Genomic DNA, 70,675 nt, shown 5'->3' with positions numbered 1-70,675 from the left:
ATGCTCCTCCACCTGATGGTAGTCGAAGAAAAACTGGACTGTATATGCCCAGTCAAAGTACTCTTGTGCGTCGAATCACCCAACAAACTCTGGAAGGTCCAACCTCACCCTATATCTGGCGGGGCGATCTGGATGATCTGCGGTCCGCCTGTGTCGACGGTCAATTGGTCCTGCTAGATGCACGCACCAAAACTCGTCATCATCTGAATAGGCTGAGTCGTTGTCATTCTCGGTCGGCGCATGGGGTCGGTATGGCTCAACAGGAGGTGGCCTCGAGTGGGTTCGATTTGCAAGGGGACCCATCCATTGACTCCATTGCTGTGGAGCCTGAGGAAGTGGCGGCTCCATGATTGTACCTACACAAAATGGAACTGGATCTGGGGCATGGGTCACATGGGCAGTCGGATAAGGATATGGGTATAGATTTGGGAATGGGTATGGGGCGTGAAAAGGATTCACATGTGGATTTGAGTAAGGGTTTAAGGACGAATTTGGATAGGGGTTTGGATAAAGGTTTGGGTTGGATTGGGTTTGCTCCTAAACTATTCGTCGGACCCAGAGTGGTTTGGGTTGGATTCTGGATCGGGTTTTGCGGTTAGAAGGCTAGGTTTCAACTTGATCCAGAATCCATAAGAGAATGGGTCTGGTTCTGACCCGGTAAAGGAAACAAAATGGGTGGGTTCCAGGTCCGATGATGGTCTAGGTTGGATCTTGGAATAGGTTCAAAGCCAAATATGTAGGGCTGGGTTGGATTTGAAGAAGATATCGGATCCAAGCTGGGTTGAAAAGGGGTGTTTATGTAAACTGGACCTGGATTCGGACCCATATACCCATGAGTCAGGCGATACGGATCCGAATCGGAGTCACGAACCGATTCGGTTCGAGCCGGTCTCCTGAGAGACCGACTAGACCCGTTGGGCCGCTCGAAAGAATTCGAGCAGTCGGGGTCGAGGTTTCCCCTTTCTACGTGAGGCAGAGAGGGGAAACTAGCAACAAGGGGAGGGTTGCCCACCACCCCCCACCTGTAATGACGGTGGGTGAACAGCATAGGGCGACTCTCCCTTGGTCCACGACCTGCAACGGGAGGCAGGAGGCACGGCGACGGAGGGCGGCCGGTCGGACGGAGGCGGCACTTGATTTTTAACACTGGTTGTAGAACTATTGGCAACGTTGCTGACGACATTCCTTGCACTACCACCGGCCGGCGATGGAAACAGCGACGTCCTCTACGATTCCCCTTGCCCACCCAAAGTGACTGGAAGACCCACCGTCGTCTGCCGACTGGTGGGCAGAGACAAAACCATAGTTGTCGTTGCCACCTGATGATGGGAGGATGACGCCCCAGACGGATGCAGGGGAACTCCGATGAGGAGTCTTGACACCGGGTAAGATTCACCGACCAGCGATGGAGCTCCGGCAAGACTCCCATCAGACACAGTTCACGTTCCCCTCAAAATCCCAACGCCTCTCGCGACGTGGTCCTACGACTGTTCGAGTCCTTCAGCTTCCAATGCAGGAAGCCACAGGTGATTTTGTGCATTATTTTGTGTATACTGCCAAATAGAACAGAGCATTCCTCTGAACTCATCGAACCTTTGAGTCATGAAGCTGAGCTCCCTGGTTGCAGCAGCGAGATCCTGCCGCATGTGGGCAATCTCAGAATTGTGCTTCGCCACTGTCTGTTGTAGATTTTCTTGACTTTCTTCTTCCGATTGCATGATTCCTATTGGATTTTTTTCATTTACGTTCAATGCAAACTCTGCAACTTTTTTTTCTGTAGCAGCCGCATCATTTGCATTTTCTTTTTCCTTTGCTTCTTTTGCAGCCATGGCAGGACAGGGCAGGGACGAAGCCTCGTTCTGATACCAATCTGATGCAAGGCCAACTTTGCAGAAAGACAAAACTATTGAAACAAAAATTAAACTGTTACGCTAGAAGATGCGAAGAGAATGACAACATAAAACAGGAGTAACTTTTACTTCATTCGGCATCAAGTGTATGCAAAATAGAATTGTCGGTGAGAGTAGCAATGGGTCGGGTTCTGTACAAGTGCCCGAACCCAAAAAGACCCACATAGATATCACATGAACTTACGTACAAAATGAACCACAAAATAACATATGTAAATCAAAATTACAATTCAGCCCTTGGTCCGTCTCGAGTATCTACGCAGATGCACCTCCTCTCGTGTATGCTTTGGGTCCACAGGGGATCCCATGGTTGAAGGTTCATGAACTGCACTGATGCCCGAAAGTGGAACCTGAGGTGAAGAACTGGCCCCAGGAGAGTGACGGGTCTGGTTGCTGCCCTGCATCAATTACCCACCCTTCTAATGCTATGTACATGAACACTATACTGCACATGTGACGTAGCTTTTTTCACATTTTAGACCATAACCCTGCTGCTAATGTTGTGGCCCTTGCTCTTGGCCTATGCCCTTGTAGTGCGTGACAGTTTTAGGATGCCCTTCCTGATTGCTAGGGCAGCTTCCTACTACGTTTTTTGTGTAAGTATACTGTAAATCTTTCTTATGTTTTGTTAATAATATGATGAGGGCATCCTCCCAGCAGGTTTGCAGAGAAAACACACACACACACACACACACACACATATATATATATATATATATATATATATATATATATATATATATATATATATATATATATATATAAAGAGAGAGAGAAAGAAAATAAAAATAAAAACCCATCAAGTAGAAAAAAATGCATTAAAGCAAAACCAAGTAACAAGTTATCACTAATTAACAAAAATGTGTGGAGGGAGAGAAAGAGAGACTAAGCCCTAAATACATGTACGCACATTCTGACAACCCACTTGTTGTTCTCACATTTGTTGGGGCAGAGAAATAAAAATTTGTCTTTGCTTGGATATAATTTATTAATTTAGAACTTTGTTGCATTTCTTCCTCAAATGCTAAAGAAATGACAAGTGTCAGAATATAAGCTAATTTCCTTCTAATGTTATGCCACTACCTCTTCATTGATGATGAGACAAAGAGACTTCTCTTAGGAGGCACTGGATTTCTATGGCCATGGAACTCATCGGGTAATGTTAAGCCCAAGCCGGGCCGCTAGCGATACCCGGTACCTTGCCCGACTCAGGCCCAGGCCTAGACCTAGAAAAAAGAGCACGAGTCGATAAATTTTTTAATATTTATTTTATTAATATATATATATATAATTATAATATTTTATTACAATTAATAAATTTATATATTATTTTATATTAAAATATATTTTTAAATTTAATCGGGCCGGGCTCGGGTTTTAATTGTCGGGCCAAGTCCCGGCCTGTGCTTCGGTATTGGGTTGGCCCAATACCCAGGCTTAGGTAATGTGTGGAAGACAAATTTCCTCCATGTGCACACGTCCCTCAATGCATTGCATGAGGAAACATGTATGAGAGGCCAGACTCCTTCATTCAGCCGAAAGAATCCACTTTTTTCCTTTTGACTGGAAAGATCCTTTTAAAAATAAAATCTTGAGGATAAGATGGAATTAAAGGCCTTGACTACTTTAATTTTACATATAAGGTAATTGATGTCTCTAACATGGTGGCATAACATGGTGGCACCTGCTGTTGGTCCCTCATCCTCGCTGGTCAGGGATTTTCTAGGCTTTCACCCATAAGAATAATGGTGGAGAAGGGTATAGGTACCATTTGGGCAATTGCCCACACTGACCTATAAAAAATACTTATTATGTTGACACCTTAAAGCAATTTTTCTCATTTACATATCGATGCCCTTTAAAATTTTAAAATTTGTACTCAGCCCCCTGCCGGAGAGCCACACTTCCCTTCCATCTCCCTCTCTTTCCTTGTTTGTCAAGATATGCCACCCTGTTTTATGCATATCAATAGAGGCAACTGAATCTGCTAGCTCACTGTGAGAGGAAAATATTGGGAAGATTATAACAAATTTTCATGCATATCTCTTGTAACAACTGTAAAGCACGGCTATGTATTTGTACATTTTTAAGCTTCTTAGCAAAGGACACTAACTTCATTGTTTTCTTTTAGTTGCTTCCTTTACTTTTATCATCATAACAGAGCTTCCATCGGTTTCTAGTAAAACCAAGATGCACGTCTCCTTGGTGATTCCCTTTGTTGCAAAGGAGCTCCTGAAAATGCTACTGCTGCAACAAAGCTTTCTTTTTTTGTTTTTTGTTTTTTGTTTGGGCCTATATTGCTGCCCTTGATTGTGCAGCCTTCCCATTTTTCTACTACTGCCATATCTGCCCTACATGCACCTTTTGTGCAAAATTATGCACCACCATGCATAATACTCGAAATACCCTTTGAATATGTAAAGAAAACTTTTTTATATAAGGACAAAAAAGGTAGTGAAAAAGTTCAAAATAAAAAAAAGATTTTTTGAAAGTTTTTAAAATGCGGCAACTCCTATGTACTTTTTTGGGGACGTGTGCACGTATACAGCCTTTAGAGTACATTTGTCCATCTGACCACTTTCATTGGGACCATAGTCGATTCTTAAGAGTAGGAGTCATGCACATAGACCTATGCACAATAAAATGTGCACAGACCTGTACATATAACCAGCTTCTACTTTTTTAGGGTACACACACTCTAGTGCATACAACTCACTCTTTGTGTAACAGAGGTTAGACTTCAGACAAATTAACTGACTAGAACACCGGTAACAAATGATGCCCTACACTATTTCGGCATACTTCTCCTTCATATTCCAAGTCATAGAGCTGAATATTGGACAAACAATTGAAGATGCTTTCTTTTTTGTTTATTTTTTCAAAAGGTTCTGCAATTTTGTTGGTCCACTTTTTTTGTCATCTGGTTCTCATGGTGCACTTCTCTTGGCTTAGTCCCACCTTGGTAAAGCGCAGGTTGAACATCCATTGGGGAAGATGGGAAATGCTATTTTCTAGAAATATGAACATGGGTGTGCTCTTTTAATCGATTCGTCGAGATTTTGAGGTGTTTTACAGGAAGGAGTCAAGATGTATTGGGTGGTGCATGTGCCATGATCTTAAGCTACTCGTTTATGAGGCCGACAACTTCATGGAAGACATTCAAATCACTAGGGAAGAAGCAATTGCTGCAAAAACTCGATCCATATTGCTGAAACCAAGAGTGTCAACCAAGGATTTGGAGAACAGGAAATAGAATAAGAGAAGTTAATCGTATGATCACAACTTTCTATTTTCTGTTCTTCAAATCCCTGTTTGGCTCCTTGGTGTCAGCAATTTGGATCATGCTCTTGCGGCAATTGCTTCTTCCCTAGTGATTTGAATGTCTTGCGTGAAGTTCTCTGCCTCATTAAGGAATATCTTAAGATCATGACTTCCTCAATACCCAATCGCTCTTGATTCCTTTCCGTAAAACACGAATCGATTAAAAGGTTACACTCCTCATTATATGCCTATAGGACAACAGTTCCATCTTGTGCAATTGTATCCTCAACCTTCGGTTGGCAACTACCAAGCCAGGACCGAGCCAAGAGAAGTGCACCATGAGAACCAGATGAGCAAGAAAGCTTACCAAGAAAATTATAGAAGCTTTTGTAATAAAACAAACAAAAAAGGAAGCATATGATTAAAATATACAAGTTCATCTAGCTATCATGATATTATCGTAAAGGAACAAAGTAATGTTTGGTGAAGATTTGCTTCCCCGTCTCTCTCATTAAATTATTCATGCTTTTATTTTATTAGGTCACTAAACATAGGTCGCTTTATCCTTTGGTAAGATTTTCTTGTTAATTTCTTTGATATTGGTGTTTTACAGCATATTTCAATAAGGTGGAGGTGGTATGCCCTGTTGCTTGAACCAGGGGCGGAAGTATGATTTTTTTTGTTGCAGGGGCCAAACTATAGTTTTAAATTCTTAATAGAGGTCAAAATACAATTTTTCAAAAATTTTATATCAATTAAACTAAATTTTTTAAAATTTATATGTAAAATTTTGATTTTTCTTACCCTCTGGCCCTGGCTTTGACCATATATGGACTAATTACTTCACATTTTGGAGATTTAGATTTTTTTTTTGGGCATTATACTACGGCCTATGACTGTCCTATTGGGTTTTCTGTTCCTTTTGCTTTTGTCTTTGCATTTGGAATCATGAAGTCAAATTTGAAAGAAGCTAAATAAGTATGCAGATTTGATGTGAACCTGAGTTATGAGTATGAGGCCCCTACTTCTTTGTATCTGTTGTAGAATTTTTATTCTTGTGCAGGAAAACTTGCACATCACCTATCAATAGCCACTTTTACTGGTTCTTCGAGATATCACATGTTTTCCAGTTTTTTGCCGATTCATCTGTTTTGTATTAGATATCTGAATTTGATATTTTGTGCACAAAATGTATTTCAAAGAATAAAACCTGTCAACTTGATTCCATCTTTTATTGGGTGTCTGTATGTAAATTTTTATATCTTAAACCCTTTTGTTTTCCGTTTCATTAACTGTTTATCATATTGAGTCGTACATTAAAGTTTGCTTTGTTTGGAATAGAATGTTTAGTTTTCTTCTATTAAGTTCCGAATTTGACTAAGACAAAATCTCTAACATGTAAGCGGACGCCCTGGTGTCTACATCAAATCAATGTTTCTTAATTGTCACCTGATTCTTTTGTTACAGTTTAATCTAGGGTATGGAGTGGTCAAATAAAGATTATAATCTCGGTCTGCATATTCATAATTGGTATTATGGATATCCATGGTTGTGAGCATTAATTTTCTTTAATGAAAGAAAAATTTTGTTCTCAAAGAGAGAGAGAGAGAGAGAGAGAGAGAGAAGATCTCCCCCATGGTGGTGATGATAAATATCATCTTGAGAGATGAAAAGAGAAAAAAAAGAGTAAGGTTTTACAAGATTCTAGACTAATGCTTACGCACCGATATATTGTGCATCACCTATCCTTACAAGATCAACACATCACTTCACATTAACGCACTTAACAACATTGATTTACCTTTTCATAATGTCACAGAGGCATGACCTTCATGCATATGTCCACCTCTATGAAGTTCCTTACATGCTTACTTGTAAGTGGTAGTGGTCTATGTGGTCCGTGTGTATTTCTATTTTTCGAGGAAATAGAAAGAGATATATACAAGTTTCCTTAAGATATCTCTGTTCTTCCTTCCAAAACATTTTAAAGTACATTTGAAAATGGATGCTACTTGATGTTAACATATTGTCCTACTTGCATGAATAAAATCAGGTTCTTACAAAACCGCGTTTCCCTACAGACCTTTTCATTATTATCGACAAGTAATTGTATGGAAACAGGGCAGACCCAAGTGTACAGACGTGTGTTTTAACTATAAGAATTTAAAACTAAGCTTATTTACATTTGTTTCCCATACATGGTATGTAAATGGTTCATACGGGTCAGAAATTCACATTTTGTAAGTGTAATAAATTTACAGTTTTGAAGAAATGAAATTAAGTTGTTAAATAAAGAATTTTGATTTTGGAATTATAAACCCATTGAATAGAAATTCGTTAATTGTGATTCTGCTATGTAGGACGAGGAATTATGATTCCAGAATTTTAAAATTTTTTAATCTCTTTAGGCCACATGTCAAACATACCATTTTCAATTCTATAGTCAAAAGTTCAAAATATCAAACACAAAGGAATACTAGAAAGTAGAATTTTGTTTCTAAAATTTTAATTTTAGAATCAAAATTCATGGCCGTCAGACGACTCCTTAAATTTGCACTCCGCTCTCAAATTAAGTCAACTCTCGAATGGACTAGTATAAGAATCGGAATCCATGGGATTCGGACGCTGGATATTTATTGGGATCTTGTATGAAACTCGAATTTGGATTTGGTACTTCTATAACATGGATCTGAATCTTTATTGATAAAAATAATAATACAGCAAAAAATTGGGTGGATGCTGTATTCTTACCAGGACTGGAAGCCTCTATGTTTATTGGACATGCAATGGGGATGGAGCAGAAAAGGGGACAAAAAAAGGAAAAAACAGAAGCAAACAGAAGAAAAAACAAAGGAAGGCAGAAAAGAAAAAAGGAAGAAAAGAAAAGAAGACCGGAACGGAAGAAGAGGCAGAACGGAAAAAAAAACAGAAAAGAAGAATGAAGAACATAAAACTTTCAAGCTTAAACCATTCATGACGTTCCTTTCCGTTTTTGCTCATGGCATAATAAACTTCTATGTTTATGCTCTAATGCACAAATAAAAACAAACTAAAAACAGGTGAGGAAATTGTTAATAACATAATTCAACAGAACAAACTGCATAAGCGACAAACATAACAAAGAAATAAGTTCACTCTAAATAGCAGTTTATCTTTATTCCATAATTTTAATTGCTAATATATGAAGAAGGCAGCACAAGTCACATAACAGAGACAATGTAGACTAACAAGAGTGCCAAAGAAATTATAGTTATATAAAATATATACAGTAGAAATTGTTCTCTTTCTCTTAACTTTCATTGAAAGTTGTTTTTCAAGGTAATTTTCCAGTAGAAATTTTCTTTTACTTAAATATTACCCTATCAAGTCCTATCTGATAGGAGGCATAAGGCACACCTGCCCTTCACGCTATCCCAGTTAAGCAGATTTCCCTCAATTAAGGACCATAGTTAAATCCAGCCTATTTGGTTAACATAGTCAGAACTAGCTGATTTGATCAAGGTTTCCTCCTCTCTTGGTGTGATCCTTATCTTGAGCTGGCCTTGTAGCCAATGTATCTCATGTATAAGTCCCATCGGGTGGCCATTGTGTTGGTTTGTGTATATGAAGATTAATGAATGCGCTCCTCCTCTTCTCAAAATGAACCACGTACATGATACATTCTCTCTTCTGATCTTTGGTGTGGGTGCGTAGTGATTTTCTTGCATAGACTTTAATTTATCAAACTCCTATTCACATTTTTACATTAATCAATATGTTGGTAGGGGTCTGCTAACCAATATGTGTTGTTTCGTTAATCAATATGTTGTTTCATAATCTACATGAACAAAGAGAAGGATCAACACGGATGAAAAGACGAAAGCCAAGGTGAGGTTTTCTGCAGCTCCCCTGACTTAGCAAAATGTTTCCTCAAAGAAGCGGGCTGAATATGGTTGCCATCTGATAGGCAGAAACCAGTAATGCTCATCTGTTCAAGGCACTCAACATGAAAAATCTAGTGCAACATGCAACTCATCTATTTTTCAGGGAGCAATTCCCTCCCCTGTTAAATTTGGAACCCATTTTTTGGCACTAAATGCACACTGTTGAAGGGGATAACAAACCATTTGTAACAGAAGAGCACTTGTGAAAAAAGTTCAACATCAAAACAACTAGCAATATATTCTCAATCCTTATTTTTAGACTCATCTAAAGCCCAGTGTTTGTTTACTGTATGGGCAGGATTTCAAATCACCTCATATTTTAGATATGAGACCATCAAACACACTGAAAATGGGACAGATTGGTTCAATAGGTTTGGACTTCAAATGCAACATTTTTAGTGACTGGGGGAGATATTCCAAAGAGACCAAAGCCTCTTCTCATTTTCCCTTATCATCACGATTCAGGGCTGCTTTGGGACTTAGGTATGAAGTGAGAATACCGGTCAACCAAGCTTCATACACCTATTGTTTACAGCCTAGAGAAGTAGTGCCCACATGAATCAAACTTACAATCAGCAGTTCAGCGCTCTGCCAACTTGACCAGCTACACTACGTCCCTTGGGACGAATCATTTTTAGTGGTAGAAAATGCTATTTGATTTAGTTTTGACAAATGAGCCAACTGAGGCTGAGCTCATTTATCTCAAGCTTCATTTATCTAGCCTTAGGAAAAAGCCAATCTTAAATGCTGCCTCTTCAGTTCGTTTATCACTTATTAGAATATGTAGGGATTTCTTCAATATAAATGCAGTTTGGACCACAAGCTCCTGTAACATCGAGGACATGAATACATGGATATGGACTAAAGAGAATGAATCGCAAATGGTAAACAGCAAAGCATGGAAGGTTATTCGTTTGTGGGTGGAACAGATAGGGACTGAAGTAACTAAGATGGATCTAACCACCTACACAAGGAGATCAAGTTGGCGCAACGAGCTTTTTGCCTTCTGCAAGAGATGAATCTCCACCAATTTTCACCTCAAACATACTGAATTCAAAGCAAATTAGTGCCGAAGGCAATGCTTGAGTACTGCTGATTTTTTTTTTTTTGTTTTGCCTTATATTTAGATGCATGTATGGCTGTTCATATTTGGACTTAGATAATTTTAATGGAATTTCTCTTTATGTTTGGGTCAATTTATGGATCAACTGTCCTCCCAAATTAGGTCAAAGAAACTGAGCAAGTCTTCAAAGTTCTCAGAGAAAAGCAGCACAAGAAAAACACATTTGAAATGTTTATAAAGATTTTTTTTTCTTTTTTGAGCTTACCTTAAATTTTCTTATAACATAAAAAAAAATCGTTAATTGTTTGTGTTTCTTCTAAATCACATGATAAAAAGTGTGGTCAAAATGCAATTCATTTTATTCTTATTTTTTTTAGTTAACACATGAAGAGTCCAAGTTTTGTACGCCGCTCTCTGTATGTAACGAGTGTACATCGGATGTGGACCTTACTACCAACATCCCTATTTACTTTATTGCCCACCTGTAGTGTCTGTCATTGTCTCATGCTCGTTGCGTCTAAGATAATGACAGAGAGTAGTATGAGATCATGATTGAGGATGAGATAATGTGTATGAGATAATGGCAGATGTATGAGATAAGACTAAACAAAAGTATGGAATAATGTATATGAGATAACAAAAGGGGTATGAGATAATGACAGATGTATAAAATAACGTTAAATAGAGGTATGAGATAACAAAAGATGTGTGAGATAATAATAGATCTATGAGATAACGATAAACAGAGGTATGAGATAGCAAAAGAGGCATGAGATAATGACAGATATATGAGATAACATTATGAGCGGGACAAAAAAAATGAAGACGCTCTTTTACCGCTTAAAGTGGTATATTGGTCATAATGATATGCATATACGGACTAGTAAGTTTTTTTTTTATCAAATTTCAAAATCCTATTTTTGCAGTTTCTTTTTTGTCTCTACAAAAAGTGTTTTTATATTAATCATGAGCATTTTTTGTCATTATTAAAATGACATGAAAATTTTATACACAGCATAACATATATAACTAGCTTCGCTTTTTTTGTTTCTTGTGTTAGCGAAAGTGTACTTCAAGCCCTTATGTAATAGTTTTTTATGACAAGAGTGATGCTTCACTAGAAAAATTGCCTGAAAAGAACATTTTCCTAAATGGGTTGCCAACTGATCCATCTACAACCGAACATTACTTAGAAAACTGAATTGGCCAAATGCTTACAAAAGTTCAGCTCCATATATATAGATCTTTCGGTTTGAGAAGAGATGTTCGAGCCATTTATGCCAACTCTAGTTTGCATATAAATGAAGACAATCTTAATTTAGTTTAAGTTAATCCATTTTTAAAGTTTTAATAAAGCAAAGATAACAAACTGTTAATCTAATGGCTTTGGCTGTAATGAGTCGAGCCAACTCGAGCTCAATTCGAACTTGCGTGGTTAAGCTCAAGCTTAATTGAAAACTCATGCTTATAAATGAATTGAGTTACATGAACTTGACTCGATCAAACTCCAGTAAGCTCATTTAATTTTGGTTATCTTTTTTCCTTTTTTGTAATTTCCAAACTTAAAATTAAAAAAAGAGATAAAGTCAAATGAGAGTTGGTAAAGGAGCTTAAGCGAATCGAGCTCAAGCAAGGATTTGATCTTTGAATCGAGCTTTAGTTGGCCTACTATGACTCGAGCTTGAGCCGAGCAAAATATAAGTCGAATCAAGTTGAGCTGACCGAGCTCTCGTATACAGCCGTAAATAATCAATATATGTCTTCAAGATAACCTATCAAAATCCATATATTGATATATGTCTTTCTCAAGGTGCAGCAACATATCACATCATGCTAGCTTTCTTGATTCTGCCAACCGACGATTAAGCTGAAAATCATGCGCCTCACCTTTTCACTGTTTGGTTAGTCACAATCGTCAAGGGTAACCATCCTTTGCTAGGGTTTATTCTCTTCCAACCCTTGCTTGAGGATTCTTTGAAAAATTGTCAAACAAGATTTTCTTCTCCTCTTTTTTCTCAGTGTTTGATGGTAATTTTGATTCATGAATGAGAATTTCTGAATCATAATTCTCCCTCAAACCGAACTCGAACTAGAATCAAAATTCCAGGTTTTGGTTTCCTAATTTCGAAAAACAAAATACCCAGTTTGCTTAATAATTCTAGTTTCATAAAAACTGAGCATTTTGATTATAAAATTTCATGATTCTAGGTATATCAAACGCCTAATGAAACATTTGAGTGATGAAGAAAATTCGAATGATGAAAAAATTGAAGAATGAAGAAAAACTAAGGTGCTAGACGTTCAATTGGAGGACAAAGACACAAAGTAAAACATAGCCATCGACAACAGGACCAACAAATTTCCCTGCTTTTGGAAAGGGGGAGAGAGAGAGAGAGAAGCAAGATCTTTTTCCTTTGGTCTTTTTCATCCCCTCTGTATCTGTTTTTCGAAATTATCTTTCTCCATCACATTGATCATATGTTTTTTTTATATATATATTTTGAAGAAAACACATCCATACATCAACCTATCGCTATCCTATTAACTTAGTCAGTGCTAGTCGTTCTGGCTAAAAAGAAAACAAAAAACAATATTTTATATCATGGTCACGCCTTAATCAGAAAAAATGTGCTCCTCTTTAATTTTCTCATTAATTTTTATCTAAAGCCATGGCCTTAATTCGAGAAGCTAATTCAAGAATGATGAAATTCACTTGAAATTTCGACTTTATATATTAAAAAGACATCTTTTGTTGATGGTGTTGGAGTTGGCTTGTAATGTTAAGGGACTATTTATTTAGCACACATAATAGATTGTTATTGTCCAGTAATTCAGTTCCAAATTTTGGGATAGATTCACCGGGCATTATGTTACAGGGTTTCTTGAATCTGCTTCAATTTTTTTGGCAGTTTAGTTTCAATGGACATGAATAACAATTTGTTACTGGTGCCAAACGGAACTAAGCTAAGCATTGCCTACTTAAACTAATAGCGGTAGATGGATCTATAGTAATAAAAATCTTGTTTAAAAAAAATCATTCGAAATACAAGTCGCCCAAGCAAAAAGGCAAGAAAGAAAAACCCCTTTTCCTAAATGCTAAAACTAGAAAAATGCGTTTTTTAAAATTTTTCTCTTTCCATTTAATGTCAAATTGGTTGTTTTGTATTTTTAAATTTTTATTTGTTGTTTATCTACTTTTTTTTATGTTGTCAAACTAGTTTCTTATCTATTTTAAAGAAATTTACTGCATTTTCCCTCTTTTTCCTCATTTTTTCATGCTAGTACAACATGTTGTACGGAAGAAAAATCTTGCCGTTTAAAATGTGGAAACCACCGGATCTTTCAGATGAGGCAAGGCACTTGCCCACATTGACAAAAAAAAGTGTGACTCGATCCAAGCTTCCAAATATTGGTCCAAATGCAGTATAGTTTAATTGGTCCTCCTCGTTCTGATCCAAATGCATATTTGGATCTTACTCCAATTATTCAAATTCGAGATCATCGACATGCCTAATTTCAATCATTGTCCTATGGAAGGTATAAACTTGTTGCTGGATCTGGCCCATTTGCATCACTAGATCCAAAGGTAAGCACAATGAGAACATGGTCGAACTAGATTCCTATATACACTTTGGAATTAAGGAAGTCATTGCCATTCATCACACCTAAAAAATAATTCTTCTTCTCTATTCATCTTCCCATTGAATACATTCAGTGTTGATGTCTCATAAAGAGTTGGAACTCCACATGCACATGTTATGGGGTTTCTGCCTTTCCTTATACTCAGCATTAATGGATGGGCCAATGGTGCCTCCCTGCTTTTTTGTCTTCTAAAGGAACCACATTCATATGCCAACCATGTGAAATTATTAAAGCTTCTTTGATGACAATAATTTGCATGATTCGATTCCTAATTCATTCTACCTCCTCCAATTCTTTCACCTCTTCCTTCTTATATGGTCTTGGGGAGAGTGGTTTTTGTGATAGGGGCGGAGCTAGAAAATTCTAAATAACGGGCTATAGTTATAAGATTTCAAAAAAATTTTAAGAGGCATTAATATGTAAACCAGAAAAATTACCTTGCAGTATTAATATGAAAATAAGCATTTTTTGTTGAATTGTGTGGCCAATTGCCCACACAATGCCCACACCCGCCTCCAGAGGCCTTGTTTGGTGTTTTCTAATCATTCTAGTGAATATGAGTAATATGTTGAGGATCATGCTTATGTTGGATTTTGATTTTCAGCACGCTCTTCAAATGAAATTACAGAGTATGAAGAACTAACGAAAAAAATCTTGTTAGATGGAAGATTTTTCGGTCGATTGAAAAAAAAAAAAAAAAAAAAACTCGAAATTTAAAAGTTTTATTTGTAAAAGCGCCAAAATTAAATAAATTTCTAGCTTGGCCGCTGAGTCCTCTTTATGTAGTTGAATTGCAAGAAGGATTTTAGGTTGTCTTGTTTCTTGTGATCTGGTATGAGCAAAGAGAGGTAATTCTGAAAATTGATGAGTAGATGGATGTGGGCAGCAAGGGAGAGTGTGTGGCGTCTATAAAGGCAGCAGTGATTATTGAGAGTTTTTGTGTCACCTTGTCATATTCTCCTTTCATAAAACACCGTTTGAAAACTTGTTATATTCTCTTTTTTATAGAACACCATGTGTGACACCTTGTCATCCCATTCATACCTCACCGTTTGTGTACTATTTTTCTCTTAAACGGCCTCATCGCCTCAGCAGGTACATATAGCTGCCCTTTTTATCTTTAATGACTATTTAACAGTAGTAATATTATGTTATTGTGTCATAGCTTCAAAGATTGATTGTTGAACTTGAACTGTTTTTACTCTTAACTAGCCGTTAGTTAAAGTCCAGTTGCAAATAGACCGACTTACGGAATGATTCTAAGGAGTGAAGGCCGTAAAAGTCCCTTCGACGCGAAACAAAACAGATTGTTGTTTTTTAATGATTATATTCACAGATTGAGATAAACTCATGAAAATTTAAAATAAATTCATTGAACAATATGTTACTGGATTTCAGGAATCTGCCCTAAGTTTCGGAACGTTTCACTAGATAATAGCAATTTGTTGCTGATGTCAAATGGCCTGTTGAGTTGAACTTGAAGTCTCTTAACTAGACACTTAAAAACTTACCAAATTATTTTTAAAAGCATGTTATAAGTCATTGTCGCATATAAAAGCCCAAAATTAAATAGGGGAAAAGAAGAAGTGGTGGGGAGTAGTGGCTATCAACCTACCCAGATGAGATCTGGATCTCCTCAACAGCGCCAAAAGCAAGGGTTGGAGTCACTGCGTCGGCTTTTGTCTTACTCTTGGGTCAAACGTCAAGATCCAGATCTGGATCTCACTCCCCTCTCGTTCTCCGTTTTTCTATTATTTTACTTCTTGGAACGATTCGCTTCGGTTGCAGTCACGCTCTTGTGGGTCCCGCCTTGCCCCGAACGATTCCGACGTCTTCTGTTCGAGAGAACCGGCGAGTGGGACAAACCCAAACCCTCGACGCGCTTTCCGCCAACTTACCTTTCCGTCGGGCCCTTCGTCTTCAACGCGGTCTCACCTCTCGCTAAGTCGTCCGCGGTGGGATCTCCTGTCCTGGCAGAATCTTTGCCGATACGGCGTTCCGACCCGACCCCCAGTGGATCCGTATCGACTTGCTTGCTTGCTTTTTTAAGAAATTTAATAAAAAAAATTGAAGAGCATTTTAAATTATTTAAAATGTCTTCGATCAGTTGTATTTACCTTTACTTTTATACTTTTTCAATTATTATTAGTGTGGGAGAGTAATAGAAGAGTTAAGTTCCCACCAAACCTTTCATTTTTATAGGTCAGACGTCTTGCTTGCTTTCTGTTCATTAAAGTGTCATTTTTTATGCTTACAATACAAAAAGTTGATGCCTCAAAAAATCGAAACAAAAACTGGTTGCATATTAGCCTCACCCCAATTATTTCTCTAAGCACTAGACCTAGGCATCGGGTTTGGCGGGCCTAATAATAGTCGGGCCTGTGTCGGCCCGATGCCCGAAACTCGAGCCCGAGCCCGATACCCAAGCATGGGCTTGGACTGACCCGATTAAAACAAAAAAAATACTTTTTTAAATATAAATAAAAAATTTTGAATATAAAATGCACTTTTAATAATAAATTATATATTATTATTAAATAAAATAATAAAAATTAAAAAATTAATCAGGCCCTGTTGGGCCGGCCCCATATATTATTGGATCGATCCGGGCTGGCCCAATATATTATCGGGCTAGCTTGAGCCGGTTTTTCGGGCCTGAGTCCGAGTAATATCGGAGCCGTTTATTCCTCCATCAATAGTAAACATTGTTATTATTATTATTAAAGTGGGGGTAAGTAGATAGTGCTTAATCATGCTAAAATACGGACCCAAGTAACGGGATTCTCACTTTCCTTTTAACTTTTTAACTTAGAAAGTCTTGAGTGGGACAGCACCTAACTGATTGGTTGGTTCACAGATTATGATGAAGCCAATGTCGTTAAAAATGGTACCAGTATGCAATATCGGTTTTTCTACCGGTAGAGAGTGTTGGTATCGTCCCATTTTTCTTTTATTCTATCAATTCAAATGATATTTTAAAATATCCTAAACTGATTCAAGATAGTAAAAATAAAAATCATGTATTGCCATTGTATGATATTGGCAAAGGGCCAATATGGATTTTTTTCATCTTATGGATGATGCCCATACTCGACCCGAACCCGAACGGACTAAATCCAACTATGTTGATAGCGTGTTGTTTCTTGAACGTTGAAATTGCACCTGCATGTACGGACGGGCTCCAAACTTAAATTAGGAGCAAAGAGAATTCTGTGACCTAGCAAGGCCCACGGTTCAGTAGTCAGAAGGCTTAGTACCAACTCTGCCATGTCCCTGCAATCCAAATCTGGGTTCCGAACCAGTTGTTACTTTTGGCAAGTGGGTCCATCAGTTAGGTCAGACCAAGCCCACTTATAAAGCTTCAGATTCAGTGGGCCAGGAGCCAAGTAAACCTTAGACCTCCAGCGGTTAAGTCGGCGCGTCGTCGGCAGGGTCCGGACTGGGCTGGGACCTACCTGCCTAAAATTTCCAAACCTGTTAGCCGTGGTCCCATATTTTTCATGGGTCCACATGACCGACCACACCACACCCCATTCCTTCTCTCCGCGGCTATTAATCAGCTGCAGCTCTGCCAATTCATTTATTATTGTATGGGGAGGCATGGGAAATTAGTTTTTTTTTTTCTTTCAAAAATGTTTTATAAAATGCTTGAAATGACATTTTTTTTTTAATTCTTAGTTTTGTTTACGTAATTTACAAGTTTATGTAGGAAGCACAATAGTTTGTGGACCTTTTGTATATTACAAAACCGTTTTTTTAATACATGATAGCATTAGAAAAAAAACCAATATTTCGGGTGAGTTGGGTTTTCTACCACTTAATAGAAAAGTTAATAGAAAGACGAAGTCTGCACCCAACTCCTTATTCTCCTAAGACATAAGGTCTATATAATGTGCCTTATTTTACATGTCAATACATGATGATAGCATTAAAAAAAACCCAACATTTCGGGTGAGCGAGGTTTTCTACCACTTAGTGGACACACGAAGTCTTCATCCAATTCCTTATTCTCCTAAGATATAAGGTTTACTTTCAGTGCTTTAGAGTCTTGTTTTTAGCATGCCTTATTTTACATGTCAGTGACCTCCTTTTTACGGCACAAAGTTTTGATGTTAAGGAGATTTCAAAACTGAAATCAGCCGCCTACTAACTCCTTCCCCAACCGATGCCCCATTGTCAATTGGATTCTCAATAAATCCAACCATCCCGTTCCCATTATAAGGCCATGATCCTTGAAGTTGTCTCTGATTGAATTTAAAATGCTATTTTATAAAAAAGGTAATAAATGGGTTTTGAATATGAATTTAAAATGCTATTTTGTAAAAAAGGTAATAAATGGGTTTTGAATGGTAAGGTTTTTATTGATTACAATATAGTAAAGTTGAAAATGTCGGCAAGTTTGCATAAAAATTTAAAAACCAAAGTAAAATGCAAAATATGTAAAAATGCAAAAACATGAGAACATGCATTCTTTATGTTCATTGGCATTTTTCTTTTTTGGCCTTTTTTCAAAAAACGGGTTCATTTTACCTGACTGACTTTTTGAAGTATAAAATGGGTCTTGTTTCAAAAAAAAAAAAGGAAAACACGTTTTTTGTAACAATATTTTGAATATCGGTTTCCCAATCAATATGCGTCGGCTTGTAATGGGCTGAATCGACCATGTTAAATTAAGTTATATATATATATATATATATATATATATATATATATATATATATATATATATAGAGAGAGAGAGAGAGAGAGAGAGAGAGACGTGCATCCCAACAAAGATTGGTTTTAAATCCAATCAGCATGATCATACCATATTTTTTGGAAAAAGAATCGGATGTAGAGAGAGAGAGAGAGAGACGTGCATCCCAACAAAGATTGGTTTTAAATCCAATAAGCATGATCATACCATATTTTTTGGAAAAAGAATCTGATCTTTTTAAAACGTATATCTCGGGATACAATATTTTTCTTATCAGATTACTTAACATTCACAAAAATGTTGAGTAGATTCATGAAATACTCAATAACTGTGACCAATGTTTCTTCATGTCTTTATCCTGCTAATGCTGCCATGATCAAATACAAAATAGACCATATAGTAATGTATATTGTTGATTTATCTGTTTAAGATCAGCTTTCTAACCTTGAAATTCTTCATTGACACTGAGATTCTTTTATAACTACAAACAAAGTCTGGCGTTACGATTAAACTAAACTTACCTCTAATTTTTTTATTATATTTATGAAGTAAGTCATTTGAGTAGCAGCATGGAAAACTTGGAAAGATACTTTTGAGAAAATTCGGATGCATTATTTTTCTATTAGAAAATAATAAATAAGTAAATGAATTGAAATGATCAAATGCTGCCAATATTTTATACTAATTATGGATCTTTCTTCTCACGATGCTCCAATGAATACTGTTAAATATAAAGAAAAATTATGTAAACGAGTCTCAACAACATTAGAATTGTTGAGACCTGAAATTCAGTTGGACCGAGACAAGGAACCGGGTCTGGACCATAGTGTCCGGTTCGTTGGTAGCCCTCCGAGTCAAATGGTGTCCTGGAGAACTCGGGGGAAGAAAAGATGAAGTAATGTTTGTCAATTCTGTCGGCGACAAGTAGCTTCCGAAAATGTCAGTGGTCTTTTTGTCATTTGGATTGTAACGGCTCCTGCGCATCGCTTTCCCTCGCTGCACAGGACTCATGCGACGGAGACAGAGAGAGGGGGGGAGAGATCTCGCGGTAAAAATTAAAATCCATGTGAGAGGAGGAGGAAGAGTGCGGATAAAGAGTCGCCGACAGAGTAACTGTTGAAGTCGATAAAAGGCCATCAGATGTTTAGATGGTAGCTCTGCTTCTTCCTGTAAGCCGGAGAAATCTCTCTCTCTCTCTCTCTCTCTCTCTCTCTCTCTCTTTCTTCTGAGAATTCATAGGAAAGGACATCCGGCTAGGTGGGTCTCCATTCTTTTCTGACGTTCAACTCTCTCTCTCTCTCTCTCTCTCGTTCAGTTCTTTTCGCTTGCTTGTAGCACCATGTATGGTTATCTCTCGTCTTATAAGTTGACGTTTCTTTCCCAGATTTCGTCTCTGTGAGTTTGATTTCCATTTTGGTGGCACGGTTAAAGGCAGTGCAAGTTGATGCTCTGCACAGCTGAATTCTGAGGTCCTTTTCTTCCATTCTCAGCTGACCTGTTGCTTGTCACCGGTGTTTCTGTGGACTCTGGTCATTGGAAGAGATGTCAAAGTTATCGATATCTAGGTATGCTCTGCTTTTATGTTCCTCTCGCATGTAACGGATAGGACGGATTCTGCTGTATTTATTTCAGAAATCAATTTTAAATGACAGTGAATCGTCTACTTTTCTGTTGGGAAGTTGAATTTTAAACGGTTGATTCATAATCTATCTATGATCAAGTTGTTTGAAGTGTATATCTAGACCGTTGTGTCTGTTCGCACTTTTCATTCCTTCCAAGTGACAACAATGCTTTGTTTTCTAATTACTGCTCGTGGTTTTAATTAGTTTTGTTTCCTAGCAAAAACAAATCTATGGATGGAAAGTTCTATTTGTATCAGTAAATTCACCTGTCCAATTATAGAACTCATCCTGGTTAATTCCAAAGCTCTGCTGAGTCGTTTCGGCAATTATGATCTATTCGCCGTCTTTTCTTTTTCTTTTTCTTTTTTTTTTATTTTATTTTTCTAAAGATTCAAAAGTTCTTAATATGAGAGTGTTTCAGATGTTCCGCCGGCAAGCAAAAACAAAACAATCATCTTATTCTGCATCTCTAGGATGTCTGAGGTTGTCCTCAGGATGGAAGACGTTAGCTTGATATTCTTCTCACTTCGATCTGGTTTATTATGCAGAGACTAAGTGTTTGTTCATGCTTTTTTTGCTTTTTTTCCCGTGAAGGTGAACGAGATGCCCTTCCTCATGACCGATCTATAATTTGCAATACTTCGTGGCTCCTCAAACTCATGTTTTAACTGATCTAAGATTGGAGCACCGTCTAGATTTCTGTTTCAAGTCCAATTAGTTCTGACCTGTACCTATCATGAGGAATCACCTTATTAAGTAAACGATTCACGTAAATTCACTCTTTTGAATTGAAGGATTTAATACAATTAATTTGATGATGCCACTGAATTCTAGTGACCACTTTGCAAGTCTAAATCTCAGGCTGAAAAGGTCTTCTGTTAGGCTTCTTGAGTTTCTTCAGGCAGATATGATGAAACCACTTTCTTTTTTCTCATGCTCCGTAATAGTGATGCGATCTTTTGAAACTCGCTTATTTGATTGGTTACACATTCGATCGAGTTTTTCTTTTCGCTTCTTCATTCTCATCGACCATCGTGTTAGCTATTTCTGATCTAGCTACAGTATATCGTGACTGTAAAATCTACAATCAGGTCTAAAAAGCTTTTCACATTTAGAGAAGTAGTTATCGAGTGGTTTCTGCCATTCTTGTGTTGCAAATTTCTCATGATTAGATCCTGAGAAAAGAAAAAAGGTTGTCATAGCAGCACAAAACCAATGAATAAAGATGGTCATACGTTTCTAGCTGCCACGGTAGCGAAAGGTGTTTTCTTTTTCTTTATTTTCCTCCTTGTGCTCAAGGATGTTTGTTCAAGCTTCTTCTGAAACGGGACATACATATTGAGCAATAAACCACCTAAAATTTGGTTCTCTTAATGCTCCATTAACTATGAGCATATGTGTCAATTTAACAAGACAATCATGAGCCATACTCAAGTTAATTGGAGAAAATTACTGATTTACCTGCCAAATTGGTAGTTGCAGAACACACTCGATAGTTGCTTTCTCATAACTAAACTTCTTCTTTTTCTTAATTTATCATAAAAAATGATCACCGCTTTTAACAATATGAAACAGTTTACCCAATTTTCGGTATGTGTCGGCAATTGATAGAAAACCGAGAGGTGGAAGCAAAAAAGGAGAATGCATCCGACCTGCCGGATTCGAACCAGAGACCTAAGGATTAGCTGCGTGCATGATGTCTGTTGAACAGAAACATCTGCAATTACTAGCTCTCTGATCTGATTATCAGAAGAAGAACTGGACAGCTAGATATTGTCTTTGTGATACGTCGACTTTCTTATATGTTGGTCATCCTTCAATCCATATTCCTGCATGTTCTCAACATTAAATAGTAATGAATCAAGCATTGGCTGTATCCCCACTAAAAAATGGTCTAGGTTGTTCTTATTATATTTTAGCAATTAAATTGTGTTATGTGTTGTTCTAATCCACACTTCTTGGACAGGTACTTTGTCAACGAAAAGCTGAAGGTTGAGGAACCCAAGGCAGTGCCATATTCTGATAAAAAACTCAAAACTGTTCGACTAAGTTTGCTGGTTGCATTATTGTGTGCTCTCTCGTTTTACTTTGGTGGCAAATTTTGCTCTGAGAAGCACAGATTGTTTAGTCATCTGTCTTTGGCTTCAAAACCTGCCACAGAAGTTGCACTTTCTTCTCCCCAAGTTAAAACTTCTGTCTTCCCTGAGTGTGGCATTGCATTTCAAGACTACACTCCATGCACAGATCCAACGGTAAGTAAGCTTTCTAGCAGATACGATCCACTTTCCTATTAAGCATGCAAAAAAGTAATGAATCTAGTGATGCATCTCATGGCTTGGCTGGTTTGACCTTAGATGGTGACTCCTGCAAGCTCTTAAAATGATGTAACTAGCCCAAGATTAACCCTTTTTTAGATTTTGACATCTTAATTGTCACAAGCCAAGTAATGATGCTTGAGCTGGCTTACTTGCCACATTTTGTCAACTACTATTAGGTAGAGCTGATTGAGATATGTGAAAAGCAAAGAAGATCTTTTGGTTTTCCATTACCATAAACAAGATATTCGTGTACTAGATTGACTTAGTTTATCTTTCTTTTCTTCCCTCACAGAGGTGGCGAAAGTACAATGTTCAACGACTTTTCCACATGGAAAGACACTGCCCTCCATTCTTTGAGAGAAAAGAATGCTTAATTCCCCCACCAACTGGTTATAAACCACCAATTAAATGGCCAAAGAGCAAGGACGAATGTTGGTACAGGTATTCTCTTGTTAATTTTTAGAATCTCCAATTCGGAAGCTTGTTTAACTGCATAAGACGGGAATCTGGTAGCTCTTTCTTGCTGCTATCGGCCAGCAATACATATTCTTTCAAGTTTCTTCACAGGCTTATTTGGAATACTGCGTGTGTCCTGCTCATTTTTCTCATTTATCACAGAAATGTTCCTTATGACTGGATCAACAATCAGAAATCAAATCAACACTGGTTAAGAAAAGAAGGAGAAAAGTTCATCTTTCCAGGAGGAGGTACAATGTTCCCGAATGGAGTCGGTGAGTATGTGGATCGGATGGAAACATTGATCCCCGGAATGAAGGATGGGAGCATTCGTACAGCTCTTGATACCGGTTGTGGGGTAAGTGTCAGTCGTCCCTGTATTAGAGAAAAATCTGCATGAAAACATGTCTGCAGGCAGTTGCCTCCACGGGTATTCACTTGTAAATTACAAGTTCTTCAGTCATCATACTCCTTGCCTTTGTGTTCTTCGTACATTTTCCTGGTTCAAATAGATGGCAAATATTTTCAGGTTGCTAGTTGGGGAGGTGATCTGCTAGATCGTGGAATTCTGACCATGTCTCTTGCACCAAGAGATAATCATGAAGCTCAGGTGCAGTTTGCCTTGGAACGTGGCATTCCTGCGATCTTGGGTGTTTTATCAACTCATAGACTCCCTTTCCCATCAAATTCATTTGACATGGCTCATTGCTCTAGGTGCCTTATCCCTTGGACTGAATACGGTAACATTTCTTTCCTGGAATTCCCATTTTGCATGCTTTATCAAAGCAATCTGGACTGAGGTTCAATCCTATCATAACTGTGTGAATGATTTAAGAGTAAGAAAGCAACCTTAATGATCATTGCACTTGACGACTCTTAGTGAATAGAATATGCCAACAGAAACCTGGCTCGGTCACTGGCTAAAGAGAGAGAGAGAGAGAGAGAAAAGGTTAGTCAGATCTGCATTATATTGACGAGTTATGTTTTGGCAGGTGGAATTTACCTTCTTGAGATACACCGCATACTTAGGCCAGGAGGTTTCTGGGTCCTCTCTGGCCCCCCTGTAAATTATGAAGTTCGAGCTCATGGATGGAACACAACAGTTGAATATCAGAGATCTAATTACAACGACTTGCAGAGCCTGCTAACGAACATGTGCTTTAAGCTGTACAATGAAAAGGATGACATTGCTGTGTGGCAGAAAACATCAGATAATAGCTGCTATAATAAGCTGGCTAAGCCAGATGTCTATCCACCACAGTGTGATGACAGTTTTGAGCAAGATGATGCTTGGTATGTTCCTATCAGGCCTTGTGTAGTGGTTCCAGACCAGAAATGGAAGAGAATAGGACTACAATCTCTCCCTAAATGGCCTCAACGTCTTCATGTTGCTCCTGAGCGAGTTGGTTCTACTTATGGAGGGAATAGTGGTGCATTCAAACTTGATGACTCTAACTGGACATTAAGGGTGAAACATTACAAAACTGTACTTCCAGCACTAGGCTCCGATAAAATCCGAAATGTAATGGACATGAACACAATGTACGGAGGTTTTGCTGCTGCTCTGGTTGGTTCTCCAATATGGGTCATGAATGTTGTCTCATCATATGGCACTAAGAATCTTGGTGTGGTCTATGACAGAGGATTGATTGGAGTATACCATGACTGGTAAGAGGTTCTGCCTTCAGAAACTCATGCAGATGTGTGTGTGTGTGTGTGTGTGTTTTGTGTTTGTCTGTCTCCATTTGAGAGAGAATGAGAGAGTAAACTTATGATCTCTTGTCATTCCATTTCCAGGTGTGAACCCTTCTCTACATATCCTCGAACCTATGATCTGCTGCACCTTGATGGCCTCTTTACTGCTGAAAGCCATAGGTATTGTCAAATTCTCTGTGTATGTCTATGTAATAAAAAATTTTCTTTGTTCGTGTTTTTCTCTTTTGCATTTGTGTGTGAGTCTGATCATGCTTAAACTGAGGTATAAAATACAAAGAGAAAGAAACAATCATGAATCAAGTATATTGGTGAACTACAAATTCTTTATAGTTTAAAAATTGATAGCAGCTGCAGCTCCTTGATGTGGTTCCTTGCATTTTGACTTAGGTGTGATATCAAATACGTGCTTCTTGAGATGGATCGTATCCTCAGACCAAATGGCTATGTTCTTATCCGAGAGGCCAGCCACATTGTAGAGGCAATATCTCCCATCACCAAGGCATTGAGATGGGGCTGCCAGAAGCGTGAAACTGAAAGTAGCAAAGGCAAGGAGAAACTTCTGGTCTGCCAAAAGAAGCTTTGGTACTCGAGCAAAATGTAGTCAAGGCAAGTGGAAACTTCTGGTCTGCCAAAAGAAGCTTTTCTACTCAAGCAAAATGTTGTAAAAAGGTACTGTAAGCCTTTTCTGTGGTGACTGTATCTAATATGAAGAAGACGGGAGACAGAAAGGGAGAAGGAAGAAATGAATTATTCGTTCAAATCAAGATCCTTGGAGGAACGCAAGTTCTTACCAAGGGCTTCAGATGCATCAATTCATCAGCCTCCAGCAATATGATTCATAAATATCTCCATCATAAATCAACATGGTGGCTTAATTCTTTTCATCCTCAGCCTGATCTTTGTATTCATTAAGTTGCCAATGGAGATACAATCTCAAACGCCAACAATGATTCTACTTAATTTAATATTGGTAATTAGCCTTTAGCCAACAGTTTTTTGTTTCAATATGATGTACTTTTAAAATGAATATATTAATGAAGTCTTATTATGTCAATCGAGATTGTAAGATCCAACCCTAAGAATATCATTCCCTGAGATGCATGTCGGTCACATTTAAGTGCAAAATGTTTGATAAATTCTCTGTGTTGAAAATTCTTGTCCGAGAATCGTATTCATGACTTGCATTTTCTCATTTGGCTGTAACTTGAGAAATTTCCTGTTAAATGTGTCTGCAAGCACACTGGATCTTTAGAAAATCCAGATTCATGGTCAAAATGTGCATGGAGTTTGATTAGTTCTCCCATGGAACATGAGAACCAACGTCACAGAGAAAGTGACTTGCCAAACAGAATGAATTCCGAGAGAATCTTGCAAATGAGCCACAGGGGTGCACTAAAAATTTGGTGTTTGATTTGAACGCAATCATAACTTGGCATCCCTTGAAATAAATCTTGGATTAGATCAATCTGTCTCACATGATCCAAACCCAACCATTATGTGTGTAACATTTGAATGTTGAAGGTGTTAGGGAAAAAAATTATACACGAAATACATAATTACATAATTCATCCTGAAAGTTTAGTCTTGTATCTAAAATTATAAAGAATCTTAAATAACTCATAAAAAGAGTTGTTAAGTATTTGGTTGTCCTGGTTTTTAATCTTCTGGGGACAAGAACAGGCACGGGTTGGAGCCAAGGGCCTAGACCCCTCCTAACATATATATATATATATATATATATATATATATGTGTGTGTATGTGTGTGTGCAAATTTGAAAAAAATCATTTATCTTATATTAAAATTTTGAAAAAAATTTGGCCCCTATTCAAATTTTGAAACTTTAATTTGGCTCCACTCATGAAAAAATCATGACTTCGCCCCTGATATAACATAGATGAATGAAGCCAATGGTTTTACTCAGCCAAATTGCACACCCTTGATGGACATAGGCGCCAGAAGCATTCATAAGCGCAAGGACCAAACCTCAATTAAAAAAAAACAAAAAAAACAAAACAAAAACAAAATTGCACTCTTACCGCTCCCATCATGCGATATATATACATACATGTGCAATACTTACAGGTACCATCAAAATTGGTAACTTGTGTTATTATACATAAAGCACGATTAATGAAATTTAATTCATTTAGTCTCTCATTTCTCTATTATGAATGCATGTTTATGAAAATTTGAGACATTTATTCTCCACTAATTTGTCTATTGCGAAAATACGATGGGACAGTTTAGGTTGGACTTTTACTTATTACCAACACTATTGACCCAAACAATTTTAAGTTGATATAGCATGCTATCGAAACTACTGACGCACAGTGGCTTTAAGTCTACACTGTCGGTTCATAAGGTGTTGTCATACAAACACTATGTAACAAAATGATAGACTTAGTGCACAACCAACAAACACTGATAGAGAGAATCATCCTTGCATTATCAAATATGACCACATAAATACTTTGTAACAAAATGAGTGAGCTCCAATGCACAACCAACGAACACAGATCGAGAGAAACATCATTACATTGTTTAATGCATTGCATTCTTTATTAAGTATTGACTATGAAATTACCCTTTGTTATTTGATCAAGGTGTTACCTGTTGGTGAGTCAGAAAATCAAAGTTACAGGCGGATTTTGGAAATTGTTAGGCACATAAAAGGATTTTAATCCAATTTATACAAGTTCATGAAGATGCTAATGTTATCGTTGAAAAGATAATGAGATGATTTGCAAGTATTTGGCCTCGAAAGGGTTTTTCGGAAGAAAAAAAAAAAGCAATTTTCCGACCTGCCGGATTCGAACCAGCGACCTAAGGATTAGCTGACGAGCTATAGCCCACTACAGTCCTCCGCTCTACCAACTGAGCTAAGGTCGGTTGCCGATTGATCCCAACCATTTAGATTTGAAAAACTTGTTCTTTTTTCCAAAAATGAGAGGTGGAAGCAAAAAAGAAAAATAGATCCGACCTGCCGGATTCGAACCAGCGACCTAAGGATTAGCTGACGAGTTATTTCCCACTACAGTCCTCCGCTCTACCAACTGAGCTAAGGTCGGGTTGTGATCGGGTTTAACATATTTTGTTTTAATCCTCGTTACACAGCCCCTGGACTAATCAGTAGGCAGAGACGCAGAGATGTCGCGAGATCTTTAATCCTTTTCGATCCAGAAATTGCCAATTGGGTTCGGCCAGTGAAGAGCATTGGCAAAGCACAAGATTCTTGCTGTTGATCTCATCTCATCGTAGCGTGTGCCTGTGAAATATATATATTTGAGCGGCAGCCCAGGATGGAGGTCCCTTCACCCTTGGATCTGATAGGAAATCTTTGTTGCTTTTATGTTTTCAATTTGACTGTGCATGCCCTGGTGAGAAATAAATAGCAAGAAGTAACACGTGAAGACGTATCTGAGAGGTAATCATTTTGAAATTCTTACGTTAGCATAGCTGATGGGATCGAGCCTTGGGCTGTGGTCAGCTCAACTCTACTTTATTCATTATTCACTTTATTCGAGTCAAAGTCAAGCTATACAAGTTCCGCTCGAGCTCTACTTGATTGATCGACTGATTCTAGGCTCCAGCTTGACTCGTTTAAGTTTATTTATCAACTTTCTTTTTTTACTTAACTATCTTTCATTCGTTTTAAGTTTAAAAACTAAAAAAAAAAAAAAAAAAAGACCTTGATTAAATGAGAATACTCGAATTTAATCAAGTCAAGTTCATCTACGGCACATTGATAAGCTCGAGTTTTCAGTTAAACTTGAACTTAACTCGTTTACAATTCAAGCTTAACCAAGCAAGTTCAGTTGAGCTTGGCGTGTATAACCCTAACCAAGGTTGTGAAAAGTCAATTTCTTGGAAAAGCCCAAAAAAGGAATAATGTTTTGGAAGACCGGTGTTTTGTCTTGGTACAGGGGTTATAATAATTTTACGCAAGTACCTTTCACTTTGTCTGTTGCTTCACGAGAAAAAACCAGTACCTGCTGCTTGGACCCAATCAATCTCAGTGGATCGTATCTCGGCTTGGACCTAATCCTAAACTACAGAAACGAATTTGAATCTTAATAGCAAGGGAATGCGGAACCCAACCTTTACGTATGATCTGGTTGGTTTTTTATTGAGTATCAAATTCGGATTCGGATTCAGTTACAAAACTGAATTACTGAGCTTGAATGGGAATCTAATCACTGGTAAAATTATAATTTCTTCTCAGTTCAGCCTAAATGGAAATGGATTCGGGTGGATAACTAGATGAACCCAACGCCATTGACAACATGTTATTAGGCTGGGAACCACATGTATTCACCTGCAAGTCTTGCAGACTACACAACGGCACTTTTTTTTTTTTTTTTGCCATCATATCATACACAAAAATAGTGAAGGACATCCAATTCTCTCCTATTTCCTTCAAAAAAAAAAAAGTGCTCTTTGGTACTCTACAAAAATATGGGGAGAAAGAGCCAATTCTAACAGGCAGTGGCCTACGTACCTGCCTGAATCCATATTGGAAGAGTTGGCGGTACGATCTTTCCAAGACTCTACGTGGTATGTTCTTTCTTTCAGATAGAGAAAGAATAAACCTGAAAATTCTTTTCTCTCTGCATATGGCTTTGAAGATCACTACCTTCTATAGTATGACAAATTTCAAATTCAGCTAACATTACACACATGTATCTACACATATAAAATTACTTCATAATATGAAAGAACATAATATCCAACTTAAACTAATCAGTTTAGGACCTGGCCATGGATTTCACTGTTGAAGGCAGACAAAAATCTGTGATTTCTTCTTTTATCCATGCTCCGCCACACGCTTGACAAAAGTCTGTGCTCTCAAGTCTCAAGGACGAGAGGGCGGAACTTTTGTCCACGGAAAATAGTCGGAGCTCAGAGCTCCGACTTTTGTCCGTGGATAGAAAACCTTACCGTTACGGCATCTCATTTTTTTGTCCAGCAAAAAAAAACATCACCGCACCACTTCACTGCGACATCCGCATCAATTGCGGCATCGGCAGCAGTTTCATCTCTCTCTCTCTACATCGGCACTTAATTTCTTGTTTGATTGTAACTGGAGAAATTATAAAACATTTTGCCTGTTCATGCCTTTTTTCTTTTCTGTGTGTGTGATCATGCTTACATTGAAGTATAAAACATGAGGGACAAAGAAAGAATCGTGAATCAAGTATATCTGCAGCATCTTGATGGTGCCCATAGCCAGTCTCCCACCATCCAAAAAGAGCAGATCATACAGCTTATGCTATCTGCATCGAAGCAAGGAAGGAGATTATTCTTGCCTGCAGTCTGACAATGTAGCCTAGTGCTGGAACCATGAAAGGGGGCATGCTTTTGGAGGTGACCATTTTGCTCTGCGAGCTTTGCCGTGTTGTGACAAGGATGTGTTCTTGCTTGCTATGAACTCATTTAATGCAGTTCTAAGATCTGTAAGCTTTGCCTTTAGTCCCTTGCAGCAATTAGCGTGCATTGTGTAGGTATCATCTATGTATTGGCTCCTCTGGCAGAAACCGCCGAAATGCTTTGAGTCCAGAAAGAGAAACTTCATGTTCCGCTTCCTAAAGCTGCTTCGGAACTTCAACAAGTTGATTACATCTTGTTCATTTTGACCTGGAAACAGCCATCTTGATTTATACCAATAGTCATAGAAACTGATTGTCTTGTTGTTTGATCGAACAAATTTGAAGCCACAGTTTGGACTATTGCGGATGTCCTCAGCTCTCCCATTGAAACCATCCGAAGCAATCTGGATGTCAGCATCTTGTGAGAGAATAGGGAAGGGATTCCGGAGCCACATGATATCTGTGTCCTGCATGGAAAGTTAAGTTTAATGCAATAGGACTGAGGTTCTTAATTGCTCTTCAAGGTAATTAAACCAGGGTGAGTCTGTCAAAAGCTGTGCATAGGAAGACAAAAGTAGTTAAGAAAGATCACTAACAAGTAAAAGACTTTGTTGGGAAAAGTTACAGATGCCATCAGGTTAGAAGACAGCTTCGTCTGATTAGAAGGATAGTGCACTGACAAAAGTGCCTTCTTCTATCAATTCTAATGTTGTAGTCCTCACTTCAACTGGGCATACCCACTATTTAGTGAAACAAGTCTGTGTTCCCATGTTTTGGCTCCTGGATTTCCAAGCGTCAAAAAGAAAATAAAGCCAGAACAGAAGCAATCAGATATCATGTGGCTCCGGAGCTGTATGATATCTGGGAGTCCCAAACTCATCTTTATTTTAGATCTTGTCATGAGAAATCCAACAGGCCCTTGGTCAAATAAATTGCAGAGGAGAAACAACTACTAAATCATGATCAAGAGTTATGGAGTTAGGGAACATTTGATGTGTCCTGTCCCCCAGATCAGAGCATGATATCTGCATTTGGCAAGTTGTTTAATGCCAACAAGTTGCCAGTAGAGCTGACGTAAAAAGCTTATTACAGGCAACTTCTAGAACAGATTAATGGAGACATAAATCAAGCAATTACTTACAGTGAAGACAAAGCTATATCCTCGCTTTAGTATGTCACCTAGGAAACCAAGCCTTCTCCACATCATTCTTAGATAATCTTGTGTCATGTACTTCTTCTCGGCAGAGAAATCAACCCCTTGTGTTCTCAGGATATAACAATGTGGATGGATCTTTATACAGTGATCGTAAGCCTTTGCATCTACAGAGACAATGAGAAGATGACGTAATAACTCCTTTGTGCCTTCACCTATGTGAAAACTCTCCAAGAAGAGGTCAATCATAGACCCATTTCCTGACCATGCACTATTCAGGGAAATGATGATCACAGTCTTATTTTCATCTGCAGTGCTGGCTAGAACTTTGTCTAGTTCATCTCTGACAGGTGCTTCCTTCACAATGAAAAGCTAGTTAAAAGACAAAAAAAGAATAAAGGAATATGCATTATAAGGTAAAGCCTTGAACGTGATACATACTTCATTTACTTTCTTGAATGAAAAGTCTTTGGAATCCTTTGGATAGGTCCGTTCAGAAGAATTCTGCACCTCTTGTGAAGGAAGATATAGCTGCTTTGGACCAGTACTATTTGTATTTGGAAGTGGAGGCTTCTGTTCTTCAACAAGAGAAGAAATAACTGAATTAACAGAACCATTACCATCAACTAGTTTTGGTGCCTCCTGAGGTGAAGGAAGGAATGGAGGTGCCAAACCATTAGAGTGTCTAGATAGAGGCTCGTTTTCTAGTGGAGAAGTTAGATGCAGTTTTGATGATTTGCTCATTTGAGGAACCTGGACATCACCAGGTGACTTTTCAAATTCATGATTATCAGATAAGCCCTTCAATAGACCTACTGATGGGCCATGTACAGCAGATCCTTGTTCAGCAAAATTTGGTGCAGTGACATCAGGTAGTTTATCTAAAATCAACTGCTTCTTAGTCCAAGAAGCAGAAATGTCGGTATGAAAAGTAGCATTCTTCAAATTTGGTAGGAGAGAAATGGAGATTGAGGACATCCCGTTAAACCCATAAGTGTTTCTGCTTACAGCATAGGTGACAGCTAGAATCACAGCTGATATCCAGAGAAGAATAAGTGTACATCTTGTTGTATATTTCTGCCCAGTAGTTGGAAGCTTCATAATTGTCTGCTTGTGTAGAACTGTATTTAGGAAACTAACAAGGCACAGTCAACAAAATTTCAAGTCCAATATGAAAACATGCAGTTTAGAGGAATGGATTGTAACAGAGCACAACAAAAATAACTGCAGTAATTTCAAGTGAGTGGCGTGAGGGGAAGTGTCCTCAAAAGGCTGCATGAAGTCTCTAACAAAGTGCATATGGAATTTCAAAGGAAACACCAAGGATTACATTGTGCATGAATATTAACATGATCCAAAATGAAATTGCACAGTTGCACAAAAACAACCGTATAGCAAGAAGAGAACGAATAGATCCAGAAATAATTCGTAAGGCAACCTGTTGAAGGAGAGGAAATATAAGGACTAATTGAATACTGGTGAAACCAAGTTAAGTTCTTAAATTTCAATTTCTCAACAATAAGCTGAGAATACTAACTGCTACAAGGACTGCCCCAAAATTACGTCCACATTTCCTGTTAAAATGACTCTGAAAACATGGACTCATAGGATGAAGATGAAGCAGGAATCCAGAGATAGAGCCAAAAACCCTTTTTAAAGGTTAGGCGAGCAGACTGATAAAGGTATCTAATTTGCTTTTTGAAACTCCCAACGACAGGTCAAAACGAAGCGACCTAGTAAAAACTCCTAGAATTTCAGGGCATTTAGTCTACTTCATAATTAAAAAATGGAAGTGGCTTACAATATGAAATAAAATGCATAAATAACAAATCGAATATTGTTGAACTTCTCGTGAAAAAAGAGATAAAAAGAATGGGAAATTAAAGGAAGGAACTCAAAGATCTATCAGTGCAAAACACCCCCATTTATCCGGATATTTCCTCCGCTTTTCATTCAAAGAATTCAGCAAAAGTAATTCATTACAATGCAGCGTGTCGTATATGATTTAGGAGTCCGTAACCAGTGAATACGCAAAATGAAACTGTCAACAGGAAGATATCTCAATATATGTATATACATATATATCTTAAAGGACCAGACCCGGCAAGAAAATAAGGAAAATCAAACTAAAATCCCCAGGTTTTTGTTTCCATTTCTTCACATGCCCAGATATTATAAGCAGGAAGATATTGTTACTATCTGCATTTACACATTACAATGGATGGGCTAAAGAAGGAATGAGATTTCAGCTATTGTTAACATCTATGTTGCTTTTTCCAACTACGCGTTAAGCCAAAAATGATCACTGTAAAATGAAAAAGCGGAACAAGCAGAGGACGACTCTAAAAAAGGAAGCACGCTAATGAAGGAGTTCAACGATGACAGATTCCACAAGCATGTCGGAAAATGAGGATCGTTTCGAAAAGCAGATGCTTCAGAAACTGAAGGACTAGAGTGGGGGATCAAATATATAGAGCTTGTGGACCTGCATTTAAACAAAAACTCTTTAAATGGCACGCAAGGGTTTTGAACAACGATAACCATCAGACGAAAAAGCGAGAAGGCAAAAACCAGCAAAACAGAGCACAAAGAAGAAACTCATTTAGCAAATAACACGTCAAATCACCAGGAACTCGGCACTCGCAGGCGCTCACGTGTTTCCCGACAGAAGAACCACGCAATGAACGATCATGCTCTTTCTCCTGAACATATCTGTCATCTCTCTCTCTCTCTCTCTCTCTCTCTCACACACACACACAGAGAGAAGCGAAGTCCACCAATGAGAGATGAAGTTGCACACAAGACTACTAGATATCATCAACGTTAGAGTGTGCTCTGCAGAGATCAAATCACGAAGTACCTCGTGGACGAGCGAGCGGCGAAGGGACACATAAGCAGTTTGCGAATCCTTCAGAGCACCAGCCTATTTCCGTCATTTCCGAGCAACAGAACGAACAGAAGCCACCGGAGAGAAGATCCAAAGCGGTTCCATGTTTCCTTGACCGTCGTGGCCGCAGGACGAAACGGTTCAATCCAATAGTCCGCCGCCTTCTCAGGCGCAGATAGTGAGAGAGTAGTAGTCCGTCTTCTGAGGCTGAGAGAGAGAGAGAGGACAGGACAGAGGGAGTGAGAGAGCAGAGTGAAACAAAACATTGCGCGTCCGTCATCCTTTATAAATAACCGCCGGCGGGAGCCGACGGCTGATCGCATGACTTTACTCAAATGCTCCCGTGGAAATAGTGGGTTCGGATTCGGTTTAGTATCTAAAAGTGGTATTGGGATCCAATTTGGATTGTGAGTTTAAACGTAGACTAAAGCATGGTAAAATTTTCGTTTATTCATATTTGGATCCTAATTTCAAATATGAATTTGTAAACACTTCAAAGTAGCTGGGTTAACTGATGAGACAGGCGAGTTTGATTTTCTGGACCGTAAATAGGAGGATCGCGACACTCTAATTGACAGGTGTTCATGATGCAGTGCATAATCCAAAAAACAAAAGAAATGATGGGACATTAGGTTTTTTATGGTGAATTGTTTAGCTCCTGCTCACATGAAATATGAATATGTAAACATCATTCCTATAAGTACATACTTTTCATAAGAAAAATAAAAAGATCATCATAAGATATAGAAATGAAATCAAAGAATCAATCGTTGGGAAAATGCTAAACTTATGAAGTTTGTAAGTTTAAGAGATTGCAGAAAGGGTACAGCATTGGATTACATTTTCAAGTCGTTTTCATTTCCTAATATTCACTAATATGAAGGTGGAGAGAATACTAATAAAAAAGAAAAGCAATATACACAGTAAAATCAGTCTGCAAATGAGGAAAAGTCTATGTTGTCTGATACTAAATAATTGTCTAAGTCATTAAAATTTAAAAATTTGTCACTAAAATGAATATAAAGAATCGCTAACACTACAATAAAGTTAACCATAAGCACCATAAACCATTACTAATGTCAATATATCGATTTTGTTAGTGATAAATTAAAAAAAAACATCTGACAACATTAAGAATCTTGCAAGGCTAAATCATCTTGAAAATTGGATTGAATTTTTCAAGTCACTCAATTTGTTAAGGTTAACTAACTAAAAGTGGGAAGAATAGTTACAAAAACGGAATAGAAACAGAGTAGAAAGAGAGAGAGAGAGAGTATGAAAAGAGTTGAAATTTGAGAATGGAATTGGTTGGTTGGCAAAAAGATTCATTGATCTGCTTGTTAATAAATCGATTAAACACCGTATCTAAAAAAAAAAATCAAAGAAGAAAGAAAAGAAAATAGTTTAGAGTGAACAAGTTAGAAAATCTGTAAACTCAGGAAGTATATAATATATATATATATATATATATATATATTAAACCAACAGCCAAGCGGCGCTTGGATTTTCGAAAGTATTCAACAGAAAGCAGCAGAAAACAACGTCCGGATCAAATAATTGAACTTGGCGATGGGTCAAACTACTTTTGTTTATGGGCACGATATTTAAGGTAATTGTTACTGTGGGCAAAACTTTTCTAGAAAATCTCAAAATAGGGCTTAGCATCTTTATCGTTAGGAACTTATTTATATATATATTAGTTGAAAAAAAAACAAAGAAAAAAAGTATGAATTAAAATTAAATGATTAAAATGTCTATTACTATTGTTTCTTTGTTTTTTTCTTATCTATCAAAATGGATTAGAAGATCCGATTAAATGGTTGGGTGATTATAAAAAACTAGAGTCGTCATTCCATTATATATATATATATATATATATATATTTTTTTTTTTTTTTTTTTTTTGAAAGCAAAATGAAAAAGACAAATTGGTTTGGCTATGAGAGCTATTCATGTCGAAGGAGCAACACCAAATTAATGAACAAAGGAACTCCTGTGCTAGGTCTAAGAATGGAAACCCTTTAGATTAAGATCGGGTTCAGCTTCTACCAAATTTGACTTGATTCAATTCCTTCTACTTGGATTCAAATCCCATTTTTTTAAAATCAAAATCAGATCCTATTAGCATAAGATATGAGAAGATGTCCTATTTGGTTCTGAAACTACATATTGAATCCAAATCTGATTAAAGACCTGTTCTTAACTAGGTGCATGCTAACACAAGTGGGTGCCGGGGCGGAGCCGGCAAGGGCCCTGCTCCCACCCCTTCTCAATTTTTTTTTACATGTGAATTTTAAAAAATTTCATTCGATTATATTTTAGTTAAAATTTTGAAACTAAATTTTATTTATCTTTATAAAAAATTTGAAAAATTATATTTCACTCGTGTTAAAATTTTAAAACTACAATTTGGTCTCTTTCATGAAAAATTCGTAACTCGATCCCTTACTTGAACAATTCATTAATCCTAAGAACTTCCTCATCTCTACTTTGCCGCATCTCGAGCTGGTGGAACAATACAATAAGTTTTGCAATTATTCATTGTGCCCACATGTTCTTGTTTTAACCGATTATGCAAGAAAAATGTACTAGGTCGAGAGACTCAATAATTGGCAAGAGGTTTCACATCGATGCTTATATTACATGCATTGTAAAACTGTTGTGTGTAATTGTATAAAGTGCTAGGCTTCTTTGCTAATTGATGACGATATGAGGTTCATTCAATAACCGCAATTTGGTGAGAAGTTGGTAGTATAAATCAACCGATTAGTCATCATCAATATAAAAATTAGATCAAACCACCTTGTTTTAAGGCTTAAATTAGGGTTTCAACATGATTTTGACTTCATGCTTTCATATCATTAAAATTAAAAAGCACAATCTGGAAAATGAACCCTTTCATTTGAGTTTTCCTACTAAATATGTCAATAAAATCACAATCCCAGCAGACAAAACTTCAATAAAATAAAACATACGTTCAATTACTTATTAAACCATAAATAACGTTTCTCAAGAGGTAAACACTAACCGAAATTGTGGAATTCTAGAATTAAAATTTTCAATTATCAAACAAAGAATTTTGATTTCTAAATTATAGGTTCATTTTGACTCAAAATTTCAAAATTATGATTCTACTTGATTCTATAATTTTAGAAGTTTTTCAGCACATATGATACAGGTTTTATTTTTAATTCGAGAACCAAAATTAGAGGCTATCAAATATTAAAAAAAATAAAACTGAATTATATCAAACATAAGCAGAGATTTGTTTATAAAAGGGTAAAATTTTAATTTTATAATTAAAATTCAAAGCAGTCAAACATCCTAAAAATCTGCTTTCATCCACCGGCAGCCCTGCGCCGTGGACTTCCAAGATTCCCCACCGATTGAAACGGAACCAGGCAGTCATTTTATCAGACGTAAATGCCCCTATCGAAAATAGTGTATGACGCCCAGCTCGGTAGTCCACCCCCGGCATTCCAACCGATGACTCGGGGCTTTATAGGAAATGAAAAATTCGGTCTAACCAACCTGCCTAACCCTGGTTGGAACCGTCGTGGCATTCTGACGTCTATTTCTTCCCGTCTTACCTGGCGCAATACGACGGGGGAATATCCAAATGGGTCGATTTTGCCCTGATTCAATACTCAAAATACCACAGGAAAAACCGAAAACGATCGCAAGCATTGAAGGGCCAAACGTTGATCGGGTCGACGTAAAGTCATCTGGACCCGATTTATTATGGATCAAATAGAGGTGTACTTGTGTGGATCTAAACCCTTCAAACTAGTAAACAAAGTTAAGGTGTTTACGTTCTATCACATGTAGATGCTGTATCAAGGCGAATTGCTGGACCTCCTCGGCCAATTGGATACGTGAGTTCGGGTCCGGATTCAGGTCCGATAAAAGGGAAGGAAAACTTGGAACGGGCGAGAGACATAGATGACATTATTATGGTTTGTAAGGACGAAAGAGGAAATAGGTGGACCGGCCTTGGGTTTCTGGCCGAGCCTGGAAGGGAAGGGAACGCGCAGGAGAAGAGGAAGGCGGAGAGGGCGTTTCATTCGAACCTTTTCAGAACGGGGGGCGTCCATCTCCGAGAGAAAGAAGAGAGAGAGAGAGAGAGAGAGAGGAGAGGGTGGTCTCTGGCCTTTGCCTTCTGCGGGCGGGGGTGTTCATGCACGAAGTTCTTGAGGTAAAATTCTCTCTCTCTCCCTCTCTCTCTGTCCCTTTCTCCCCTTTTACTTGATTGATTTTTTGGATCGATGTGTGTTCTTATATGTTGATCGCTTTTTTGGGCCCTAGAACAGGGTGTAATTTGGGTAATTACCTTCAGTTTCTCCAAAATCTATATGAATTTCCTGCTGTTGGCATCGTAGACGTTGGTGTTTTGTTCTGAATTGTACAATGGGGAATATGATTTGGAATTGCTCCAATTTGTTTAATTTAGCAGCCCGAGAATAGAGAGGGTGGGGGGAAAGGTGGTGTGATCTGGGTTCGTGGTTTTGGATGCTTTTCTTCTTACTGATTGCTTTGAGATTTGGAGCTTTCTGGGAGCTTTTGATTGGTTTCAACTTTCAAGGAAATGATGTTTGCAGTTTTGTTTGGCCGTGATTCAGGACGTAGGTTTCTTTCCTTGAATTTCTTGTAAAAATTGGTGCTGTTGATGATGACAGTCTCGTAGTCTTTTAGGTTGACGTGGTGACTTGGTTAACCCCGCGCTTCCCTTTCCTCTCTTCGAATTCGAGGATCATCTTCCAAATTGTTGTGGTCCTGTGGAAGGTTCTCGTTGAGGCTTTAATCTTGGATCTTGGGTTACGATTCTCTGGCTTTTCACGGCAATTTATTGGGTTGTACTACATATCAGGTTTATAATACTTTTTGTTTTTAACATAATTGTATGTTGCCAAGTTCATAAGTTTTTCTTTTCTGGGCTTTGTTCATTTTTGGGCCACTGTAATACTGTTAACTTTATTCTATGTTCCCGCTTCATGGCCATTTGCTTTTCCTTATGGGTTTTGCAGGTTGTTTCCTTGCCTGTTGGAAGTTTGTTTAAATTTAAGGAAGATATGGAGAAAGAGCTTTTTGGGTCAAACTGCTTACAGAATAGGCTTTTATCGTTCCACAAGGTTCTTGATTTGTGGTTTCTCATCCTTGGCGGATTTCTTCTACTTGCTTTCGTTAATTGCACTTAACAGCCATCGGGCAATTCCAAGAACACAAAGAGGACCTGATGCAACTTTGTTCTGAAGTTGGTGTTGCTTATATTCCCTTTTATAGGTAAAATAACTCTGATCTATTTATGTTTTTTTTAGCTTATATGTGCAGATACGGCTCACTATGACATATTTTGCTTGCACTTGCTCTTTTTTCTTTTTACCTAAAAGCTGTATGCTGCAACCTCTTTTGTTCAACATAAGTTGGTGGCTTTTGCATTGAACAAATTCGTTAGAGTAAAGCATCTTGATGTATTGGACTTTTATAACTTGTTTCTCTTTGTGACTTGTCTGTCATTTTGTTTCAGGGCTAAAACTTGTGAATTAGCAAATGAGGGTCTTTCTGTTTCTTTTTACCTTTGGAAAATAATGAAGCTGAATGCTGCTGCTCTCTCAGCACTTAATTACATATGATTTTGTGAGTTTGACTACTAATATCTGCTTGGTCGAGTTGATAAGTCTTCTTTGGTGACTTACTTCTCCTTTCTTGTTTTAGTGGCAGGAGGTGATTGATTGTGCTGGAGTTCACATTTGAGCAACTTTCATTGTGATACAGGATTGTACCTTATTGCTGACTTCACTTTAAGGTTCAATAGTCCTTGATTAGGTTTGAGCAATTCTCTTCCAGGTGAAGTTGTCTCATCTTTATTAGCAGTGAGGCCATGTACAAGATGCCGTACTGCACTGAACATGTTGATGTATTTTGTAGTGATCTGTGTCCTGGGCAATTCTTGTGGGGGCCTTTCACACTGAATGAGGCTCCTAATCTTGTCAGGAAAAATATGGACTTCCATAGATCTCCTGTTGCAAATCATATTTGATAAGGTGCCTTTGTTGGCCTTGTTACATTTCCTCTTTGTTGAAGAAGGAAGTTCTTTTTCGAACTTCTAGAATAAGTTTCAGCAGTTGTAAAGACATTATTTAGCGTAGAGCAAAACTTATTGAATAAGATTGAGGCGGACATCTACAAGCCTGCATCTGTAACACTTGATACTGACCAGGATGGACAAGTAAGTGACGGATTTCATGTGTTTGCATTGCTGAATGAACTAATGGTATGAAATTACTGATTACCTGCATGGAGATGGCCGTGCAGGTACACACTTATCAAGGAAGTAGGGGATGGAACTTTTGGAACTGTCTGGAGGGCTATTCATCGTCAAACAGGCGAACTTGTATGCCTTTATGTTGGTACTGTTGCATAAAACCACCTTGACTGCTTGCTTAATTGGACATTTGTATTGACAGGTGGCGGTGAAGAAGATGAAAAGAAAATATTACTCCTGGGAGGAATGCATGAATCTTAGAGAAGTTAAGGTAATGGACGTCTTTTGCATTGTCTTTAGTTAATCTTTGTCGCTCATTTTTAGTTTCTGAAGCTTTTTCTTCCTTCTGGCCATTGATAGTCCCTGAGAAAGATGAATCATCCTAATATTGTGAAGCTTAAGGAGGTGATCAGAGAGAATGCTATCCTGTATTTTGTGTTTGAATACATGGTACGTGTGTCTAACTGTATTGCTCTGTCTGGTACATTCAGCTTTTTTCATGATACTCAGGAGTGAGTATTACAAATCATGTTCTGATCTAGTTTGTTTATTCTCAGGAGTGTAACCTGTATCAGTTCATGCAAGACAGAGCTAAGCTGTTTTCAGAGACTGAAGTACGGACTTGGTGCTTCCAAGTATTCCAGGCTCTTGCCTACATGCATCAACATGGGTACTTTCACCGAGACCTCAAGCCAGGTGAGTTTTCACATGCACTGGTTTAAGTTTAAGGGGAGTTGGTTTCTTTGTTATTTAATACTTGAGTTCAAACTAAGTCAACACTTTTAGATTTGTGATGTGTTATTTATAGTAGTAATCAAGCATTGCAAAAATATGATCCTATTTCAAGTCTGGGAAGAGGTGGCTTAGAAAATGTTCTTCTTGAATTCTGATTTACAATGGGTAATGTTGACGATATTTTAGAATGTGGCATATTTGTGAGAGGTCACCTCAACTCATTTTATGAGATAAGCCACCAAAGGTAAGGCTCGTATGATACGTGCTGATCATGCCCACATTATTCAGAAAACAATTTCGTTATTTTAGTATATAATTCTCTTAATTTTGATTTTCTTAGTTTTCAGAACCTTCCTGATGAACTCCATTAGTGGATATTATGAAAATGTATGACTTCTTTTTTTATTTCTTGTGCATTTTATTTTATTTTATGGGCATTTGCTTGAAACATCCTGCCCAATAGAACAACTTTTTAGGTAAAATTCTTAAGCAAAACATTTCTGTGATATTTGTGGCTATCTTTACAACTCTAGCTGCATTTCATAATTTTTAGGTTTTATCTGGATGCTGTATAGTAAAAAATAAAAGTGGTTAAGCACCAGCCTGCATCATAAATGCCTAAGCTGGGAACACTAAGCAACACACAGTATTTCTTCACCTCTACCTCGCTCCTTCTTTCATTCCTCCTGCTCTTGTTGTTGCCTTTTTCTCTCTCTCTTTGCTTTGTCCTGATTAGTTCTGCCTAAGAGTCATTTAGGCTCTGAGCTTGGGCCTTGTGCGGGGTCTATTGCCTACTGGCTAGTCTTTATCTATATGGTCTGGACAGGGAAATTGGGAAGGTCCCTTGTAGCACCAGTTGTGTTAGATTCCAGTCATTAACCTCAACCTTTATTTTATTGCTAATTGTTGATTGTTTTGACAGTCATGGAAGTGAGCATCCCTAGGAATCATCTTGTTATGCAGTCATAGTGCGTTATAGAGTAAAATGCTACGTGCACTAGGGTACACTCTTTCTGAGTGGTGGCACTGGGTGGGCCTGTTAGTGCAGAAGAATTTGCAATCGTGATCAATAATTTTTGTGTTCTAGGTTCCCAAGGGCCCTTTTGGAACTTGTTTGTTGTTCACATTTCTAGGTGATATCTAGATGCTGCCCAATATTAGATGCTAAGATAGAAGCAGAAGTAGCATCCAAGTTTAATAGTGCTTACATTGTTTGGAATATAATCATAATATCCTATAGATAACAGAAATCTAAGGACAGCCCTAAAAATGATGTATGTGTTCCTGGTTTATGGTCAACATGGTATGGAATCACGGACAGCATGTGTGTTTGGGGTTTTATTTCTGGGGAAAAAATAAGTTTGCATGGTTCATGTATGGTGTTTCATGACTAACGAGACTACGTTTTCTTTCTTTCAGAGAATCTTTTGGTTACAAAAGATACAATCAAGATTGCTGACTTTGGTCTTGCACGTGAAGTTCTCTCCCAGCCACCTTATACCGAATATGTTTCAACTCGATGGTAAGTTCGTCTGTTTTTCACATATGGTGCTGCTATCATGTCTTCAGATTTTCAGTCCTCCTCGCCCCCTTTACCAGCTAGTTATTGTTCAGGTATAGAGCCCCAGAAGTTCTTCTCCAATCACCTGTATATGACTCTGCAGTCGGTAAGTGTGCCCCCTGAGCAAATAAACAAATTTTCTTTCAGACTTCATAAGAGCAATATTCAGTATATGGCTATTTCTGTTTGACAGATATGTGGGCAATGGGAGCAATTATGGCAGAGTTGTTTACCCTTAGTCCTCTCTTTCCTGGTTCAAGGTAGCTTCTTAAAAGCTAATTAACAAGTAGCCATACTTTTTAATAATGTCTCCATCGCTTCTGCCCAGCAGATTTTGACAATGAGCTTCTGGTTCTTGTGTTGTGCCCATTTCATTGCTAATCTTTGATTTGGATAACTTTTTGCAGTGAAGCAGATCAAATATATAAAATATGCAGTGTGATAGGTACTCCTAATCAGAGAACCTGGGCTGATGGGTTGCACTTGGCCAATTCAATGAACTATGAATTTCCACAGGTGAGGCTTAGCTCTGAAGCAGTATGGCTGGGAAATACATGTTAAAGAAGATGTAAAGCATTTTGTATTGTTGTGCCTCTCACCTAAATGCAATATGAATTGCATGTAAAGAGGTTTTGCTCCAAATGATACTTAAGTTATCCATTATTTTCTACAGTTACTTTATTTTTCAGATGATATTATGAACATTGGAGAAACCAAATTGCTGAATAAGAAAAGTGCTAGTTGGAGAAACATTAAAAGATATAAAGAAGCTTGTGAAACAAACCATCTGAAAAGTATACATGCATATTTACAGCCTGTTTGGTTGGAGGGAAATAAGTGGAAAGGGAAGGAAAATTAAGAGGGAAGGGTGTTTGGATGGGCGGGAAGAGATGAGGGAAAGGAAAGTTTGATAAAAGGTGTGGTTGGTTAGGAGGGAACGAAAAGGAAGGGGAGGGAAAGGAAAACTCTCTTTGTTTTCAATCCCTCAAAAAATGGAGAGATTTGCATTGAGAGAAGGGGATTCTCTCCGAAAGACCCATATGCGTAACTTGCCATTTCCCTCTCTCTCCCTCTCCTTCACTCCCTTACTCCCTCTCTCCTTCTGTCTCTCCCTCTGTCTCCCTCCCTCTCTTGTTTGTCTGGTTCCCTTGATGGGGGCATGGCTGCTGTCTTGACGGAGGCACTGTTGCTGCCGATAAAAAATTTTGAATTTTGAATTATGCAAATATAACTAACTTTTAGTGATGGTTTATTTAATAAGTTTCTGCATATCTTTTAATGTTTCTCCAGATAGTAATTTCTTGTTCAGCAATGTGGTTTCTTCAATGTTAATAATATTATGCAAAAAACGAAATATCTGTAGATAATAATGGGTACCTTAAGTATCATTTGGAGCAAAACTTCTGAACTACATGCAAGTCATATTGCATTTAGGTGAGAGGCACAACAAGACAAAATGCTTTATATTTTTTTTAACATTTATGTTACAAGATGAGACCATGTAATGTTGAAGAAAACCTTAATAAACTGGACTACATGTGTAGCACATAAATGACCAGCTAAAATGCACACCATCATAACTCAGAGAATAGGACAAAATACAAGATCCCATGCTCGTTTTTTATTTCCCTTTACATGATAACACTGAAGAGAATGCAGGAACATAAGAAATTCCCATGATTGCTGTCCTAACTCCTAAGTATTCAATTATGGTCTGCATTCATGGTCCCTCATGGAATTATTAAAAATTTAAAACTTTGTCTTTGTTTAATGCCCCGAGTAGTTTAAATTTTTACTTCTACTGTGTTTACTTATTCATCCTTCTGCCTGGTGCAGTTTGTCGCTGCTGATCTTGCAACGCTGATTCCCTCAGTGAGCAAGGATGCTATTAATTTGATATCTGTAAGTTGCGTCTACAAGTGCATTAATTCTCTCCTTTTGAATTCTTATGGTGCATTAACGTCCACCCTTTCATGGCAACTTAGATTGGATTTCAGAAATTTATGTTGTTTCTGCTTCTAGAGATCTATTTATCAGGTTGTATGTTATGTTAGGTTCAAGATTACCTTCGCCTATAAGGTAGAGTGGCTAAAGCTGGTTGTTGGGAATGTGGTTTCTGATTTTCAACTTGTCTGGTGAATTCTAAAAGGTTGGCAGTGGATGGGATGGGGATGCCTTTGTATTTCCATATTGTACCATGAGATTTCCTCATCTTACTGTTTTGTTGCACTAGATTCTTAGTTTGTGTGAGAGTTCATTTCCAATGATAAGTTGATTCATAAGCATTACACTTATTTATGGATTTTAGTTGATGCCAGCAGTTTTGGATAAAGCATTATATGCTGATGGTTTACAGCTACTACATCTGGACTAGAGAGTTAGATATGTGAATTTTTAAGTATGATAATGATTGTTTGAATAGTTGGATATGCCTGGGGATTCTATATCCATATTTACTTAATGACTGAAACATAAAGCCACATCATGTAGACAGTGGAGTTTTCTTATATCATGGTCTGTTTTCCTTGGTTAATCGCATTCTGTCCTCCCCATGGCCATCTTTATGCTAATTCTTGTGAGTTGTAAGAACGCTAGGATTATTTTGTTAAGAAATATGTTGTACTTCATGGAAAGGACTCTGTTGCACTCTCTGTTCTCTAAGTTCATTGGTGGTCGCATGCCAGGAGCAGAAGGGTGAGGGAATGGCCTTTTGGGTGTTACACCCTGGGCGAGTAACAGAATCTGTTAGCTGGTTGTGGATCTCCCTACCCATGTCCCCTCGAGAAAAAAGTCATTGGTGGTCATTAGGCATGTAACATTTCAGTCTTAGCTTGATTAGAACACTTGCAAGCCTGTATCATATGTGGACTATTCATATCCAAGATTTCATATAGAATTTGGTTGTGCTGGGATTTGGTTTGGCTTGAGTTCAGGTTTCAATGTCAAACTACATGTCCTTCAGTTCGACTACTCAGATAAATCCCAGTTCATTGGCGTCCTTCATCATCATGAAGTAAACCATAGAACAGATTCGTATTCTGTGTCGCTGTTGTAATGCTAATTCACAGGTTATGGTTGCATGAGCCTCTTCTTTTTACCTTTTTTTATTCCCTTAAGAAACTTCTGTGATGATTGTTCCTGTTGTTCCTTCCTGTTCATCCATTGTAGGATTTTGTGACATGCATTTCAAGAGAAGGTTGAAGCATTAATGCATATTGGATGCACATTATCTTTTGGCCTATGGTTATAACCATTTAGTGATTTTGTCAGTTGCTTTGTTCATGGAACCCAAGAAAGAGACCAACAGCAGCAGAGGTCCTTCAGCATTCCTTTTTTCAGGTTTCTCTTCCTTTCTTTTTCTCATACTATTTTAGTGATTGTTTACAAGTGAACTTCATTTTAAGATGTTTACTACTGACAATTTATCAGTCATGCTTCTACATTCCTCCTTCACTTCGAGCAAAGGCACTGACACCGAAACAGCCTCCAGGTTGGTCAATGTTTGACTTCTCTTGTTTTAATAATGTTATCTTGACCATGAGGAAAAATGGGATTTAATACATCTTTTGGATCTAATAAATATCTTGTGTGAAAATGGAGATATTCAGTATCTCAAATCGTTTCTCTTATTTCATACCTGTATCTTCGTTTCTGGGAAGAATGTCATCACCATTGTAAGTAAGAAACTAAAAGTTTCAAAAGGGAAAGAAAAGAAGAAAATTTTGGAAACAAGGAAATGCAGAAATAATAGAAAGTATTAAGAATTTGAAGAACAGGAACCTTCATTTTCTGGTATGTGTATAATGGGTGCATGCTTCTGCCTTGTCTTCTTAACTGGTGACTTCTCAATTCTTGAATGGTGCTTTAGTTGGGATGAGAGGTTCCTTGGAGCACAAGAGTTTTGCAAGGGTTGTTGAGAATCTGCCTAACGCGAAGCCTGTGACCAACTTTTCTACTTCAAGGATATGCGGCTCATTGAATGCTGGTAATTCTCATTAGAAGTCCGTATATTTTATCGTTTATACTTTATTGTTAGCCTCGATGGTCGGGGATGTTTCCACAATAATATCTTCTGTTGTTTGTAGGTCCTCTAGGTGTGCAGAGAAGGGCAGAGTTCGATGACCAGGTGAGATTTTGGTTCTTTGACATTGGCATTTCCAAATTGTGGTGCATAAGGTTGCCTGTTACTCATCATCTATTCTTTGCAGGATAATAAAGTTGAGAAAGCCAATAAATCTGCACCAAGACAGCCAAGATACCGGCCACCAATGAGAAATAGCCCTTCCAAAGGTACGACTTTCTATTTGATCTTGCAGTTAAATGTCTTCCTGTGTTCCTGCTGCAAATTATGTGGCTTCTTGATGGTGTTCATTAGTGTAAATTTTGGGCAGTCATGTGTCCTGTGTTCGATGGAGTAACAAAAATTTTGAGTTCATTTTACAATTGCTAACTGGTCCAGTTATCTTTCACCTCTACTTGTCTCTGTTACGAGGGAAAAAATTGGAGTCTTTAGATAAAGTAATCCGTATCACTTCCTAGTGAATGAGGATGAACTTTGTGCATTCTGTACTTGAGCATGGCAAAACTTAGGATTCTTGTTTCAAGGTTCACATTTGGAATAGCTGATTGGTGTGGTGTATTTGGAATTTTGGAATGATGCACAATGTGATTTGATCATGAAAAAATCTGTATTCTTTGGTTTGTGATATATCTGTGAAACATTTGTGCTATTGTCCATGCGAGAAATGCAAGCTCATTGTCCAGTTTTTATCGACAAATGTGTTTACAGACTCCACATTGCATTTTCATTCGTGTGTAGAATATCTACCATGCTCATTTCTTTGTGTTTACTGTCAGTTCTTCTTTGACATTTTGGAATCTAGTGGAAGATTTGCTCAGCTGTTCTCCCACATGTTCCTCGTTAACCTGTTTTTTTCCTCTTGGACTTTTGGCATCAGTATGTGGAGAGACTTTTCTCTTTGGTGGAAATTACTGATTAGTCGACTTTTCAGTGCTTTGTGGTCGTACCTGTGTGTGTTGTGATGTGAGCATGGCAGGAAAAAATAACTATTTTACTAGGAGAACAAGAAAAATATTGAAGGGTTTTAGTTATTATAAATATTAGGGATCAGTCGACGAACAGGTGATATTATAGCTAGGCGTGGCAGGTGAGGTATCTGCGTCTTGAAATCGATTTATTTGGCTCTGAGTTGCTAGTGAGACCGTAGTATATGGGTTAAGTAAGAAATGTACATATTTTTCTTGAAGTATTGCCATTTCTCATCAGATTTTTGTGTTCCAGTTGCAGCCTACGTTAGCCTGCATGAAAGTGCGAGAGGTGTTTCTGATGCAGTGTCCAACGGGCTAAACAGGCCAAGCCAATTGGCGTTTGCCTCTGATGGACATCAGAGAAGCTTAATCAGGCCTGCGTTGAAGGCTGGAGGATGGCACAGCCGGCCCGATTTGTTCGGACAGTCTCAAGGAATGCCTGCGCATGTTGGTAGGACCTATCCCAGGAAGGTTGCAGGTTGATGATACAATGAGACCGATGTCGTTTCGATGGCCAGAAGTGAGCCCTTCATTGGACGACTCGTGTATGCGTAGTTATATTGTGTGCTGCCGCTCTCAGAGAGGCTAACTCATTTCTCGTGCTGAAGTTTGTTTTGCCTTTTGGCAATAAGCGTTGTTGGACGGTTGATCTGTTTTGGTTTTTTCTGTTTTTGGCGTTGCAGAAGTTTGTTCTGAGGATGATGAGGCCAGTGGATGTATGTTTAAGCTTGTAGGGTTGGCTTGGATTTCTTTCTCCCGAATGGTTGTGGGTTGGACCTTTTAGAGAAATTGAAAACTGGCAAAATGAATATTTTAGTGGTGTGTAAACTGAATCCCGACTTTTAACTATTGCTTATAACTCGCAGTTGTAGTGGAAAAGAAACAAAGACTGCTATTGAAGAGTCCTAGGAGCTAGGATTTTGTTTGATCTTAGCTAGTCTACTAAGAAAACAGAAGAATATCACATTCTTCGTTGTCATCTAATAGTACGCAGTTCCAGCCTAGCTAATATTGCTGACCCTTTTAACTGCTGAATGTTTACCAATTCCTCTGGTGCATTAACAGCTATTGCCTTCATGAACACATTAGTACAGTTTCTAGCTGGAGTTGTATGGTGTATTACAGCCCCAAGTGTATTTATGGTTCTACTTTCTGTCAGTTGTATGTCATTACATAGTACAGTGCACTTGTAAAGCAACTGACGACCCTTTGCCGCAACATACATTAATATCAATTCGTAAGGCTCAGAATGAGGTTTACACTAGTGGTGCTGGCAGCATAGTTGGTTGGGCAGGCAGGCGTGTAGAAGGTACATGATTTGTTTGATTTTTGTGGGTATTATTTTTCTATATCATAAAAGGTGGGATTGTGAAAGTTGAAGAGTGTATTGTATTTTTTTCAAATTTTAACGCAGCTCATGACCTTGAAGGCAGGGGGAACGTGGGGCTTTCTGGTTTTCTTAGAGTAGATTGTTAGCAGCCAGTCATATTTTGCTGATTGGTTACCAAAATGTATATAGGTCACTACCTTTGCTGATAGTGCGTTCCACATGTCATTAGTTAACTGGATTTTGCCTCGTATGTTCATGATCAGACATGCAGATAAAATTATATATAACTGCACATGCAGTCAAGTTGGATACTGATGGACTGGACATGTGCATGTGCAGGATTTACCAGTAATTATTGGAGTACAAATTCAAATCCATACTCGAATAGGAAGCTGCATATGAGATCTGGATCTGATCAGCACAGAAATGCTTTCTTTATAACATCTGACTGAAGGGATCCAGGTCCAAGTTTGTAACGAGTAAAACCCGTGGTTAACATTTTCAAGATGACCCCTTTTAACTTTCAAGAGTTGCTCTTGATCTTCGGGATAATTCCAAGGCAGAGAGTAGCCGTTAAAAACTTTGCAGGCGACCGCACTACCTTCTGTAAAATTAGCAGAAACATGCTCATGCCTGTGTATTTTATGTTTAGTTATTTGAATTGATGTATGTATGACACAAATTGCATCGTTAAATGGAAATATTTCAGAATTGGAGTTTATTTTCTTAGTTCAACAAATCTTTGCACCTCAAGATAAATCATAGCCATAAATATCGATAATGCGTTTTAAACAGCGTGGCTTTTTCTGAGGAAAATTTTGGTAAATTTTAAAACAATTAAAAAAATCTTAAAAGTAAAATGGGAAAGTTAAATTGTGGTAGTAGAAAATGTAAAAGAACGTGAAAAACACAAAATAATAGGAAAAAAATAAAAAATACAAAAATTCGTGAAAAACACAAAAAACGTGAAAAAAACGTCCAAAATGAAAACAACGCACATAAAACATGTTTTTTTTTTATTTTGGCTTTTTTTCAGTAAAACATCTTTTTGATTTTTTTTTGGTGCCTTATTTTTTTATACTTTAACATTTTTTTTTTAAGAACATGTTCTTTGTGACTGAAATAAATTATTCATCTTCGCTACTCCCAACCTTCATCCAAGGTCCCTGGACTGAGGCTACTTGAGATGAAGACAAATTAGTTTTCAATAACTATGATGTGTTGCAGAGAGTTATATAATCCAAATGCTCTAATGAGAGCCAAAGCCCTTTCCTTCTTCAAGATCCAGAGTTGCATCGGTGTCAAAGGGATGCGCCTGCGCTGCATGTTAACTGGCGCAACATTGTCTCCCCATTTGCAGCACAAGGGGAAATCCCCTGGCTTGAACCATCAACCTGCCTAAGGTATGGTGCATGTTGGTAGACTGACTTGGAGACCCAGATAAACCGAACAATCATAATGAGCTACTTAAATTCTGGACAGCGGGCAACATATAACATTCATGAAGAATGGCCGGAAGCATTGTATATGAAACACACAACTCACCCATAATGGGTTCCTTAAATTCATGGAAGAATGAAGACATGCATGAAGCACACATTGAAAGCAAACAGTCTCTTCTGGCAATTCTTTATTTCAGAAATCCAACTAGTGGGGTTACAACCATTGCAGCCAACTACTAAAGGAAATCTACATTTATTAGTCGAAAAAGCGAACTATTAATTACAGTTAACATAACATGATATCGAAGTAATTAATACTGGAAAAGTAGAGCCTTAGCTAGCAGTGACAAGTACAGAGAGAGAGAGTTAAAGTATGGAGCAGATAATGTTAACTGTGACCACTGCTGCTTATTTACTAAAGCTTTTAAGAGACGATAATTGTGAAGGCAGCAAGTTGGTAGCGGTCGTATCAAATCAACAGTAGTGGAGATTGCATCTCAATGTTTCGATGAAGGAAAATAATGACACACAACTACACATTCATAGCTAGAATACTAATTTAGTGTGTGAATGTGAGCATTTTCTTCTGGAATTTGAAAATTAAATGTCTTAGTTTAACAGCTGTTATATTTAAGGGTTTGCTGTAAACTTAGAAGCAACAGCTAAGGATGAAATCGAAGTAACACCAATAATATCATAGAGCGACTTCACCAACTTCTATGACGATGGACACATCATGCAATTCGGAAAGTTTCGTGTAGGAGTAGTATGTTGTCGTAATCAGAACTCAAGGAACTTTCTTATTGTTTAATTATCAAAAGGATTGAACATTTCTTGTCTGGCAGTTAGCAAGTCGCTCTCAGGTAGTTGTAGGAATGAAAATTAATCATTAACCCCATTCATGTGATTGCTATACTTATCTTTGCTTAACCAAAGATTCAAGACTAAGGATGGAATTGCTTGATTCAGACGACCTGGGCTTCAACAATGCTCGAACTAACTAAATTCTGATAGGACAACGTTCAAGTTCAATTCCAGCTGCCCATTAGTTAGTCATTTTTCCACAATAAGTTCAAAATTTGGGTGAGCAAGAGGAGTATTTCATCATATCGCCCAATAAAAGGGGCAAAGCCCTATCTTTTCCTCATCTCCCACTCAGTTTGAAAGTTTAACTCGACATTTCTATCTTGAAGCTCGGTATTCAGTTAATTAACCTTCCCTCATCCCCCCAAAATCCAAATAGCTAGACCTTGTTAACTAGTAAATGTAAAAAAAAAATTCTAATAGATGATAAATGCCACAAAAATTTCTAAGATTGAACTTATTTGCTTGCAAACACATCCTAGCTTTTAGATAATTTACAAAAATTGAAGGAAAAGAAGGTACAAAAAGTCCTTGAGGGGTTGGTGCAACAGATGGTGTAGGGCTGGTAAGCAGCTAATTTCCGTTTCGAATTTCAGAGGCATAAACTCTCCGTTTTTTACAAAACGGAGTCCACCAACATGCAATTTGAAGTGTGGCAAGAGTGATACCCTGAGGTATTGAAAAAAATCCCTATACTTTAGAGAAACAAAGGGTTGGATAGGAACTTTGGTCAGCTAAAGAGTGGGTCTTCCCCCATCATCTGAAAAAGGTTACTGGAAAAAAAAAAAGAAAAAAAAAAGAAAACTAGAGAACTGGTGATGGTTAATATATATTGCTTTGGACTGTATTTAGTAGTATGATAAATCATAATAAAGCGTCAAATAACTTGTGGGTCTAAAAGCTACTTTACTTTGGCGGCTCGAGCTTGTGTGGAGCATAGCTAGGTTTGGCCCCTCAGTTGGTAGGCGGCTACTAGGGATGTCAACCTGCTTCAAAAGGGTCGGATATACAAAATTGTTGACATTCAATTAAGAAATCTGATAGGATTTGGATTTGGGGAATGAAATCAGACCAGATTTTGGATTTAATTTAGATTAAGATTCAGTTTTGAACAAATATCTGATCGCTTAGCATCAATATGGCTACTTGAATTTTCCTATATCTGATCCATACATTTTGAAAGTCAGTTTTCTAACATATCTTCATGCAGTTCACATTGTAAATTTGAAAGTAGAATTCAGATTAGGATTAGATTCAGAATGTGAGTTTAAGAGTTAGATTTAGATACGGTATAAAACATTCACATTAGAACTTGAATTGGAATCCGAAAAATGTGAACATGTGATAAATTAATGGATAGGGTGATGGGTACACTTAATTCGAATCCAATCCCTTGATATCCCTATCATGCATCTGTGCAGCCTAGTTTGGAAGCATCCATGCTCTCATCCGTCAACATCCAAACAGCTCTCTCTTTCACTCTCACATGCATTTTCACCCATGCTAAGACATTTTTCCAGTAAGAAAAAAGTTATGGTTATACAATGTTTTCATAGATCAATCATTGTCCTTCTTAGATTTTCTATATACAATGGCATTTTGATAAGTAAATACGTTTACATATCCAAGATTTTTTTTTTTTGGAAAAGCTTATATCAAATGATTAACCTCTTTTAACGTCCTCTTCTTAAGCTAAGTAAAAGAAACTAGACTAAAATTTGATAATCTGATGATTTTAATAGCAAATAAGACGGTGATATTTCCCAAGTTTTTATTAAAATCAAGCAGCACAATATGAAGATAAATACATTGACAAAAGTAACTAGACATTTTATAAACTACAAAAAGAGTATTTTGTGTCATAGTAAAGAAATTAAACCTAATTACATAATACAAAAAAAAAGAGAGAGGCTTTAAATTAGAACTTTTTATGAAAAGCAGCCTTAAATAATGAATTGAATGACCAGCATTTGCTTCTTTCATGGGAAAAAGTTAGTGGCACTGAACTCTTTCCTTTTTCCTCTACTTTCATTCATTGAAGCTCAGATACTTGTCTTTTCACAGACAAACATGAACAATAAACTCAGATATAAAGGAAAGTAAGGGGACAGTTATGAAAAATGAGGAGAGACACTCTGGGATGCCATTAAATGCAATTTTTTCCATTAAAGCCTAAATTACAGAGGGGCACTTGCCCACCCCGAACTAAATGTGACTATGCCAGAGTTGCACATGCCGGTAGGCCGGATCCATTTTCCGACGAGTTTTCTAACCCCAAACTAAATGTAGCTATGCCAGAGTTGCGCACGCCGGTAGGCCGGATCCATTTTCCGGCGAGTTTTCTAAGAAATTTTCAAAGGGCTAACTACTACTTCATTGACTTGCTTGGACAATTACATTGGTCTAAAGCTAAAATCAAGTATAGAACTTGAGGCTCCATGGAAGCATTTAGGGGCCGTTGGGTAGCTGGAACACCATCTGTGATACATCATAAATCTACTTTAAAGATTGGAGCAGATTTATGAAGCACTAATTGGAGCAGATTTATGAAGCACTAAAACTAGATGTCTATGATTTTGCTCCATTCTTTAGCATGAATTCATAAAACACTCACAAAATGTTTCACTTACGAAGCGACCTTTTAGAGACTGAAGGCACAAGCTTCTCCAGTTGGCTGAGGACCAATAAATTGACAGACTGGAGCACTTTGCCTATTGTGTAGCTAACATAGGAATGCAAGTTCCCACGTTTTACCAAAAAGGGTATTTTTATAATTAATATACATGAGTTTTTTTTGAATTCCATTTTTGTCCTTATAGAGTAGAGGTTTTTCATTTAACTAATAAGGGTATTTTTATTATTTTTAATCCATGGTCACTTGTTAAGGGTTATAACCTATAACCTGCTCGATTGAAAAAAAGGAGTGGGTTGTGTGCACTGCCGCTCCGTGCATGCAACACATATACTTTCAAAGAAAAAGGAAACATTTTTGAACTTATTGATAAAAGAAATCTTTTTGAGTTATTTCACCTTTTTAGGTTTCTTTTTTGTCGTTACAAAAAGTTTTCTTTTTTTACTAATTAAGGACATTTTTGACATTAACTATACTGACACGAAAAATTTCATGAGCGCACATGAGCAGCTTCATGAAAGAGCCCTGCTGATGGCAATTTTGCTTTCCTTTTCTTGTGAAACAGCAGAAAGCCAGTGGGATCGTTTAATTCTGCTGCTTCACAATTTGGGGCTGAGAAAGCTTAATGTCACGAGTCCTTTCCTCGACGATGAGAAAAGCTGTCGTGCTTTTGGCCAAACCAAATTTCTCATGTTTGTTTGAAAGTAAACTTTTATAGTGGTTTTCCATTATTCTAATCTTATGTCGAAGGATTATGTAATTTATGGGTTGCAAATTCTTTAACGCATTAAAAGGGAAAACAGGGCACTTTCATTTTTCAAAGAAAGAAAGGTTAAAAAGATAAACACTCATTGAAAAGGAGAAATTTGCACTATTAACAAGGTTGATAGCTTTTGGGGGCCCATGGTCTATGTATTCAACTTTAAACCTCTTTCTAAATGTAGTTAGAAATTGATGGAATGGGCCAGAATGCCTACTTAGAGAATTAGTTCATTCAGGGTTTCAACTGAATCGATTGCGAAGGCAAAAAAATATTATTGCATACATTTATCTAAAATAAAATGAAAAAATATACAAAAACAATTAAACGATATATACACAAAGCTCCTTCTAACTAGAACTTAGGTTGCCTATCTGATACCACCAGGGGCCCAAAACCCTTTCCAACTAGAACTTAAATTTTATGTAAGCCCAACAAAAGGTTTCATTCATATCATCCATGGCTTCACTTGATCTTGGCCAAAAGGCCGAGAAATTAATGGCTCCATATTGAAGAAACATTTATTTCAAAATGGGGTTGAGGAGAACTGGAATTTTACGATCTGAAAACAATTAATGTACAGCTTTGTGATGTATAATAGAAGGATCTTAATCTTTAGATGTTTACAGCAATCAAATTCCTTTAAATTTATCTTCGCCTTTTACAAGGAAATGTTTACTGGTATCTTCTTTAGATCCGGATTCACATAAAAGCTCCACAAAAGTGGGTAACCTTCAGATATCCCCAACTTCTTTTCAACATGCTTCAACTAACGAATAAGAGATGGCAGCACTTCATTGAAAAGTTGCTTTTCTTTTCAAAAGCTTCTTTTAACACGCATATCTCCCAGCTTTGATAACAACTGACCTTTGCGGTTCCCTTGCCAACACGTAACAGAGAGAGAGATGTTAGAATTGGCAGAAACCAATAAATACACACTGAATTTTTCATCAAGTCATTGGGATGGGTGTGAAGAAGACAATGCTCATGTAATAATGGAATTCCAGCAAGACCAAGGGGCACCCATTGGTTGAAGAATGGAAGTTAGTCAACATTAATGACTCCCATCTAACTCAGTTGAACAATTCCTTTTTTATTTATATATCTGGATGCAAGAAACCATTTGATGTACAGATCCACAGTACCAACATTCATTATTGAAGAAGGTAATTGACACATATTTTTTCAAGAGGAAGACAGATCCCCTGCTTGGTTAGTGAAATCCATATCAGAGTCCAGAAATCTGCTCAACATCTCCAACTCAAGCTGTTCGAAGTTAGACTCGTCGTAGCAGTTCAAGTCCACCATAGGGCCATCCTCCAACTCACGCCTCAGCAGCTCACTGAAGCTGACTGCTTCAATTGGCACCTGATCGACTTGGTTCTGATCATCAGCCATGTGATTGCTGGGGACCTGCTCTGTTTCCACAGATCCGAAGTTGGGGAAGTCGAAAAACCGGTCGATGTCGATGTCGAGATCTACCTGGGGCTCTTTCTCTAGCAGGTCGCTCGAGGCTCTCTCATTCTCCATGACAGCCTTCTCGCTGGTGAACTCTGGTGTGGAGGAGACGGGGCAGGTGATCGATGGTGGCAGTGGCTTCTGGCTTGATCTCTTGACTTTGCCGTTGATTTTGTGGTTCAGTTCACTCATTGAGAGCGATTTTTTGCTCAAATGAGTATTCCAGTAGTTTTTTATTTCGTTATCTGTTCGGCCCGGCAGCCTCCCGGCTATCAGTGACCATCTGCGTCATAAGCCAGCAAGAAGGGGAAGTTGTTAATTACATACATTGTACGCTGATAGCTAGTTTTGGAAAAGGAAAAAAATAGTGAATTTCAAGAGCGTCCCAGGGGAAAATAATGGTACCGAGAGTTTGGTGGACCTCATAAAAGGCTCTCTCTCTCTCTCTCTCTCTCTCTCTGAGTAAAACAATAAAATGTTGGTATTGCAATGAAGTGCTCTAAGTTGGAGCCCTACCCACATGACTTGTGCTTATTTTCAATAAGAAATGACATTTGAAGAATATAATATCCAAGAAGACAGTTGTATTTAGAAGGGAAAAGAAAAAAGTGAGACAGAAGGTGGAAAAGCAAGTGGGAGAGTAAAAGAAAAAGTTCTTCATATGTACAATTTATACAAACAATTTATTAGAGAATTATTAAAAGTGACCACGGACCCACAAAAATTAGGTTTGTCCATTTTACAATCGCAACAATCTGGGCCGTTCTTCTTTGGCAAAGTAGCTTCATGGCGCTGTGCTCTTATTATACGTTGAGTTTGACATATGAATTATAATGTCATCATAAATCTCGTTAAGCTTCCTTTTGAGATTGGTATGTCAATAATAAGATGGCTTTCACATGGCACTCCCATTTACCTGTTGCCCAGAAGATTGTGAAGCCTCATGATCAAATCCTCCTCGTCTTCTGATATGTTCCCTCTCTTAATGTCTGGTCTCAAATAATTCAGCCACCTCAATCTGCAACTCTTTCCACATCTGTTGAGACCTGCAAAGAAAATGGATGTAGAGATAACTCAGTTTTACAGGAAGTGGAAAAAGGCTCAGACCAAGAAAGGGGACTAGCTTCTTGATGGTGGTTGTCTACCAAATCCAGTGATTTCGAGGAAATGGGTAGTGGAGAAAATGGTCCATGTCAGAACAAAGAATTAAAGTTAGGAAGCTCTGGCTAACTCGAGCTGGTTGAGCTGCAGGATCAAGTTGATCAGATGATGATCAGCAGCAACTGGCACCAATTTGGAGTTCATATACTGAATGTGAATACATTTCTGATTTTTTTTTAGCAGGTTTGGGTTTATTCAACCAAGAAAGGGCGAGTTGTTCACTGGTATTGTAACTCTGAAAGTTCACTGGGATCAGCAAATCAAGGCAGGGAGAAAAGAGTACTGAAGAATGCAGCTGGCCTTTGCGCAACGGAAAACAAAGAGCTGATGATGGACTCTTTTAGCGACATGGGTCGAACAAGGCGACTGCTGAGACGATGGGAGAGGGAGATTCAGAGAAGGAGAAGCCAAGTTTTCTTCCTTCTTTCACAGAAATGAAATGAAGAGTTCATTTGTCGCAGGTCAAAATTAGGCTAAAAAGTAGTAAAAGATGAACTTGGGATACCATAGAAGAGCACCAACAGAAAGAGAGGGAGAGAGGGTGGCAGACAGACCTGCTCTAGCAGGGATGGATCTCCACTTCTTGTCCCCATGAACTTTTATGCACTCTGATAGCCTTCTGTCTTCCTCTGTTGTCCAAGCCCCCTTGTTCACATTTTTCTTGCTGTGGCTCTCAGGCTTCACCATTTTTTCTACCAGAGAGAGAGGGCAACGGCAATTCAAGCTTCAAAATTGAGGTGGGGAGACAGAGAGAGAGAGAGAGAGAGAGCACGAGCCAAATCCCTCACAGTCGACTGTATTTTATAGAGGGAGAGACAGGGAGAGAGAGAGGAAGCACGAGGCAGATCCCCCACAGTGGAGTGTATTTTATACCCACAAGTTGGAGTTAGCAGCCGGCCAACCCCCACATAGTAAGGGGCTGCTGCACAAAATATGAGGGAAGCGCGTGGGAGATCTAACTCTGCTTGCACACCCTGCAGGCTGCCCCACCTAAATGCGTACTTTCCTTTCCCTTCTTCCCTTTCTCGTTTTCTTCTCCCTCTTCCGTGGCTCGGCTCTCCTTTCAGCGCGGCTAGGGCCCCAAACGCGACCATTCATTCAGTCACGCAGCCGCCCTTCACTCACTTACGTCATGCGCCCACATTTTTCTCTTTCTTTTGTTACCAATTTCCATTTTAGTCGGCACATCTTTCTTCTCTTTTTTATAAATATAATACGATGACCAAACCAGTCGATCTTATGTGGACAATTGAAAGAAAAAAAAGAAAATGTACGCACTATATTGAATTCATCATTTTTTTCTTTTTTCTTTTCTTAATCATCCATCAAGCTAAATCAAATAATCCTGACTAGATGGTTGAGTAATTTTAAAAAGTTAGAATCACCATCCAATATATATATATATATATATGATTTAGCGAAACGAATAGTTACATAATTTTAAACATAGAATTCTTGAGAATAAGTAAAACCAAATACAAGGAGCTAATCTGGCTTCGTCTTCTACCACTACTAGCATGATACATGCACGTTATCAACTTAAATTGAATAAAAGTACTTGTTATAATAGAACCATTTTGTGGGGGCTAGGTAGAGTTACTAAAAAGGGTCAAGACTTGATCGTTCTATGTTTAAGATCTCGAGAGAATTCATGGGCTTGTTCTACACACTTATATTTCTTACTACTAATTGAACTGAAGCTAGACAAATATGGGACGGATTTGAATGAGTTAAAACAGGCTCGAAGTTAGATTTGGACTTGGTTGTTGCAGTTAGTACTAGAACCAAGTTTAAAAATTTGACTTAAGGTGCGATGCATGCCCAAGGACACGTATTCGAACATACATGCAATGACCATTAGGTCTTACATTGACGAGTCTTACGTACTCGTCGTATATTATAATGTCATGCTTTGTAGTATTCTTTTTGGGGGACAATAGCCAGCTAAAAAGTGAGTAATTGGTACGCGTTGTTATAGTTATCTCTCTCTCTCTCTCTCACACACACACACACACACAACACGCACGCACATACATATGTCCTCCTTGTTGTATATAGTTTCTCCGCAGTAAATATTCTCGTGTTATTTTTTGATGGAACTGAACAATTAGATGAATCTGGCTACTTCCTAACTTGATCTGTTGTAGAATGTGCTGGTGGTTTTTGTTTCTTAGTTGTCTTTCAAAGAGGTAAAGAACAACTATATAAACCTTATTCCAATGGGATAATACCAAAATTTAATTAGATTAATTTGTTCCAACCAGCAGCAGGGGCACATGTTTTTCCATAGTTATATATTGATGCTTCCATAACTTTCTGTGCTCCTTAGTCAGAAATTTCTAGCTCCGCCGTTGGTAATTCAAAATGAAAGCATACAATATTTTGACTAACTAATGACCATGCATGCATGCGACTGTTTAGCAAGTCTCTTGACGACACAAAAATGTCATTGAATGTTAGCTGTGTTGCAGAATATTGCTTAACCAATAAAATAAAGAGTTATTGGATTCGACCATTGTTTGGCACAGCTGTTTGTCTTCAAATTTGAATCCATTAAAGAGATCGGTAGTTAGTGTTGGACAACATTTTGTACCACCAAAACCCACATGTAAACCAGAATATTGTGGCTTTTGTAAAAGCTATATGTGGTAATACAGGAGTCTGCTGACTTGATCAAAGGGAACTTAATGAATCATGTTTAAAAAAGATCCATGCATTTTTTTTCTCAAACTCTTATGATGTCATCTCATAACTACCGCATTATAGTTCACCAGAATGCCACCTTGTTCTGATCCCTTCATAACCTTGTTCTTGACATCAATCTTGGGATCACTTTGCTTATGCCTGCATTTCTCTATCCATTCGGTGTCAAATGACAAAGAAAACCATATTAAAGAAGAAATAAAAGTCTTTCTCTGTCGATGAGAAGAGGGATGAATGCACAGAGTAAGATAATAGCACCCTGTTAGGTCCTTAATGAAATTGTGCCAGTACAGGATTTGTATTTTATTTTGGTTTAAATCAGTGTATGTGTTTCATATTATTATCTAGTTATCTCATTCTATGGAGAACGTGTTAAACTTTTCATGAACGGTAAGTTATAGTAGTACAATTGAGTCATCAATTTTCACCTTATTTCTTTAGTGTGCAAAGGCCCAAATATTCATCTCCCCATGGAGACAAAGTTAAATTTCTTATATGTAGTGGTCGAAAAAGGCATAAATATATTGGAAAGCTTTTAATCTTTAGTTAACAATTATATTTTTAAAAAAGACTGCTTTAATAATATGATTATGAGCTGATCTTGTCTTTCTTTATGCACTGTTGTTATAATTAGATTTAACTCTTCCTGGTAGTTGGTCTTGAACTTGAATACTCATATTTGTCATGATCCAGAGGCGAATATATGAGATAAGAGTTCATTAAAAAAAAAAGGCTCATCAATGACTATAATTTCTAGTTAAGGATGTGTAGATATGGTAAATTAGGCTATTCAAACACCAATTTCAATGGTGATGCAATTTAATTTCAAGATGATCTCCCTCTCTCTCTCTCTCTCTCTCTCTCTCTCTCTCTCTCACACACACACACACACACACACACACACACACATGTAATGTAGGCTAATATTAGTTGTTTGATTAACATGATTGACTGTTTGAAAGTATTTTTATAGTTTTTGAAAAAGGTGAATACTAGCTAGCTTACAACTATTTTTGAAAAGGTGAACTTTTGTACGTAACACTTTGTGAATCACCAATCAATTTGATCGGAAGAGTTATTAACAGTTTACATAATACATATATATGAGTTAAATCAATTTCAATTCAAAACTGGTTTTTGAAGTTCCCTAATTCCATCTTTGAGATCCACTAATCCTAGGATGGGTAGTACCACTATAGAGAGCAAGAAGAAACAATAGAAAACAATATGAGAAGAACAGAGGAAAAATATGTGAACTAGTGAGAGAGAAAAGAGAAAGTAAAAAAGATTCTGAAACGAAAGATAGATAACTGCTTACAAGAGTTGACATGTTGGTATATCAGCTTTTCAAGAAAGGTAGATAATAATATAACCAATACTGTTTTAAAGTTGTAAAATCTACATATGACAAATCGTAAGGCATTTAACATATTGATTGGGTGGCTAGTAATTCGCGCTTGTAATTAATTTCATGTCTTTATGGTACACATGCTTTAGCAATACATTTATATAGTGAAGCCAACTTGTGTCATCTGGCATCAAGTATCATATATCCATATTGTTGTAGGGAGAGAGGGAGAAATTTTTTATAGGGGTGAGCGGGAGGTTATTCTATCAACCAAACGAGAGCCGAAGCCCCCTTCCCCTTTTCCGCATGCTCCTTAAGGTCCACAATTGTGTCGGTACTAGGCAGTGGAACTGCTCCATGCTTCAACATGCACATAGAGCCCACCCCTTTTTTGGTTCAGAAACATATACTCCTGCAGGTCAAACTAGTAATGCACAACACACACATCTCTAGTCCGCCCGTTTGAGCTATGCCCCCTCGGGCAGAGAGAGAGAGAAATAACTTATAGAAATGAAAATTCAAATGAAAAAAGCAAGGTGACAAGATATCACAAATCATATAAAATGAGAAAAAAAATTAAGAGTACAAAAAGAAAGAAACAAATTGAAGAGTAAGAAGGCATATATATATATATATATATATATATATATATATATATATAGAGAGAGAGAGAGAGAGAGAGAGAGAGGGTCAACAACGAGAACAAGGTACTCCCCGAGATGGAAGGCAAGGTGAATAACAGCAAATGTGTCTGAAGAGCATGCCTAAGTAACCAGGAGCAAAAAGTGAAAAACCTTGAGAGAGAGAGAGGGGAGGAGTAAAACTAAACACATGCATAAGTGCAAACCAAGAAAGAGAGAAGGCAAAAAAAGAGAACATAGAAACAATAGCCCTCTAGGTATGTGAAACCAACATGACTAAATGGGGTGGCGTGAAAAAGGGGGTCCTTTGACAATAGAAACAACAACATACTATTTCATATATCCACTCCAAATATTAGACCAGTTTCATGAAACACTGTGTAACTGTTGCCAATGTCAAACAATACCAATGAGTAGTATGAGTGTCTCTATGATATTGGCATGTCTTTATGATATTGACAACCTATTGTACATCTTGATTCTCTTCTATTTTTCCTATTCAATTTTCAACATTAACCATTCAAATGTGGTGAAAATCACTAAATTGTCTGACTTGCTTGGAATTGGAATTGAGTGGTTAAAATGAAATTAAACTAGAGAGAGAGAGAGAATAGTCACAGTGGATACTAAGTAAGAAAGCACTTTGTGTGCGTCTATACACTAAATTAATATGAGTAATCTTATGTACAATCAATTCAAGCCATGATTTAGCATTACATGTTAAAAGAAGTGGATGACAGTTACTATTTCCATTTTGAAACAAATAGCATCATACTTAACACCTTTTAAGTCATCAATCAAGTTGATTAAACAACTCATGGTCAATACATACAGTCATTATATGTACGTGTACTACATACGTATGTGGGCGTGCGTGCTTGTGTGTGTGTGTGTGTGAGAGAGAGAGAGAGAGAGAGAGAGAGAGAGCAAGCGATGCCCACAATCCATTTTACATCTTGACAAAAGAATGAACATCCCAACGTGGAGAAATCAAAAGTAATATACAAAAAATCGTCTGAGTTGTTAGAATGAAATTGATCATCTCTCTCTCTCTCTCTCTATTAATATGATTCTTTCAACCAGGTGCAACATCAATTTGTGATTATCATAGTAGCCATTTCAAGCAGTTGGATTCGTTAAGAGTTTGATTGGGATATATAATAAGTGTAAAATTTAGAAACAACCATATATTCTTGGCCCCTAGAGAGTTTTCACTTTATTGAAATTTAATTTCATAGATGTATGTATTTTAAGCACTTGATTTTGCAGTTGTTACTGCTTGGATTGTCCAAGTATGTACTTCAACCCGCTTTTTAATGCTTTCGAAAATGTCTTCTGAAAATTTAGAAAACCGCACCTTTTTGCGTGCATGCTTTGGATTGATGAAAAACTTGAATGCATTATTGCAAGCTTTTACGAAAACCAAGATATTGATTTTCTGTTGGCACTAAATTTTCAGTAACTTACATGTTCTCTACCAAATAATGGCCGAAAGTACGTCTATTTTCTAGCTACCCATAATATCATGCAGAAGAAGGAGAAGAAACCTGCAACTGTTCTTTAATAATGGCTAAAAAGGAAACCTAACAAAGGGAACTCTATGTTACGATCAATTTAGGTATCAGTGACGGACATGGACCCCGTCATTGCTCAAATATGGTGCAGTGCATGCGGCAGATTTTGCTTATATTGTTCTGCAACTTGCTGCAAATTAAACTCTCACCTTTCCCTTCATGGATTATGACCAGAAGCACGCATATGTCAGACTGCTACTGCATACATTACCTTGAATGGATAGGAAAGAACTGCAGCTGTTTCAATCTGCATTCTGTAAAGATTGTGTTAGGTGTTGATAAACAAGATCTGATCAAACAGACATATACATTCATATGATCTGGTTTGTATTTCACTATACATTCATCAATATATACACTATATAGCGCACAGTTCTCTCTCTCTCCCTCTCTCTCTCTCTCTCTATGATCATGAAGAACAAGTATCTCTACAAGCAATGCCACATTGGTAAGACAAAGTTCTGTGCCATTTGCGTACTTAAGAAGCTACAACAAAGTAATCAGTGTAATATTTGGAGATCTTATTCTTTTATTCATGCAAATCTGCTGACCGCTCGAGCAAAGAATTAAACTGGATCGATCTTGGTAGGAGCTGTTAAACCCTTTAATGTTCAAGCTATTTGGAGGTTTTATGTGTGGCTATGGAAACAAAATAACTGATCATGAAAGAAGATCTAAAGGCAACTCCTTGGGTGCATGGTTTCACTGCATGCCTGCCTGCTACTGCACCGCAAATCTTATGAATATTATAAGAGGACATGCTCTTTAGTTCCTCGAGGAGAATCAATTTCACTTAACATATGCATTAGTGTTCCTTAGAAAGTGTGATGTTAATTCAGCATGAGTTTCGTCGATTCCTATGCTTAAGAGGCGTTTGTTCCAAAAAAAACAATAGTAATATTAACTAGAAATTTAGTTACATTGCGAAAATTGGTGCCAACTAATAGTTTAAAAAGAAATTCAGTGAAACCTAGATGCGCATATTTTGATTGGCAACGACATAAAGGAAGCAGGGAAAAAGATCACACGAAATTATAATGAATTTCTAGGGTCTTGATGAAGAACTTGTTGCCCTCTCAGATGCAATCGGATGAAGTTTATGCCAAGATGTCATCCTAACTTAGTTCTGCATACCTTCAATGGTCCATCATCTTGAACGTTGCACCAGCTGATGATCGACCAAATCAACCATGCTCAGGAGGCAAAACAAGGGCTAGAAGCCTTAATTTCTCTTCATTTTTACAACTTTTTGAACAAGGACTAGTTATCACCAGTTCCCCCAATGTGGATTGCACCTTTTTGAGCAATGAAGAATGATTCACTGAATGAACTATGAACAAAAAATACCACAGCAACAAAAAATATAGCTCTTGCAACCTACCACATCCACCTCCCCATGCTCATATCTACCACCTTCATGCAACAACGGTCGGACCGAGGCTACAAATTTGTTGTTTCTTCTTCTTTCTCTAGTCGATCATCGGCCGCGCTGAATCCAGAAACAAAGCACCTTATACCTCCCTTAAAAAAAAAAAAAAAAAAGACCTGGATCGATAGCGTTAAAGGGCGTTTACGTCAATTCACATTGACATATATTGAGTAGGTACCAAAAAAAAAAAAGATTGGTAGTTTGGAAGGGCAAGCATCCAAACTTTCTTTTGACTTGAACCGTTTCCTTTCTTTAATTTCTCTCTCTATACCCCACATATTCTCTCTCTCTCTCTCTCTAGAATTGACCGCGACGAGTAGCTGAAGACCGTTTGACTCCCATCAACAGCCGGCTTTCGAGCCGAGCCGAAAGGCGGGGTGGTCTGGTCTGTGTACCGACCACTCGAAGCACCTATCGAGGTTGGTTGCGTTAGTATCTACCGTTCAGAGCTTGCCTAACTACCTGCCGTCACGTGCCGAGAGATCGGTTGGCACGTGAGACGGTACGGCCCCTTTCTGCTCCCAACTACTCGGCGCACACGTAGTCGATAGAGCACGCACCTTCTTTTTAAGATACAACGTCCTTTCAACAGTACCATGACTTCCTTTTCTGTTTTGTTAGACCGCGTCAGTGTGCCTTTGTCTTGCGCTCGTATTTGTTTGCTGTCATTTATTTTTTTGGTATATGTACTTTTTTTTTTGGGTGCTTTGGGACGATAAAATACAGTTAGTACTTTCTTTTTCTTATTTTTTAATATTTTTATTGGTGCAATTTGTTTTTTTTTTTCCTTTTTGTAGTTTGCATGTTGGATCTGCAGTCATGTACTAAGCAGTGTTACCAAGACGATCAGTTTCTGAATCCAATCTAAAAGACAAAAATGAATTGGTAGTGAATGGTATCAAAGTAGAGAGTAGGCAAAGTTCCTCGATGCAACCAAAATTTATATATATATATTATATATAATTATATAAAGTGAATAAAAAATAATATTAAATTGTGATAATACACCATGTGCCACCTAGCGGGTTGATAACAAGAGTTAAACTCTAAGAGATATAATCTCTCGTTGTTCCTTAGTAACTCAGTGGTAGAGCAGTCAGCTGTTAACTGGATTTGGTCGGGGACGATATGGAGGAGCCCTCAATGGCTCCGTTGTTGGTGGAGCCACCATTTCACATCATTCCAACTAGGGGCGGAGCCAGGATTTTTTTAGGGTCGGGCAAGACAATTTGTGGGCCGGGTCAGGATCGAGTCAAGAAGAGCGACAAGAACGACCGGTCGAGTCAAACTAAAAAAAATTTGATTTTTTCAACGTAAAAAAAAAAAAAAAATTAGCCATGGCCCGGGCACCCTCCCTTCGCCGCTGATTCCAACGGTGTCCAGTAGCCCATTGACGACGGCACGGCAGGAGGAGCCACTGGCAACTCCCTCTTGTACAAGGGATAGAGAGAGAGGAATAAAGAGATGATAAACCTGGGCAGCTGTTCGATTTTAGATCGGTCGGCTCAAATTTGATATTCATGAATATATAAAAAAGTTAGAGTTAGCGAGTATATATATATATATATAAGATTTTTATATAGTATTGACCGCTTTTGACATATAGTATACTAGAGCACATTTGGCATAGTTAGTAGTTACTACACCAATTTCCCTCTCATCTCATACCAAGAAAGTTGGGAAAACCCATGCCATCATCACCCAATCAGCCTGGTTTATGACGTTTATTTATCCGTTTTCATGACCTCATTTTTCGAGCTAGTCAATATATATATATATATATAGAAAGAGAGAGAGAGAGAGAGAGAGAGAGAGAGAGAGAGAGAGAGAGAGAGAAGGGGGGGCATTCTAACAGTCTGTCACAATAAATAAATTTATTTGTTTGATGGGGCTGGGTGCTGGTTTACGAATATTTAGAGAACTTCACATGGCTACGCATATTTAAAGTATTAGAGGGACCAGCTCTCACTGCTGAGGTTGAGTGGACCATTAGCTGGTTCAGTTCCAGTTTTTCATCAAGGCCACGGGCAAAAATAAAGTGGAAACTGAAAGCTAGCTGCTCACCAAATGGTCTCCACCCAATGTTCTAGCAAAAATGTCGAGTTCCGGTGAAGATTCTTGTCTCGGACAAGAATGGTAAAGCCGCAGCTGCCCGTTGCATTCGGTAGATGAATGTGTTAGGTGGACTTGCCAGTTTGATTTCTACTTCCATCTCTCGCTACTAAAGCATTCGGGTTTGGGGCGGATATGTAATCAATTTGGTACCCAACCCAGAACGTACCAGATCCATTTGCTTTCCTTTTTTCTTTTACTTTTTCTGATTTATTATATGAAAATGAAAAAGGCCATTGCTAGATCATTAGCTTTTTGGCAGTCCACATACCATTTAGAAAATTCAACTGTGATGATGTGGTCGATTGGATAAAGGAAAATTGAATAAATTCAAGGGAACCAGACTCACTCTTAAAGGTTGTTTGATCCATTATGATGAATAGTTGAGAGAAAAACAGATGGATATTTTGATAGTCTATAGTATTAGTTTATACTTTTTTTGTTTGTTTGTTTTTTTCTCAATTATTCATCATGATAATTTTTTTTGTATGTTTTTCTCTCAACTATTCATCATGAATGAACATAATGACTCTTGTCTAATCTAGATGTACTTAAATTGCTTCAAATGGCCCTTCTTTTTTGGGGGCAATGCCCCCCATTCGGGCCATGTTTTATTTTATGGGACATTTTATCTACATTTATACAAGTAAAAGAGAAGATGTACTTAAATTGCTTCAAATTCATTTTGGGGGGCAATGCCTCCCATTTGGGCCATGTTTAATTTTATGGGACATTTTACCTACATTTATACAAGTAGAAGAGAACCTCAAAAAAATGCTAGGGGGTCTATATATAGTTTAAATATATAAGATCCTTTATTGTTGTTAGATGGTTAAAAATTAAAAAATATCGTTAAAAAAAAAACAGTTATTGCTGGGACAAGCTATTAAGGTTGGATCCGCGGGCACAAGTCTACTGCAGGCAATAAGCAATGTCATAGTTAGGGAGACTAGTTTGTACTTATCAGTAAGGAAAATTGGAGCTTAGAGGTGTTACCATTGACTAGGCTGGTTGCAAACTGATCGAATTCAGGCCCCCGACAGCCAAATGCATTGAAAGTCTGTTGAAATCCGATTCAGTGCACTAGGAAGATCGGATTGCACGCGCTTGCAACCGCAGTCTTGAATGTTCATCTGTCTTTCAAGGCATTTTAGAGGTGCATTTGGTGTGAACTTCATCATCTGGAATTTAGCTAAATATGTTTGTTTCATTAGGTTGAAAACCTCACATGCGAAAGTTATGCATGTACATGATTGAGAAAACATCTAAATCTTAACCTGTCGACTGTATAAGATTTGTCCAAATAACAGATCCAAAGGAAATTTAGAAGCTTCTATGGTGCCCATTTCTTGATTCATGGAAATGATAGTGGTTATAAGACAGTAAGAGTGAAAATATGTTATAAGTTTAGTTTAAAGCTGCTAGACATATAAAGCAAAAGGCAGCATTCAAGGAGAATTATATGTCAAAGAACGAAGAACAGTTAACAGATCAAGATGACTTTTGTATCCGAGAAGTTAACCCTGAAATACTTTAGTTCAAGGCAAAGCTTGTACTAAATTTTCAGAGATTATGTTGTTCATATGAGCTTATAATACACTGACCTCAACAAAGTAAGATCCTGCCAGCATCTTGAGTCTTCATACCAAGGAAAATGGACTCTCCTGTGATTCCAACACTTTCGATGTCATGTTTTTCCTGTATTCAAAGGGATTCGTTAAGTTGTAAAAATGATCAGTTAAGATTGCAAATTCGCAAGAAAAGAAACACTGTTGGGTTTATAATTCTAAAGTTATCTTCCCTCAAATTAAAGAAAGCTAATTATAGAGAACAACTATGTATGTTGCTTCCACTTTTAGGAAATTTCTTACCTGTGAACTCAGTAAGTCTGAATTCATCTGATACCAATTGAAACTCCAAGTTGATTGTATACAACAAACCCAAGCTACGCCTCTAAACAGTGACAACGATCAGATATTTTGGGTGCAAATAGAAAACAGAATCGAGTTCTGGTGTATGCGTACAGGAATTCTCTATAGAGTTAATCTATCTAACTATAATGTATTAATCGAGAATCGTTCCTTGGTTTTATTTTTCTTTAAAATCTAAGGTTGCTCTCATCAACAAGGTCCAGGGAAGCAAGTGCACCAATTTCTCTCATAGAGCCAACTCAATCTCCTTTTTTTTATCTTTTCAAAAGATTGGCCACGTCGATCGATACAGTTAACTTGTTTGATATTGCTGGAATTTGCTCCTGAATCCTCTCCAAAATTCCAACTTTAAGATAGATTTTTTACTAGGATTGGAAATTCAATAATTTAAAATTGTATGCTACAGAACCAAGAAGATCATACATGAATTTGGTCTCTTAAACCGTGCCACAGGGTCAAGCTCGTGAAAATTTCTAACTGAGAATAGTAATCATACTAACCCTATATAACCTTTTACATGTCTTTGTCTGTGTTCCTTCACTCTTGTACCACACCAGAAGCTATGGTGGTGCAATTCTTCTTCTACATATATTTGATCCGTAAACGCCAAAACAGGAAAAGAGCAACTCCTTTTTACATCATATTGAAAACGACTTACTGCTTTTACACGTTGCTGAAAAACTCTGAATTATTTTCCTCGTGAACTGCGAGACATGAATATAATGATCTTCAGCTTAATCAAAAGCTAAATCTTATGATGCACCGTAAATTATTACCCATTGCCTGAAGCCGACATTATAGGTGATCAATCATGGTAAACAACAGTGCATGATTGACTACAAATGGTGGTTTATAGCCACAAAAGCAAGAACACCAACCTGTAACAGAATAGCTTCGTTGTTCGATTCATGTGGGCGTTATTCTTCATTATCACGATGAGATAAAGTTGAGGGATCTCTCACTCTCTAGGTAGACGCTGCATTGAGACTGTACCTCTCTGCTGTCGCTTGAACTGCCGGATTTGCGTTGTTTTCATGGACATTAACACCGGAGAAGCTTTCATCCTGCACCGTTCCCACTCATAACAGTCCACTTTCATATGATACTGATTACCTCACTGTAAATCTTCTTCTTCTGTCAGTAGTCTTTCAGCTATCTCTCAATCCTTCCCCATTTACGTCAAGGGTATGTTCGCCCTCGCAGGATCTTCTTGCTTTAATTTGCTGCTGCTCAGCAGGCCTTCGCCTGCGCGCGTGCCAAGACTGTTAGCTCTTACTTGTGCGTCAAAACCTTGCAACTCTTCCTGTTTCAGTTGCTACTCCCATTGTTACTGCCATCTATGTAGACGGGATCTACTAGCTGAACTAAGTGCAACAGTAGCTTTTCTTTCTGAAAAAACTACACAGCACAGTTTGCTGTTCAGACACTGGGCTTCGTGATTGGAGGGATCAAGGGGCTTCAACTACTCTTTCATTGGCATATTCACAAAAAGGAAGTAGGCGGAAGAAGACGATCGGTTGACCGAACGTTCATGTATTTCTCCGTAGAGTCAAAGTTCGTCGGGTCCGGACGATCGAGTTTTAAGGATTTATTGAGAGTTAATTTCTTTTTATCGGGCCATAATCTATATCACAATAGCTGCTAATATTTAAAAAATATTCCGACTGTA

General features: G+C 37.8%; 4 protein-coding genes and 2 non-coding genes across 16 annotated transcripts; 2 read left to right on the top strand and 4 right to left on the bottom strand.

The window, feature by feature from the left end:
* The first annotated feature begins 19,592 nt into the window (after window positions 1-19,592).
* On the top strand, window positions 19,593-25,661 carry LOC116265921 (probable methyltransferase PMT21). The gene is made up of 9 exons (XM_031646920.1): window positions 19,593-19,752; window positions 19,880-20,060; window positions 22,084-22,369; window positions 22,728-22,876; window positions 23,054-23,249; window positions 23,421-23,631; window positions 23,884-24,559; window positions 24,689-24,766; window positions 24,995-25,661. Exons 2-9 carry the CDS (start codon window positions 20,038-20,040, stop codon window positions 25,206-25,208), a joined length of 1,833 nt encoding a protein of 610 aa, XP_031502780.1. The 5' UTR covers window positions 19,593-19,752; window positions 19,880-20,037; the 3' UTR covers window positions 25,209-25,661.
* A 1,743-nt stretch (window positions 25,662-27,404) lies between these two features.
* TRNAY-GUA (transfer RNA tyrosine (anticodon GUA)) lies at window positions 27,405-27,498 on the bottom strand. The gene is made up of 2 exons: window positions 27,462-27,498; window positions 27,405-27,440 (listed from the first exon to the last, which is right to left on the bottom strand). It is a non-coding gene; the product is annotated as a tRNA-Tyr (tRNA).
* An 85-nt stretch (window positions 27,499-27,583) lies between these two features.
* TRNAY-GUA (transfer RNA tyrosine (anticodon GUA)) lies at window positions 27,584-27,677 on the bottom strand. Its single transcript has 2 exons — window positions 27,641-27,677; window positions 27,584-27,619 (listed from the first exon to the last, which is right to left on the bottom strand). It is a non-coding gene; the product is annotated as a tRNA-Tyr (tRNA).
* A 1,796-nt stretch (window positions 27,678-29,473) lies between these two features.
* LOC116266169 (uncharacterized protein At4g15970-like) lies at window positions 29,474-34,241 on the bottom strand. Of its 3 annotated transcripts, none has more exons than XM_031647277.2 (4): window positions 33,989-34,241; window positions 31,570-32,263; window positions 31,117-31,485; window positions 29,474-30,442 (listed from the first exon to the last, which is right to left on the bottom strand). In XM_031647277.2, the coding sequence occupies exons 1-4, from the start codon at window positions 34,018-34,020 to the stop codon at window positions 29,936-29,938; spliced, it is 1,602 nt and encodes a 533-aa protein (XP_031503137.1). In that variant the 5' UTR covers window positions 34,021-34,241; the 3' UTR covers window positions 29,474-29,935. The 3 variants fall into 3 exon arrangements, with proteins under 3 accessions (XP_031503137.1, XP_031503136.1, XP_031503138.1); XM_031647276.2 differs by having other exon boundaries at window positions 31,570-32,249; XM_031647278.2 differs by having other exon boundaries at window positions 30,093-30,435; window positions 31,570-32,249.
* A 3,793-nt stretch (window positions 34,242-38,034) lies between these two features.
* Window positions 38,035-48,437, top strand: LOC116265658 (cyclin-dependent kinase F-4-like). Of its 5 annotated transcripts, none has more exons than XM_031646427.2 (20): window positions 38,035-38,209; window positions 38,707-38,881; window positions 39,039-39,294; window positions 39,539-39,648; window positions 39,727-40,240; window positions 40,327-40,405; window positions 40,479-40,547; window positions 40,637-40,726; window positions 40,834-40,972; window positions 42,431-42,533; window positions 42,626-42,678; window positions 42,766-42,832; window positions 42,980-43,088; window positions 44,409-44,474; window positions 45,843-45,911; window positions 46,002-46,062; window positions 46,441-46,557; window positions 46,658-46,698; window positions 46,781-46,862; window positions 47,875-48,437. In XM_031646427.2, the coding sequence occupies exons 5-20, from the start codon at window positions 40,233-40,235 to the stop codon at window positions 48,102-48,104; spliced, it is 1,383 nt and encodes a 460-aa protein (XP_031502287.1). In that variant the 5' UTR covers window positions 38,035-38,209; window positions 38,707-38,881; window positions 39,039-39,294; window positions 39,539-39,648; window positions 39,727-40,232; the 3' UTR covers window positions 48,105-48,437. The 5 variants fall into 5 exon arrangements, with proteins under 5 accessions (XP_031502287.1, XP_031502288.1, XP_031502286.1 ...); XM_031646428.2 differs by having other exon boundaries at window positions 38,699-38,881; XM_031646426.2 differs by lacking the exon at window positions 38,707-38,881 and having other exon boundaries at window positions 39,733-40,240.
* Window positions 48,438-55,718: 7,281 nt separating this feature from the next.
* On the bottom strand, window positions 55,719-70,437 carry LOC116265699 (transcription factor MYB1-like). 5 transcript variants are annotated; one of them, XM_050081065.1, is made up of 6 exons: window positions 69,885-70,437; window positions 68,680-68,773; window positions 68,072-68,267; window positions 57,823-63,788; window positions 57,024-57,153; window positions 55,719-56,390 (listed from the first exon to the last, which is right to left on the bottom strand). In XM_050081065.1, exons 4-6 carry the CDS (start codon window positions 57,953-57,955, stop codon window positions 55,835-55,837), a joined length of 819 nt encoding a protein of 272 aa, XP_049937022.1. In that variant the 5' UTR covers window positions 57,956-63,788; window positions 68,072-68,267; window positions 68,680-68,773; window positions 69,885-70,437; the 3' UTR covers window positions 55,719-55,834. The 5 variants fall into 5 exon arrangements, with proteins under 5 accessions (XP_049937022.1, XP_049937021.1, XP_049937023.1 ...); XM_050081064.1 differs by having other exon boundaries at window positions 68,072-68,256; XM_050081066.1 differs by lacking the exon at window positions 68,072-68,267.
* Between the last annotated feature and the right edge of the window lie 238 nt (window positions 70,438-70,675).

The sequence above is a fragment of the Nymphaea colorata genome, chromosome 12 (genome assembly GCF_008831285.2).
Source record: "Nymphaea colorata isolate Beijing-Zhang1983 chromosome 12, ASM883128v2, whole genome shotgun sequence".
Taxonomy (NCBI): Eukaryota; Viridiplantae; Streptophyta; class Magnoliopsida; order Nymphaeales; family Nymphaeaceae; genus Nymphaea; species Nymphaea colorata.
The sequence above is the reverse complement of the archived record's forward strand: the minus strand, read 5'-3'. Positions and strand labels throughout refer to the sequence as shown.

Coding starts and splice junctions, on each gene's coding strand:
- LOC116265921 (XM_031646920.1), top strand. CDS start 20,038: ATGTCAAAGTTATCGATATCTAG. Junction 22,370..22,727: donor CTCCATGCACAGATCCAACG/GTAAGTAAGCTT, acceptor CTTCCCTCACAG/AGGTGGCGAAAGTACAATGT. Junction 24,560..24,688: donor ATTGGAGTATACCATGACTG/GTAAGAGGTTCT, acceptor TTCCATTTCCAG/GTGTGAACCCTTCTCTACAT.
- LOC116266169 (XM_031647276.2), bottom strand. CDS start 34,064: ATGACGGAAATAGGCTGGTGCTCTGAAGGATTCGCAAACTGCTTATGT. Junction 31,486..31,569: donor CATTCAAGAAAGTAAATGAA/GTATGTATCACG, acceptor TTCATTGTGAAG/GAAGCACCTGTCAGAGATGA. Junction 30,443..31,116: donor GATATAGCTTTGTCTTCACT/GTAAGTAATTGC, acceptor CTTTCCATGCAG/GACACAGATATCATGTGGCT.
- LOC116265658 (XM_031646429.2), top strand. Junction 40,973..42,430: donor TCACCGAGACCTCAAGCCAG/GTGAGTTTTCAC, acceptor TCTTTCTTTCAG/AGAATCTTTTGGTTACAAAA. Junction 46,063..46,440: donor GACACCGAAACAGCCTCCAG/GTTGGTCAATGT, acceptor ATGGTGCTTTAG/TTGGGATGAGAGGTTCCTTG.
- LOC116265699 (XM_050081065.1), bottom strand. CDS start 57,955: ATGGTGAAGCCTGAGAGCCACAGCAAGAAAAATGTGAACAAGGGGGCT. Junction 57,154..57,822: donor ATCCATCCCTGCTAGAGCAG/GTCTGTCTGCCA, acceptor TTTTCTTTGCAG/GTCTCAACAGATGTGGAAAG. Junction 56,391..57,023: donor CACAATCTTCTGGGCAACAG/GTAAATGGGAGT, acceptor CTTATGACGCAG/ATGGTCACTGATAGCCGGGA.